Source organism: Bactrocera tryoni, unplaced genomic scaffold (genome assembly GCF_016617805.1).
Source record: "Bactrocera tryoni isolate S06 unplaced genomic scaffold, CSIRO_BtryS06_freeze2 scaffold_25, whole genome shotgun sequence".
Taxonomy (NCBI): Eukaryota; Metazoa; Arthropoda; class Insecta; order Diptera; family Tephritidae; genus Bactrocera; species Bactrocera tryoni.
In genome coordinates this window covers 10,051,891-10,123,979 of record NW_024395977.1, presented here as the reverse complement: position 1 = coordinate 10,123,979, position 72,089 = coordinate 10,051,891, and the positions used below count along the sequence as shown (strand labels likewise).

General features: G+C 36.6%; 3 protein-coding genes and 3 pseudogenes across 3 annotated transcripts; 2 read left to right on the top strand and 4 right to left on the bottom strand.

Moving 5' to 3' along the window:
* Positions 1-4,769: 4,769 nt before the first annotated feature.
* Positions 4,770-5,489, bottom strand: LOC120780698 (annotated as a pseudogene).
* Positions 5,490-31,354: 25,865 nt separating this feature from the next.
* On the bottom strand, positions 31,355-38,497 carry LOC120780697 (annotated as a pseudogene).
* Positions 38,498-45,829: 7,332 nt separating this feature from the next.
* On the top strand, positions 45,830-47,221 carry LOC120780470 (putative nuclease HARBI1). Its single transcript, XM_040112747.1, is given in 2 exon segments — positions 45,830-46,396; positions 46,455-47,221. Coding segments are annotated over 2 exon segments (1,170 nt in total). The 5' UTR covers positions 45,830-45,958; the 3' UTR covers positions 47,187-47,221.
* A 112-nt stretch (positions 47,222-47,333) lies between these two features.
* LOC120780696 lies at positions 47,334-48,516 on the bottom strand. The gene is made up of 3 exons (XM_040112959.1): positions 48,411-48,516; positions 48,131-48,261; positions 47,334-48,065 (listed from the first exon to the last, which is right to left on the bottom strand). Exons 1-3 carry the CDS (start codon positions 48,514-48,516, stop codon positions 47,364-47,366), a joined length of 939 nt encoding a protein of 312 aa, XP_039968893.1. The 3' UTR covers positions 47,334-47,363.
* Positions 48,517-49,141: 625 nt separating this feature from the next.
* LOC120780606 (putative uncharacterized protein DDB_G0290521) lies at positions 49,142-50,220 on the top strand. The gene is made up of 2 exons (XM_040112864.1): positions 49,142-49,423; positions 49,489-50,220. Exons 1-2 carry the CDS (start codon positions 49,301-49,303, stop codon positions 50,188-50,190), a joined length of 825 nt encoding a protein of 274 aa, XP_039968798.1. The 5' UTR covers positions 49,142-49,300; the 3' UTR covers positions 50,191-50,220.
* A 175-nt stretch (positions 50,221-50,395) lies between these two features.
* LOC120780695 lies at positions 50,396-51,072 on the bottom strand (annotated as a pseudogene).
* Positions 51,073-72,089: the final 21,017 nt, after the last annotated feature.

Sequence of the window (72,089 nt, the reverse complement as noted above, 5' to 3'; positions counted from 1 at the left end):
CTTTAATGAGCTTTAGTTGATCGGTGATCATAGCTTTTGTTTCTTCGTACTGGTCTAAGCAGTTTTCGTAAATATCGTAAGCCGATGATTTAAAATTATGTGGCAAGTCTGAATCGGAAGATTCTAGTATGGCGTCATGAGTCGCTTGGAGGCGAGTCCAAAAGATTTTAAGATTTTGGCTCTTTATTTCTAATAACGATTCAGAGTTTTCGTGAATCGGTGAAGAGGCAAATCTAGTGCAGTATCTTGTTAAACTGTCACTTTCTGAAATTAATTTAGCAACCTGTTTTGAGCGTGTAGCTCCTTCCAGGTATATTTTGATTAGTGTCGTTATTAACCATGTTTGCGAAATAATATTATTTATTTATTTTATTTTAGTTTTAAGTTTGAAAATATTCGCCCTTTTACTTTATTACCACCTTTTACGTCCTTAAGTTAGTATTTAGGTACACCCTAATACTTGGACTTGTATGTATGTATGTATGTGCTTATGAAAGTGCTTATGTTTAGTGCAATTGAGAGCTCGCTGAAGAGATCAATGCGCTATTTACATAAGTATGCACGAATTGTTAGTATTTCTGATTATGCTTTTGTTCTTTAGCAATTGAGAGCTCGTTAGAGAGATCAATTCGCTTTTTGTACGCAATCCTGCTTGTTTTTGTTTACAAAGAACAAGAGGTATTGCCGGATCATGCCAAGTGTGGACTTTGAACTTTTGTTTTGTTTTTGAGAGTTTGTGTTTTGCGTCACAGGCAGATTTTGCCGTAAGTTTGTATGTAAGTGATACTATATTATTTTGAAAAGGAGAGTGAGATTTAAAACGGAATTGAATAAGTTCTTTGTTTTTTTTTTTTGTTTTCGTTGTGCTCTTATGTATTAGACCCGCCGCCTATGCAATATAGATATATACATATGTACGTATATATCTGTGTAGCTTATATATATTTTGTTTTTGTTTTTATATTTGGTTTTATATTTTCAAATATTTCTTTTCGCAATTGTTTTATGGAGTTATGCTTGTGCATTTATATAGGTTTGTATATATGTATGTATGTAAATTTATGTGTGATTAATGATGATCTCTTTTCTGGTTATATTTTCGATTTGCCTTCGCTTCTTTGTTTTGACTCACTCCTGGTTATTGCTTTATTGAGCATAAGGAGTATTGTTGGAAAATATTACAAGTACATACATATGTACATGTAAATAGAAAATAGAATTTTGAATTTTTTTGTTCTTTAAACAGATGGCAGTGAATTTTTATTTAATAAAGGCGTAACTTCAAACAGTTTGGCATATAAAATGGTTTTGTTTTTTCTTTTTTTTTATAATTACAGTTTTTGTGCTAATAAACTGCAATCTTTAACATACATACATATATACATAAATGCATAATGTGATTTAAAAGAAAAGCAAACGATACGACTCACTTTATCCTTCATCAAGGGTTTTTTGAGGGGATAATATACATATACATACATACGTGTGTAAGTCGGTACGTATTCGGGCCTTTGATGTCAATTCCTCTATTCCTCCTCTTCCTTCAGTATTTCAGCTGCCTGGCTCCTTGGGCGTGTTGTTGTTTGTAGGTGTGTTTGTATGTTTTTAAGTTCGCGCCCGTTTGTTTATTATATTTATGGATGTACATATGTATTTTTTGTTTGGAGATTTCGCGCCCGGTATATGTTGTTTTTATATACTTTTAGTTTGGGTTTTCGCGCCCGTTTAATTTGTTGGTATATATAATATATTTGTTTTACAGCAGGAATTCTTTTTTTCTTGCACTTCCATTTATTTTTTTGTAAATATGTTTGTATTTTTTGAGTAAATTCCCGCTCTTTTGATTGGGTTTTTAGTTTTATTTTTTGTTTTTGTTCGTTTATGCACTTTATGTCACTGCACTTTGTTATCGAATTTAGTTTTGGTTTTTTGTCACTCCACCATTCCTGTAACACACCGTGAATATATGTATATATATTTTTTTTTTGTGTGTCACTGCACTATTTTTCTTGTTTTCTTTTTAATTTACTGCATTATTTTTGTCCACACAATTGGTTTTAATATATGTAATTAAATCTTATGTATTTTAATGTAGAGTTTTCTGTTTTTTTTTTTTTTATAAAAATCCGAAGGTGCCTTTCGGTAAGGTTCGAAGGACCATGAACAAAATGTATTCTCGATACATTGGAGAGCACTCACCACTGCGTTAAATTAAATAAAAACATCCGGTTTATTTTTTATACATTTGGGTTATCAACGATTTTATTTAATTTTAACTTTAAATTTACTGATTTTATTATATAACATAATATTATTAAATATAATTTCGACGGGCGAGGCGGTGATACTCCAATTCCGGGACACGGATCGTGTTTGATTTTAATTGGAGGAGAAAAGCGTGAGGTGTCGACGCGGCGTGAGGAATGTTAACGTGCGAAAGTGTATATGGCGAATGTGTGTGTTGATGGGCGAGCTGCAGCTGACGAATTGAATAGCTTTCCCGTTGTCGCTTCCTTTTGTGAGTTGGGTTGCGTACGAGAGTGGTGTGTTACATTGGTGTGGTGTTGTAATGTCATCAGCTGTGGTGAATTAAGCTGGCGTATTAGGATGCGCCAGTTTTACCGGATAGAGGGGATAGGTGCTTAACTCATTTAAACATATATATTATACACAGAAGGCATCAGATGGAATTCAAAATAGCGTTATATTGGAAGAAGGCGTGGTTGTGAACCGATTTCACCCATATTTCGTACATGTCATCAGGGTGTCATTGAAATCGGTTTAGTAGTTCCTGAGATATGGTTTTTGGTCCATAAGTGGGCGATGCCACGCCCATTTTCAATTTTTGAAATAAGCCTGGGTGCAGCTTCCTTCTGCCATTTCTTCCGTAAAATTTAGTGTTTCTGACGTTTTTTGTTAGTCGGTTAACGCACTTTTAGTGATTTTCAACATAACCTTTGTATGGAAGGTGGGCGTCGTTATTACCCATTTTTGAACTGTATATGGAAATGCCTGAAGGAAACGACTCTATAGAGTTTGGTTGACATAGCTGTAGTAGTTTTCGAGATATGTACAAAAAACTTAGTAGGGGGCGGGGCCACGTGCACTTTTCCAAAAAAAATATCCAAATATGCCCCCCTTATGCGATCCTTTGTGCCAAATTTCACTTTAATATCTTTATTTATGGCTTAGTTATGACACTTTATAGGTTTTCGGTTTTCGCCATTTTGTCGGCGTGGCAGTGGACCGATTTTGCCCATCTTCGAACTTAACCTTCTTATGGAGCCAAGAAATACGTGTACCAAGTTTCATCATGTTTACGCAAGTTACAGCTTGCACGGACGGACGGACGAACAGACAGACATCCGGGTTTCAGCTCTACTCGACACCCTGATCACTTTGGTATATATAACCCTATATCTGACTCCTTTAGTTTTAGGACTTACAAACAACCGTTATGTGAACAAAACTATAATACTCTCTTTAGCAACTTTGTTGCGAGAGTATAAAAAACTACGAACCTTTTTGTTGAGTACCCAGTGTGGTATGTGTTTGCGTGTGTGGATGTGAAGTGCTCTCGCGTGTGGGTCCTGTGGTATGTGGGTTCTATGTGTGTGGTGTATTGCAGTAGTGGCATTAGGGGGGCGGGTTATCTTATTTAGCCAATATCTTATCATGGGCCAAATAAAATTTTCACCAAGAGCAATAATCGCAACATGCATTCCATCTACGCAACCAATCACATTTTAGCTTTATGTTGTCTAGCACATGCAATTGCATACTTGCTTAACGTTTTCCTTAAGTCTGTATATGAAAATTTAAGCAACATATGTATGTGTAAGCACTTTTATTGCAGACGATACTTCCATAAAATTGAAGTGATCCCGTTCCTACCTAAGTTGCTTGTTGGCCTCACAACATAAAAATCTTCAAAATATGTTATAAATAAACGTTGTCGAAAATCTTTATTTTTATAAAGTAAAGCCGTTGTTGACACAAAATGTAAAAGAAAATAATTTTTAGTTTGAAGGCGTCAAAAATATTAGTTTGGGATGCACTCGTGACATTTTTCAATGATTTTCGTATGACAACAATGAAGTCAAACGAATCTATTCATTCGCCAGTCACAATATGAACACATCGTATTTTCGACAAAACTTTCGATACGCCGTATGCATTCGATTCACCACACCATTACACTGCAACTTTCTTGCGTCAAATGTGATGCCTTGCTATACTGCCTTTACCTTGATGTGCAAACAATAATAAATGTAGTTGATTCTGCTTCGTTTGGTAATATGTAAAAAAGTGAAACCAGTGAAAATAAAAGTAAAATACTGTTACGATATTCTCTAGACAAACATTGCATTAACAAAACAGCTATAAGTATTTTTAGTACAATAGCTTCATCAAACAGTTCAGAAACAATGATGCACACCTTATATTTCGCACATTGACTTAAAGATACATAACTATGCTACTACTATCTCAAGTTTTTGATTTTATTTTTGATTTTTTCTAATGTTTGAGGATAAATAACGAGATTTCATACACTCTTAAGAAGCAGTGACTTTTATGCACAAAATAATTATAATTATCAAGTCTTTTTATATACATATTTGTAAAAATCGCAAATAATCATTTTATTATTTAGAGTTCATCATGATCATTCGCTGCGCCTCGTCTGCTCCATCTTCATCTTTTTCATCATCTTCATCGTTGTCCGCATTCTTATTAGCTCCTTCTTCATCTTTTCATCTAAGGCTTCTTTAATGTTTTTTTCCAGAATGTATATCTTTTATTGCTGATGCCTTCTTGAAACCTTCTTCGATGTCATCAGTTATAAGTACGTTATCAAAAACCGTTCCTGACTTCACTTGCCATAAGTCAAATCCAATTATACAGAGTTCTTTCCATAAATACAGATTGTCATCTGGTACGTATTCTGGATTCTCAATTCCAGGATGCTCCCACGCGCCTTTATAATCTGGATTGTCCAACTGCCGAGGCTGCCATTCGCTTATGTAATCCGGATTATCTACCACAGTTGGTTTCCATTCGCCATCCATTTTTTTCGCTATCAATCTACACTTCATATGTGTTGTCTGGTTTCAAAATGAGTGTGTAGAATTGAGTATAAACATCATCTTTGCATCGTATGTCTTTATTACTTAGGTGATTTTTGCCTTTGTAGCTAAAGATAACGTGAACTTTTTTCGTTCCTGGACCGCAAATATCTGGCCCAAACATTATTTCATATGGGGATTCTCCATGCATATCAGTTTGATTCAAAGAACAGTCGAAAAATTTTACAAAACCGCCCCGCAGTCAATATTTTGCTAATGCTTCACAAAAAATTTAATAACTAAATTTTTATTTTCGTTACTGAATGGTTAAAAATTTCTCGATACTGCATAGAACCGAGCATCCTGAGATGTTTGCAAACATAAAAAAATGATCTTATTATAAATATGTGAAAATACTAGCATTTTGTAATGAATAGTGATTATAGTAATAGGCGTGTTTTATTTGACCATCACAAGCTAATAGCTAAACCATGGACAAATAAAACGCACTTAGCTTATTTAATAAGTTAGTTTAAATATTAATTGTGTTGGCAATGCGGATAAGAACAATCAGCTGATATTCAATTTTGTTTGAAATTTCAAATTTGTGAACGGAATATTAATATACTATTCGGATACGGATTCATTTGAGGTCTAGAATACAAAAAACTGAAAACAAAAAATCTATAATTTTGGTTTGTTTACATTTTCATCTGTCAAAATAAGGGTTTCTCGCTATTGTCAACTACTTTTTTTCTGAATGAAAAAAAGCGATGAACACACTTGTGCGTTCGATCTGTATGAATTCGTTTCGCCCATACAAGACACACAAATCCATTTTGCGTTCGTTCTTCACCCAGTGAACATGTGCGGCAGGCAAGCGGAATATTTCTTGGAATTTATTTCTAATGTAGCACTTTTATCTATGTCTTTGTATTTCGTTAATAAGTTATTCCAACTTTTATTTTTCTCAATTTTATTTTTATATTTATCACTTTTCGTTTGCCAAAATGACAATTCATTTTTTTATAAGATCAATAAATTCTGATACGCAGGGGGAGCCTGTTTTAGAAGCTTCAAACAATCGAATTTTTTTTTTTTTGCTTAAATCTCTTTAGAAATTATCTAAAAATATATCCCCAAAGTTATAGATGAGAATTCGAAATATTATCGAAGCTAGAAGGGAAATAGTGACCGAGCGAGATATATGTATGAGCGCTTGGGCAAAAAGCGAAAACTTTGACGCGCGATTTCTCGGTTTTTCTTTTTTACGATTATTCTTAATTGGCGTCATACGTGGTATGGAAGTGGGGCAAAGTTTGCTATCTTTGGCATAAAATTATCTTCTAATTAAACTAAAAAAAACTAAGAACAGTCAAGTTTTAACATATTTTTTAACAACATAAAGTAATCTTTTTTTGGTCAAAAGCCACTTTTTTCAATTTTTAAAAAATTTGTAAAATTGTACATCTTTTTTTTGGAATTTTTTTGGTTCAACTAGAAGATAAATTATTAAAAAATACGAATCTCTTTGAATTTTTTTTTCCGACAGAAATTGCGACCTGCATCCTGCCCGCCGTCCGCAAAATGCACATGCGAGATGCAACGGGCAATTGCCTCCCAAAGGCAGAATATCAAAGATTTCGTATCCAAAAAATTTGTGAAAGATGTTCAAAAATAGTATATAACTATAAAGCATAGAAATTTCGCTTGAATCAATTATTTCTTTCCCTCCCAAAAAAATCCTGAAAAAATTGATTTTTTGAAGCCTCTAAAGCAGGCTCCCCCTCAACACTTGCCATTGTTCGTCCGCGATCTTCACTGTTCGGCGACACGAGAGAAATGAGATTTTGTGCGCACACACCGCCATACACGACACACATGTGTTGTACCCGTTGGTAGGTCTTGGACCCATTGGTAGGTCTTGGATACTACGGGATGAGGCATCCCAGCTGAGCTCTACGCTACCGGGGGGTCGGCAGGCCGCGGATAGCCGGACGGCCTGTAGTAGCAGGTTAGTTGCGAAATAAGATGAGCGGCAGGAGTGGAGGACGCGGTATAAAAGCCAGGCAAGCCGATGAAACTCCTGCGAGAGAGGCGAATAGTTACCGCATCTCTAATATAGGTGACCGATCAAAATCCAGGCGCGACGGACTCCAAGTGAGCGGCTTCCTGGTCAGCGTATGTTCACCATGTTAGGTGCGGCTGTAAATAAGACCGGTCCATACTGGGGCGCACTGGGAGTCCTTTGAAGCATCACCAGCTGTTTTCACTGGTGGTGTGGAGAGGGTGATGTGAGTCAGCTCTGCCGAAGTGTCAGCCAAGATGTGAATCAGTAATCAGCCCCTTCGGGCCCTGGTCAGGAAGTGTACATTGGGCGCAGAACTAGTAGACTGCATTGCTCCCGGCGAGCGCCGGTTCGTCTGAGTTTTCCGGAACCGATAAAGCGTAGGAAAGGCCTCAGGGAACTGGGGTAGGGGCATAGTCCCCGAGGGTACACCCGTTCCTGTCTATTTCGGCCCGCCCCCCAGCACACGATGCGCTGGTTAAACTGATAAATGGAGACAATTAATGAAAAAACACACAAAAACAACAATAGCAGCAACAAATCTAGTGGTGTCACCAGCCAATTCACGATTTCAGGAGTAGACCCCTTCAAACAAGCTTCGCGTTGGGCTAGACCGCCAGTGAAGGTCTCCGCACAAAGACCAGAGAGGTCGAAATTGTCACCTCCAAAGCTCCAGAAGAACACTCCGATATTGAAAGAAGCACAGTCTCAACGTGATCATATGTATAAACTTGGAGAAATGATACAAAAGCTAACGGATATGATGCCACCGCCACAGCGCACTATCAAAACTCCATGAGGGAACTGCTTAGCGAAATATCGAAGCTCTACACTCGTGCACAAGATGACCATATTAGACATCGGGAAGCTAACATAAGTAGAAGCGTAGCTACGGAACAGGCGACTGCTGAGATCACACCAAAAAGACCACATGAGGACAAGCAGATAAAGCGACGAAACCCCTCCAAAAAGGACTAAAACAACGCATGACGAACCAATTGTGAAAGCAGGAGAAAGCAGGAATCTCGGGGGAGGAGAGAAGGATGCGACAAGGGAAGATACCTGGATCACAGTACCAAGTAAAGCCCAGAAAAATAAAAGCAAGAAGAAGGAAAACACCACACCACGCCTTCAACCAGAAGCAAAAACCGGAGACATACTTCGGGCAGTCAAACAGAATTAAAATCTGCAAGGGCTAAAGGAGAGATACTGTTAGAGCTAGAGAAGGCGGAAACAGAAAGTACTAAAGAATACAGAGAGGAGATGGTGAAGATTCTAGGAGATCAGGCACAGATAAGATCTCTAAACACAAGAAACAACAGTGGAAGTGCGTGACTTGGACGATATAACGACGAAAGAGGATATAGCTCAAGAAATTCGTTCAGAATTTGAAGAGCTTCGTCTATTTAACTAAGAGTGTATTAAAAGCATCAGACCAGCATATGCAGGCACTCAAAAAGCAATCATAAGCCTTCATGCGCAGGAAGCAAAGCACCTAATGGCAGCGCAAAAGATTAAAATCGGCTGGACAATCTGTAGAATCCGGGAAAAAGCGCAACTGAAGAAATGTTTCAGATCTCTAGAGTATGGAAATGTGGCGAAAGCATGCAGCAATCCAGAAGACAGGAGCAAGTGCTGTATCAAATGTGGAGAGGAGGGTCATTTCGCCAAAGATTGTGTTAACAATCCTTCCTGGAAGGCAGGTAAACACAGTGGAAATACAAACATAGACCATCAGATAGAAAGCCGGAAATGCCCCATATATACAGCAGCACTCAAAAAACCTGGAAGATGAAAATACTACAAATAAACCTGAACCACTGCGAGGCCCAGGATCTCTTGACGCAAAACATATACGAAAATAAGATAGACGTTGCATTAATCTGTGAAGAGTATAAAAATAAAAACTCTGACAAGTGGATTTCCGACACCACAAAAAAGGTTGCAATATGGGCTTGCGGAGATGATGCAAGACAAGCCATTAATTGACAAGGCTTACTATACAAGAGCCAAAATAAGGGGGATTTATTTCTACAGCTGCTATATACCGCCAAGCATACCGTATGCTGAATGTGAAAAAATACTTGACAACTTGGTGAAATATGCGATGACAACTACACCTAATATAATTGCAGGTGACTTTAATGCCTGGGCGCTAGAATGGGGCAGCAAAAGTACAAATTTGAGAGGTAGCGCATTACTTAAAGCATTTACTGTTCTAGACGTAGTACTGCTTAATACAGGAAGACAAAACACATTTGAGAAGAATGGGCGTGGCTCCATTATAAATATATCCTTTGCCAGCAGGGTGTTATATCGTTACATAGACTGGCAGATATGCGACATACTATACTCGTATATACCCAAAGTGACCATTTGGCTGTAATGTTAGGTATCAGCAAAAGTCTGCAACAGCGAAATGTTTGCCACCAAAAGGTGCAGTCCAAGGGGTGGAGAATTGAAACCCTAGATGAGGAGCTTTTTAAGTTAATGCTTCATGAAAACATAAACGGAAGTGACGACATAAAAAACGGCTAAACTTTTGGTACAACACATTAGCAAAGCCTGTGATGCCGCTATGAATAAAAAGAGGACAGCCGCACAGAGAAAGCCTGCTTATTGGTGGAATCGAGAAATCGAATCTCTGAGAAGGGATAGTCACAAAGCGAGGCGCCGTTTCCAACGAAGTATAGGCAGCATAGATTGTAACAGCCTGTGAGAAGCATTGAAAAGAAACGCAATGACCTAAAAAAGGCAAATAAAAAGAGCAAAATGACATGTTTCAAAGAATTATGCGAAAAAGTGGAAGAAAATCTGTGGGGAGCAGCGTATAGGCTTGTAATGTTAAGGATTAAAGGTGGCAAATGTCAAGCGCCTACATGCCCTTCACTACTTAGACAAGTTGTAGAAACCCTATTCCCACAACAAAACCAAGAAGAAGGAAATTTTTATCGCGAAGAAGTCATAGATGCGCCAGAAATCACCGAGCAGGAAGTTGTTCAAGCTGAGCGCTTTGCTCTTAAAATTGCGATCAGCTATCATCCACAGCCATTTTCGGTTTTGTACACACGTTGCCTTCGTGAAGAAATGTTTCCAAAAATTTGGAAAGTACAACGGCTGGTACTCCTACAGAAGCCAAAAAAGCCGGCAGGAGAACCAAGCTCCTATCGACCGCTCTGTATGATCGATACGATGGGAAAAATCCCGGAGCGGATAATCTGTACCCGTCTAGAAAATCCTTAAAATGAGATGGTGGTGTCTCTGATACCCAATATGGCTTTCGTAGAAAGCGTTCAACCCTGGATGCGATCAAGAAAGTTACAGGTATAGCAGTGCGGTCGCAACATTTGATGTGAGAAACTCGTTTAACTCGACCCATTGGCCCCATATAATGCGTGCATTAGAGCTCAGAAAAACACCGAGGTATTTGTTGTACGTCATACAAAGTTATTTGGCCGATAGGATCTTGCTGTACGACACTGACGAAGGACCAAAAAAGTATAGGGTAACGGGTGGTGTGCCACAAGGACCTGTGCTAGGCCCACTCCTTTGGAATACACTATATGATGGAATATTGCGCCTCACTCTACCGAAAGAAGTGCAAATAATTGGATACGCTGATGATAATAGTAGCTAAGGAGCTCCATCAAATACAAAGTATTTGTAGTGATACTGTACTGAAGATAAAGCAGTGGCTAACGAGTGCAAAACTCGAACTTGCCTGCCACAAAACGGAAGCCGTGCTTATAACCAGCAGAAAAAAACTTGAAACTATTTCGCTTAACATAGACGGGCACAAGTAACCATTGATGCGAAGCTCAACTTCAAAATGCACGTTGAAAAAGCGTGTGAAAAAGCGGCGCGTGTAAACATGGCCTTATCAAGGATTATGGCAAACATAGGAGGACCAAAACAGAGCAGGAGAGCTCTTCTGGCCAAGATCAGCCAGTCAATTTTAATGTATGCGGCGCCTGTATGGGGACCAGCATTAATGCATAAGACATATGCTGGAGTGGCACATTCGGTATTCCGGTTGAGCGCTATTACATTAGTCAGTGCATTTCGCACGGTTTCTAATGAAGTTGTCGGGGTTCTAGTAGGAATTATGCCTCCAAACATAATGGCTCTCGAACTTAAGCGATTATATGATAAAAGTAAAAGCGCAGGCCGGAAACTAACAGAGGTAGAAAGAGCGTAGAGTAGAAAGACAATCCAACTTAAACGAATGGCACACACGCTGGGATACATCAAGCAAGGGGAGATGGACATACCGCTTAATCGGTAACATACAAGCATGGATGGAAAACACGGGGAGGTAGATCATCAGAAGGAATTTCATCTCCTAAATAAGGGGCATGTGTGCATTTTAAAAATTTTCAAATAAAGGTAGCCGGAAAAATAATTAAAAGCATTTTCCTTTAAAAAGTTAATTTCTAAACTACTATCTAAAGAAATGTATCTAACAATGGAGTGTTCGGGCCGCGGTAAACCCTGGAAATCCTGCTAAGAAAGGTCACTTAAAACGGTATCATTGCACACATTAAGAAGAACATTATGGCTATGTTCTGAAATAACTGTTTCTTCGGGTTCTAAAGGCAGCTCACAGTTACCTTTTGTTACGATATTTACGTAACGTAAACCGCACGACTTCCTAAATAAACTAGAGAACATGAAAGGTGTAACTCTAGTACCTCCCCTACTTCTAATCTGACCAAAAAAAAGCTCTAAGCTGTCTGACATAGTCGTCTTGTGTTTAGGTAAGGATATCCTGAGTGTGACAGCAATCGCCACAATCGTCTTAAACTATTAATATTAGTTAACCACCCCTTAATAAAATTGAAATTATTTGTTTGTTTTTAAAACTTTTTCTGCCTCATCTAAAAACTGGTTTTGCGCTGGGGAACTTATAAAAACTTTTTTAGTGGGTACAATGGCCTCAGTGAAACTACTATTAAATATATCGAATAATTTATAGAAAAAAGAAACGAAATCCGCGGTATTAATAAAGTTCATACTATTTGAGCTTAAGGCTCCCGAGCTGTAAAGAGAAAGCATACCTGAAGCGACTGTATTACTTAACACTTGAGACGCGAATTTAACTTTCATTTTTTGAAAGGTATTGGGGTAAATATGAGCATCGGTTTATTTATGCGCACACCGATAACTCGACCTGTTCTGTTTATAAAAATGGACTATATCTGACCAACATACGCGACTATTTTTAAAATCATCTTTATTTTTCATATTTTGTAAGCAGTTTCGACTACATTTTAATAAATCGTCAAAAAAACATATTTCCTTACCATTAACGTGGAAAAAAGGCCGTGACATTGAAACACCTAAGAAATTGGCTAAATTTTGAAAATTGGTACCCTGGTCACAAACAAAATGGCAAGGAACTAGCCCTATATTTTGGAGTTGGGTAATGGCTTCAAGAATATATTTCTTAAAGACATCCCCTTTACATGAGCCTCTAATAAAAAAATAAGCTAACGGGTGGGACCAAGGTTCCTCACCTATACCTTGCACCATTATGGTCATTGCAGTTGTGGCTATTCTAGCTGTGCGATTCTCATCGCCATAATCATCAAGACCTATCACCCTATCAAATTTCCTATCATACTGCAAATGACATTTTAGTGACATTTCATCACAGGAAACTGATAGGGTGCAACCTGAGGAACGAGGCCAATCTGCGACAAAATTATGTAACGTATTTTCTGAGGGAAAACTAAGTTGATGCTTTAGATAGCGGTAAGCGATTGGCGACAAAAAAGTTACACCCAAAGCTAAAGTTTAAAAAAAAACTATCATATTGCCGACCGTGATTTTGGCGATTACTATTTAAAAAACTACTGCTAATACAAGCATCTAACTGAGGAGGAACTTTGCTGCAAACTATCTCAAGAGGATCTGACTCTTCCCTAAATGAACTACTTCTTAACATTTCCCTACATCTTTCTAATTCAGTTGCCTTTTGGACCAACTGAGCTTTTGAACTCCTATTCTCCTATTCTTTTTCATCTAATTTTATTTTTAAAATCCTATTCTCTTCTCTCAATTTTTTTTTTCTATCTGTCCCTGCTGTCAGACCCTTACCTGTTTGCGCGGCTTTTTCACTACTCTTTAGTAGTTCCTCCTCAAGAAGCAGAGGCTCTAAAATATTTTCGAGGTCTTCCCTTTCTAAAAGCTGAAGCAGCTGCCTCGATGCACCGTTTGCATTTGAGGCAGATCCTTCCATAGGGAGAAAAAAATCGTCAACGCCCATTTGAATTGGATTTTCAAAAAAAGAATTTGGGGCGTTAAATATTGGCTCAAAAATTAAATTGATGTCCGGAAAGGCTCTCGGACGCAATTTTTTTCGTTACGCATTTCATTAGAAAAATGCCGCTCACACGCAAAATGTATTTAGGTGTTTTTCATTCGAATCTTCAAAAACACCTAAACGTTTGAGCCAACATTTACGCCTATTAAAAGAAACAAAATAAAATACAAAATGTTATATATAATTATAAAATATGTATAATAATAATAATAATAATAGTGCAAAAAGTGCATATTTAATGAATATTTAAAAGTACAATTTTTTTATTAAAATCGTTACTTTAAAATAATTTATTAATTAATTAACGGCAATGGCAATAAATGGACAGTTCCGCTCTGAACACGTAGAGCGCGACTGCAAGCGACATTACATTACATTATTAAAATACACACGTTCTTAAGGACACAGTTATTGAGGCAGCTGCACGACTACATAACTGTGTCCATAAGAACGTGTGCATTTTAATATTTGACAGATGTCGCTTGCTGTCTGTCGCGATCTACATGTTCAGCACATCACACTTAAAAATACCCGGAATTTCAATTTCATTATCCAATCTATTTTACTTGCACAATCGAAACACTTATTTCATGGAAAGTCAAAGTCACAAACTCTTTTTGCACTATTTAACCTTTTTTACTCACAGTTCGAGATCCGTTCCACTGTTCGGAAAACTGAATATTCTGCCTCCCTCGTTGCAGCCAGCAATACAATTTTTCCAACTGCTGGTTGTTTTCGGCATTCTGTGTGTAAAATAAAATAAAAAGTATTAAAAAAATGCAAATTTATTTAATAACAGTTAAAATATACTCACATCTTCCAATCTGCGTGCTCTTTCGCATTCGCTATCCTTCGAACTAATGGCCGTTACAAATGGAGACAAAAAAATGAAAAATGTCTCCATTCGAATAATAATTTGGCGGGATTTTAATCTGGTCGTCCCTCTTTTCCAATTGGTTTTGACGTTTAGCAATTGTTCTCTCACTTCCAGTGAGAGAGGAGTTGGACATCTCTTTATCTCTGGTTAGAGGGCTGCCGTGATAAGAGCAAATGATATATAAATAAAAAGTTGTCATTTCGGATAATGAGTAGTAAATCATTAAGTTGTTGAAATTAGAAATAAGGATAGCTACTAAAGTGAGATTTTTATTTCACAATCCAGTAATCGAACTCAAGAATGAATTACAATGTGAACCATTTGTCGAGAAATTCGTTACAGCATATTCACACAATTTTGTATGTTAAGTAGTTTTTGACAAAAAATCTCAATTGATACATTTTTTCAAGCGACTTTTTATTAATTTTGCGGAACTACTGTCAAAATCGTTTTGTGATCCACGAGTTATTGCATTAAATTTTTTAAATAATTTTAGAATAAAAAGAAGCAACCAGTAAGAATTTCAGATAATGGTAAGGTTATTGGAGAGAAAGCCTCACCTAACCAGTGGAATGACACCGTTTGGATCCACAAAAACAATTGAATGGAGAATGGAAAGGTATTGCGTTTATTGCGAATAAACAATTTTCATTGCATATGTGTACATATGTATGCAGATAATTATATCCGTATTGATTTGTGGATTAAATACGTTTGCTTGGACTACAAAATAAAATTAAAAAAAATACTGGTAATAGGAAAGAGATAGCCACAGGTAGAGGCAGTGCCGGATTAAACTAGTGCGGGGCCTATAGCAAATTCTGTCAAGGGGCCGTTGGTTTGCTATAGGTTCTCAAATTTAGGGTACTAAATAACAGTGTTTAAAAAACTGCAGTCGAATCAGCAGAAGTCGCAAAATATAAGCTATTCGGTGCTTCGACTGTGTGCAACATTCTAAAACAAGCAATTGCTTCCGCTGTTTTGTAAAAATCAGAAGTCGCAGTCGAAGCATAAGCCAAAATCATGAAAGCAACGAAAAGCAAAAATCATCAGCAGGCCCCGCTTTTCGTTTTCTTGTTTCTGATTTGCTGTTGCTTTCAATCGTAGCCGAAAGTCGATGCTGTGGCAGGTGTCGACTTTCGGAAGTCGTCATCAGTCGAAGCCTCAAAAAACGAGTCATTCGACTTATTGTTGCTTTTATATTTTGATTTTGACGCTGCTGCTTTCAATTAGAAGATGAATAATTATTAAAATTATAATGTTTTTTTTTAATATATATTATGTACATACACGTTTAACCATTAAAGTTTTTATAAAAATATGCATTTGTATGTACTTCTTTTCTCAGCTGCTGATTTTACTTATGCTGCGCATTGAAAGCATCGCTTTTCGGCTACGATTGAAAGCAACAGCAAACCAGAAGCAAGAAAATGAGAAGCGGGGCCTGCTGATGATTTTTGCTTTTCGTTGCTTCCATGATTTTGGCTTATGCTTCGACTGCGACTTCTGATTTTTACAAAAGCAGAAGCAAAATCATATAAAATGACACTTACGGCAGTTTTTCAAACGCTGCTAAATAAAGCAAAATTGTTATAAATAAACTTTTGTGGATTTATTATAGGCAAATTTAGAGATAATACTTTCAATATCGACTTCCTTGTAAGAGATTTTAGCTGTCGAAATACTTCAAAAACACTACTAATTTTATAATATGGTTTCATATGTTTGAGAGTACGTTATCAATAATGACAATAAACACCTCAAATTCGAAACGTTGTCCAGGTGTTTGATTTTCAACGAAGTCGTCGAGTGTAGTAGAGCCGCTGAAATGGTCGTACTTTATATTTCGTTTGATTCGTTGTGATGTCTGTTGCTGGTATTCTTCACAGTAGGTCAGATCTTTGATTATTGCCTCAATATCTGAAAAAGTGGATCGCATTGCTTGGACGTAGCCATATAATGATTCATAAAGGGTGCATCCCTTTATTGAGGGATACGCTGGCGACTGCAGCGAGAACTAGTCGCTTGCAAACGTTCTAGGGCTTCGTTCCACGTAATTGTCATTATTCCCGTTTCTAACTTATTCATCGTTGAAAGTAGTCCGTAAGCTTTATTACGACACTCCGCTTTTTGATCCACGTTATTGAAAATGTCTTCCAATACTTGCTTAACAGTGATAAAACCACATAAAAGTGCCTTCGCAGCATCAGCTCGGGCTGACTACCTAGTGTCCGATAACCGTTTCAAAATCGGAATTCTTGAAGTAGAATCTTTAAGTGCGTTCGTAAGACGACTCCATTGATAGGTAGAAGCGGAAAAAAATTTATAGAGGTTTTCAATGAAATCAAATGAAGCAAGTAATGCTTCTGTACAGCAGTCTGCAGCGCACTTAGCAACCAAATTTAATGAATGTGTAAGACAGGGAATGTATTCTGCATACTTATTTATTTTCTTAATTCGGGCTTGTAAGCCCATGTATTTCCCACTCATGTTGCTGGCATTATAATAGCTTTGCCTACGACAATCTTTTCATAGTATTAATGCCACTCTCACTCAAGAAATCTAGTAAACTTTGAGCGAGTTGTCATTAATTATACTTGTTTTCTTTTTACGGCCAGAAAGCATACAAAATCTAGAGATATTCGATAATGATTTTCTTTTTATTTTATTTCATGAAAATATTTATTTAATTAATAAAAATTCACAATAGAGGTATTCAGCAGAAATTTAACTTTATTTTGATATAAAAATTAATGGATATTAAAAAAATTAATAATCTGGACGCTTGAAGGGTAGAAATGTACCTAGTATAGACACTAGTCTAAATATATCGATTATAATATTTATAATTAAACATTAGAGCATTAAAGTTAGGAAGTTCGTATAATGCCTAGTTATTTTTACGATTTAACGTGACAAAATCTAGTTTTAGATTTTCAGGTGGAAGTGAAGCATAGCCTAAGCGCTTCGCGTTTAAAGCATGCAAGGATATTTTACGCTTCATCTAAATTGATATTTTTTTAATTACGGTCAGTTTAAGCGCGGGGTCCGTAGCATTTGCTACTCTTGCTACGTGGCTAATCCGGCACTGGGTGGAGGGCCGGCAATATTACGATTCTTTTGACGTACGGATGGATAGAGGAGGTCCTCAGCATTAAGAAATGACTCAGACTTATAGTTTTTGAGATATTTTTATTTAAAGTTCAAAAATTTTTAAAAGTAATGCTCGTTATTGCACTATGTTTTCCCAATTTTCACACATTTTTAATTAATATATTTTTAATTACAGTATACACATTGAAATATATCCAAAATTTACACTTATTGTGTGTTTTTTAAGAAAATCAATATATATTAAAAACTACTTTGCACGTTCACACTTTCAAGAGATTTGTTTGTTTACATTTATAAAAATAGCGGTGTTGCCATACTTTGTGTCCTGAAAACTAATCAACAATTTTTCTGTTTAATTTTTAATCTTGAGGACCTCCTCTTCCGTCCATACCCTCAAATCGCGGGGCCAAAAGAATCATCATCCTGCCGGAGAGCCTTACGCTCAACGTAGTTTAATGCCTTTAGAGTACACCGCGCAAGAGTTGCTCAGCTTGCAGCTTGCGTTGAATCCAAGTGGAGCAAGGTTTGCAACCACTGTCGCTGAAAATTTAGATGAGATGAGCACATATGCGGAAAGTGACGAGGTGCAGCCTTGACAAGCACCCATAACCAGAGTGGATGAGCACGAAAATTTGAGTAAGAAAGCTTTGGAAAATTAAGCGCACACGCAAACCTTGTCGGTACCTTACAAAAACAATTATTTCAGTGGGAACAACTGAAACTGCAAGGTATACGAGAAAAATATTTGAGTTAAAATAAAGAAAAATTGGTCATGTATAAAATAAAAGAAAGAAAGGGCAATGAAAGTTTACTTACAAATATTGTGTTACGCAGAGCAAACATATTATGTATGTATGTACATTAATAATCATTGTTGCTTGATTAGATGGATATCGATGTTTACGTTCACCTAATATTTTTTAATTTTAGCACTCCCAATTGTTCTTTCTACTACGCCCGTTTCGTATCTATGTATGTACATACATATATTTATAAATTATAATTTTAAGTACATAAATAAGCCGAATTGAAATCTCCGGCCGTTCCAAACACATTTTCAATGAGCTATAATTTCACACAAATGAGTCGTGGGTATTTATGTATATCCGTCATATCTTGCATAAATATATCTTATCATGATCACGCGCCAAATAAAATTTTACTATGAGCAATAATCGCAACATGCATTCCATCTACGCAACCAATCACATTTTAGCTTAATGTTGTCTAGCACATGCAATTGCATACTTGCTTAAGGTTTTCTTTAAGTCTGAATATGAAAATTTAAGTGACATATGAGTACGCACTTTTATTGCAGTCAATACTTACAATACGGGAACTTCCACGGAATTGAAGTGATCCCGTTCCTACGTTCCTAAATTGCTTGTTGTCCTTACAACATAAAAATCTTCAAAATATACTTTAAATAACGTTGCAAACTATCTCAAGAGGATCTGTCTCTTCCCTAAATGAACTACTCCTTAACATTTCCCTACATCTTTCTAATTCAGTTGCCTTTTGGACCAACTGAGCTTTTAAACTCCTATTCTCCTATTCTTTTTCATCTAATTTTATTTTTAAAATCCTATTCTCTTCTCTCAATTTTTTTTTTCTATCTGTCCCTGCTGTCAGACCCTTACCTGTTTGCGCGGCTTTTTCACTACTCTTTAGTAGTTCCTCCTCAAGAAGTGGCAGAGGCTCTAAAATATTTTCGAGGTCTTCCCTTTCTAAAAGCTGAAGCAGCTGCCTCGATGCACCGTTTGCATTTGAGGCAGATCCTTCCATAGGGAGAAAAAAATCGTCAACGCCCATTTGAATTGGATTTTCAAAAAAAGAATTTGGGGCGTTAAATATTGGCTCAAAAATTAAATTGATGTCCGGAAAGGCTCTCGGACGCAATTTTTTTTCGTTACGCATTTCATTAGAAAAATGCCGCTCACACGCAAAAATGTATTTACATAGGTGTTTTTTCATTCGGATCTTCAAAAACACCTAAACGTTTGAGCCAACATTTACGCCTATTAAAAGAAACAAAATAAAATACAAAATGTTATATATAATTATAAAATATGTATAATAATAATAATAATAATAGTGCAAAAAGTGCATATTTAATGAATATTTAAAAGTACAATTTTTTTATTAAAATCGTTACTTTAAAATAATTTATTTAATTAATTAACGGCAATGGCAATAAATGGACAGTTCCGCTCTGAACACGTAGAGCGCGACAGACTGCAAGCGACATTACATTACATTATTAAAATACACACGTTCTTAAGGACACAGTTATTGAGGCAGCTGCACGACTACATAACTGTGTCCATAAGAACGTGTGCATTTTAATATTTGACAGATGTCGCTTGCTGTCTGTCGCGATCTACATGTTCAGCACATCACACTTAAAAATACCCGGAATTTCAATTTCATTATCCAATCTATTTTACTTGCACAATCGAAACACTTATTTCATGGAAAGTCAAAGTCACAAACTCTTTTTGCACTATTTAACGTTTTTTACTCACAGTTCGAGATCCGTTCCACTGTTCGGGAAACTGAATATTCTGCCTCCCTCGTTGCAGCCAGCAATACAATTTTTCCAACTGCTGGTTGTTTTCGGCATTTTGTGTGTAAAATAAAATAAAAAGTATTAAAAAAATGCAAATTTATTTAATAACAGTTAAAATATACTCACATCTTCCAATCTGCGTGCTCTTTCGCATTCGCTATCCTTCGAACTAATAGCCGTTACAAATGGAGACAAAAAAATGAAAAATGTCTCCATTCGAATAATAATTTGGCGGGATTTTAATCTGGTCGTCCCTCGTTTCCAATTGGTTTTGACGTTTAGCAATTGTTCTCTCACTTCCAGTGAGAGAGGAGTTGGACATCTCTTTATCTCTGGTTAGAGGGCTGCCGTGATAAGAGCAAATGATATATAAATAAAAAGTTGTCATTTCGGATAATGAGTAGTAAATCATTAAGTTGTTGAAATTAGAAATAAGGATAGCTACTAAAGTGAGATTTTTATTTCACAATCCAGTAATCGAACTCAAGAATGAATTACAATGTGAACTATTTGTCGAGAAATTCGTTACAGCATATTCATACAATTTTGTAAGTTAAGTAGTTTTTGACAAAAAATCTCAATTGATACATTTTTTCAAGCGACTTTTTATTAATTTTGCGGAACTACTGTCAAAATCGTTTTGTGATCCGCGAGTTATTGCATTAAATTTTTTAAATAATTTTAGAATAAAAAGAAGCAACCAGTAAGAATTTGAGATAATGGTAAGGTTATTGGAGAGAAAGCCTCACCTAACCAGAGGAATGACACCGTTTGGATCCACAAAAACAATTGAATGGAGAGTGGAAAGGTATTGCGTTTATTGCGAATAAACAATTTTCATTGCATATGTGTACATATGTATGCAGATAATTATATCCGTATTGATTTGTGGATTAAATACGTTTGCTTGGACTACAAAATAAAATTTAAAAAAAATACTGGTAATAGGATAGAGATAGCTACAGGTAGAGGCAGTGCCGGATTAAACTAGTGCGGGGCCTGTAGCAAATTCTGTCAACGGGCCCTTGGTTTGCTATAGGTTCTCAAATTTAGGGTACTAAATAACAGTGTTTAAAAAACTGCAGTCGAATCAGCAGAAGTCGCAAAATATAAGCTATTCGGTGCTTCGACTGTGTGCAACATTCTAAAACAAGCAATTGCTTCCGCTGTTTTGTAAAAATCAGAAGTCGCAGTCGAAGCATAAGCCAAAATCATGAAAGCAACGAAAAGCAACAATCATCAGCAGGCCCCGCTTTTCGTTTTCTTGTTTCTGGTTTGCTGTTGCTTTCAATCGTAGCCGAAAGTCGATGCTGTGGCAGGTGTCGACTTTCGGAAGTCGTCATCAGTCGAAGCCTCAAAAAACGAGTCATTCGACTTATTGTTGCTTTTATATTTTGATTTTGACGCTGCTGCTTTCAATTAGAAGATGAATAACACTGTGATAGCTTTTTTCAAAAAAAAAAAGACAAGACCAAATTCGACGGTTTCCGCCTATTTCGGGTCCTACGAATCGAACTGCATCATTACTTTTTTGAGTTACAATCATGGTTTCATACAAACATTTTTGTTGAAGTTTTTCATCAAAGTGGCCCATTGTAAGAGAAAGTCACCACCACTGCACATAAAAAAAGCTTGACTCGTTGCTTGCTGATTTGTGTTGGACATTGATAGATGAGTCTTATTAAATTTAATTTAAATATTGTGTACAAATTTATGATACTTATTGATAACACTTATAAGATACAAAAAAAATAAAAGAGCACACAAACATAGTTAGTGTAGCTTTTCTAAAAAATACAAATTTTGTTAAGTTTTTTTCCTAATGGTTAGTTTGCTCAGAACGTTGTCTTTGCTTAAGTTTCTTACCATTACAAGATGTCACTTAATGCATAAGTATCAAAGGGTAAATTAAAATATTGACGAAACGTGAGGGAAAAAACATTAAAAAAATTGATTAAATTTCAGTTTTTTCGATATATTGGCTATAAGGACACAAAAAACATTGATTTTGGGGTTTACAGTCATCTAAGAACTTAAAGACGGACTTATTCTGAGAAGCTTTGCCAAAGAAAGTTTACCAAAAAAGTCAACATTAAAAAAGTTAGAGGCGGAAGAAAAATGTGACTTTCTCCTACAATGGGCCTCTTTGATGATAAACTTCAACAAAAATGTTTGTATGAAACCATGATTGTAACTCAAAAAAGTAATGATGCAGTTCGATTCGTAGGACCCGAAATAGGGGGAAACCGTCGAATTAGGTATTGTCTTTTTTTTTGACTATCACAGTGTAATTTAAAATTATAATGTTTTTTTTTAATATATATTATGTACATACACGTTTAACCATTAAAGTTTTTATAAAAATATGCATTTGTATGTACTTCTTTTCTCAGCTGCTGATTTTACTTATGCTGCGCATTGAAAGCATCGCTTTTCGGCTACGATTGAAAGCAACAGCAAACCAGAAGCAAGAAAATGAGAAGCGGACCTGCTGATGATTTTTGCTTTTCGTTGCTTCCATGATTTTGGCTTATGCTTCGACTGCGACTTCTGATTTTTACAAAAGCAGAAGCAAAATCATATAAAATGACACTTACGGCAGTTTTTCAAACGCTGCTAAATAAAGCAAAATTGTTATAAATAAACTTTTGTGGATTTATTATAGGCAAATTTAGAGATAATACTTTCAATATCGACTTCCTTGTAAGAGATTTTAGCTGTCGAAATACTTCAAAAACACTACTAATTTTATAATATGGTTTCATATGTTTGAGAGTACGTTATCAATAATGACAATAAACACCTCAAATTCGAAACGTTGTCCAGGTGTTTGATTTTCAACGAAGTCGTCAGTGTAGTAGAGCCGCTGAAATGGTCGTACTTTATATTTCGTTTGATTCGTTGTGATGTCTGTTGCTGGTATTCTTCACAGTAGGTCAGATCTTTGATTATTGCCTCAATATCTGAAAAAGTGGATCGCATTGCTTGGACGTAGCCATATAATGATTCATAAAGGGCGCATCCCTTTATTGAGGGATACGCTGGCGACTGCAGCGAGAACTAGTCGCTTGCAAACGTTCTAGGGCTTTGTTCCACGTAATTGTCATTATTCCCGTTTCTAACTTATTCATCGTTGAAAGTAGTCCGTAAGCTTTATTACGACACTCCGCTTTTTGATCCACGTTATTGAAAATGTCTTCCAATACTTGCTTAACAGTGATAAAACCACATAAAAGTGCCTTCGCAGCATCAGCTCGGGCTGACCACCTAGTGTCCGATAACCGTTTCAAAATCGGAATTCTTGAAGTAGAATCTTTAAGTGCGTTCGTAAGACGACTCCATCGATAGGTAGAAGCGGAAAAAAATTTATAGAGGTTTTCAATGAAATCAAATGAAGCAAGTAATGCTTCTGTACAGCAGTCTGCAGCGCACTTAGCAACCAAATTTAATGAATGTGTAAGACAGGGAATGTATTCTGCATACTTATTTATTTTCTTAATTCGGGCTTGTAAGCCCATGTATTTCCCACTCATGTTGCTGGCATTATAATAGCTTTGCCTACGACAATCTTTCATAGTATTAATGCCACTCTCACTCAAGAAATCTAGTAAACTTTGAGCGAGTTGTCATTAATTATACTTGTTTTCTTTTTACGGCCAGAAAGCATACAAAATCTAGAGATATTCGATAATGATTTTCTTTTTATTTTATTTCATGAAAATATTTATTTAATTAATAAAAATTCACAATAGAGGTATTCAGCAGAAATTTAACTTTATTTTGATATAAAAATTAATGGATATTAAAAAAATTAATAATCTGGACGCTTGAAGGGTAGAAATGTACCTAGTATAGACACTAGTCTAAATATATCGATTATAATATTTATAATTAAACATTAGAGCATTAAAGTTAGGAAGTTCGTATAATGCCTAGTTATTTTTACGATTTAACGGGACAAAATCTAGTTTTAGATTTTCAGGTGGAAGTGAAGCATAGCCTAAGCGCTTCGCGTTTAAAGCATGCAAGGATATTTTACGCTTCATCTAAATTGATATTTTTTTAATTACGGTCAGTTTAAGCGCGGGGTCCGTAGCATTTGCTACTCTTGCTACGTGGCTAATCCGGCACTGGGTGGAGGGCCGGCAATATTACGATTCTTTTGACGTACGGATGGATAGAGGAGGTCCTCAGCATTAAGAAATGACTCAGACTTATAGTTTTTGAGATATTTTTATTTAAAGTTCAAAAATTTTTAAAAGTAATGCTCGTTATTGCACTATGTTTTCCCAATTTTCACACATTTTTAATTAAAATATTTTTAATTACAGTATACACATTGAAATATATCCAAAATTTACACTTATTGTGTGTTTTTTAAGAAAATCAATATATATTAAAAACTACTTTGCACGTTCACACTTTCAAGAGATTTGTTTGTTTACATTTATAAAAAATAGCGGTGTTGCCATACTTTGTGTCCTGAAAACTAATCAACAATTTTTCTGTTTAATTTTTAATCTTGAGGACCTCCTCTTTCCGTCCATACCCTCAAATCGCGGGGCCAAAAGAATCATCATCCTGCCGGAGAGCCTTACGCTCAACGTAGTTTAATGCCTTTAGAGTACACCGCGCAAGAGTTGCTCAGCTTGCAGCTTGCGTTGAATCCAAGTGGAGCAAGGTTTGCAACCACTGTCGCTGAAAATTTAGATGAGATGAGCACATATGCGGAAAGTGACGAGGTGCAGCCTTGACAAGCACCTATAACCAGAGTGGATGAGCACGAAAATTTGAGTAAGAAAGCTTTGGAAAATTAAGCGCACACGCAAACCTTGTCGGTACCTTACAAAAACAATTATTTCAGTGGGAACAACTGAAACTGCAAGGTATACGAGAAAAATATTTGAGTTAAAATAAAGAAAAATTGGTCATGTATAAAATAAAAGAAAGAAAGGCCAATGAAAGTTTACTTACAAATATTGTGTTACGCAGAGCAAACATATTATGTATGTATGTACATTAATAATCATTGTTGCTTGATTAGATGGATATCGATGTTTACGTTCACCTAATATTTTTTAATTTTAGCACTCCCAATTGTTCTTTCTACTACGTCCGTTTCGTATCTATGTATGTACATACATATATTTATAAATTATAATTTTAAGTACATAAATAAGCCGAATTGAAATCTCCGGCCGTTCCAAACACATTTTCAATGAGCTATAATTTCACACAAATGAGTCGTGGGTATTTGTGTATATCCGTCATATCTTGCATAAATATATCTTATCATGATCACGCGCCAAATAAAATTTTACTATGAGCAATAATCGCAACATGCATTCCATCTACGCAACCAATCACATTTTAGCTTAATGTTGTCTAGCACATGCAATTGCATACTTGCTTAAGGTTTTCTTTAAGTCTGAATATGAAAATTTAAGTGACATATGAGTACGCACTTTTATTGCAGTCAATACTTACAATACGGGAACTTCCACGGAATTGAAGTGATCCCGTTCCTACGTTCCTAAGTTGCTTGTTGTCCTTACAACATAAAAATCTTCAAAATATACTTTAAATAACGTTGCAAACTATCTCAAGAGGATCTGACTCTTCCCTAAATGAACTACTTCTTAACATTTCCCTACATCTTTCTAATTCAGTTGCCTTTTGGACCAACTGAGCTTTTAAACTCCTATTCTCCTATTCTTTTTCATCTAATTTTATTTTTAAAATCCTATTCTCTTCTCTCAATTTTTTTTTCTATCTGTCCCTGCTGTCAGACCCTTACCTGTTTGCGCGGCTTTTTCACTACTCTTTAGTAGTTCCTCCTCAAGAAGTGGCAGAGGCTCTAAAATATTTTCGAGGTCTTCCCTTTCTAAAAGCTGAAGCAGCTGCCTCGATGCACCGTTTGCATTTGAGGCAGATCCTTCCATAGGGAGAAAAAAATCGTCAACGCCCATTTGAATTGGATTTTCAAAAAAAGAATTTGGGGCGTTAAATATTGGCTCAAAAATTAAATTGATGTCCGGAAAGGCTCTCGGACGCAATTTTTTTTCGTTACGCATTTCATTAGAAAAATGCCGCTCACACGCAAAAATGTATTTAGGTGTTTTTTCATTCGGATCTTCAAAAACACCTAAACGTTTGAGCCAACATTTACGCCTATTAAAAGAAACAAAATAAAATACAAAATGTTATATATAATTATAAAATATGTATAATAATAATAATAATAATAGTGCAAAAGTGCATATTTAATGAATATTTAAAAGTACAATTTTTTTATTAAAATCGTTACTTTAAAATAATTTATTTAATTAATTAACGGCAATGGCAATAAATGGACAGTTCCGCTCTGAACACGTGAGCGCGACAGACTGCAAGCGACATTACATTACATTATTAAAATACACGTTCTTAAGGACACAGTTATTGAGGCAGCTGCACGACTACATAACTGTGTCCATAAGAACGTGTGCATTTTAATATTTGACAGATGTCGCTTGCTGTCTGTCGCGATCTACATGTTCAGCACATCACACTTAAAAAATACCCGGAATTTCAATTTCATTATCCAATCTATTTTACTTGCACAATCGAAACACTTATTTCATGGAAAGTCAAAGTCACAAACTCTTTTTGCACTATTTAACGTTTTTTACTCACAGTTCGAGATCCGTTCCACTGTTCGGAAAACTGAATATTCTGCCTCCCTCGTTGCAGCCAGCAATACAACTTTTCCAACTGCTGGTTGTTTTCGGCATTTTGTGTGTAAAATAAAATAAAAAGTATTAAAAAAATGCAAATTTATTTAATAACAGTTAAAATATACTCACACCTTCCAATCTGCGTGCTCTTTCCCATTCGCTATCCTTCGAACTAATGGCCGTTACAAATGGAGACAAAAAAATGCAAAATGTCTCCATTCGAATAATAATTTGGCGGAATTTTAATCTGGTCGTCCCTCTTTTCCAATTGGTTTTGACGTTTAGCAATTGTTCTCTCACTTCCAGTGAGAGAGGAGTTGGACATCTCTTTATCTCTGGTTAGAGGGCTGCCGTGATAAGAGCAAATGATATATAAATAAAAAGTTGTTATTTCGGATAATGAGTAGTAAATCATTAAGTTGTTGAAATTAGAAATAAGGATAGCTACTAAAGTGAGATTTTTTTTCACAATCCAGTAATCGAACTTAAGAATGAATTACAATGTGAACTATTTGTCGAGAAATTCGTTACAGCATATTCATACAATTTTGTAAGTTAAGTAGTTTTTGACAAAAAATCTCAATTGATACATTTTTTCAAGCGACTTTTTATTAATTTTGCGGAACTACTGTCAAAATCGTTTTGTGATCCGCGAGTTATTGCATTAAATTTTTTAAATAATTTTAGAATAAAAAAGCAACCAGTAAGAATTTGAGATAATGGTAAGGTTATTGGAGAGAAAGCCTCACCTAACCAGAGGAATGACACCGTTTGGATCCACAAAAACAATTGAATGGAGAGTGGAAAGGTATTGCGTTTATTGCGAATAAACAATTTTCATTGCATATGTGTACATATGTATGCAGATAATTATATCCGTATTGATTTGTGGATTAAATACGTTTGCTTGGACTACAAAATAAAATTAAAAAAAAATACTGGTAATAGGATAGAGATAGCCACAGGTAGAGGCAGTGCCGGATTAAACTAGTGCGGGGCCTGTAGCAAATTCTGTCAAGGGGCCCTTGGTTTGCTATAGGTTCTCAAATTTAGGGTACTAAATAACAGTGTTTAAAAAACTGCAGTCGAATCAGCAGAAGTCGCAAAATATAAGCTATTCGGTGCTTCGACTGTGTGCAACATTCTAAAACAAGCAATTGCTTCCGCTGTTTTGTAAAAATCAGAAGTCGCAGTCGAAGCATAAGCCAAAATCATGAAAGCAACGAAAAGCAAAAATCATCAGCAGGCCCCGCTTTTCGTTTTCTTGTTTCTGGTTTGCTGTTGCTTTCAATCGTAGCCGAAAGTCGATGCTGTGACAGGTGTCGACTTTCGGAAGTCGTCATCAGTCGAAGCCTCAAAAAACGAGTCATTCGACTTATTGTTGCTTTTATATTTTGATTTTGACGCTGCTGCTTTCAATTAGAAGATGAATAACACTGTGATAGCTTTTTTCAAAAAAAAAAAAGACAAGACCAAATTCGACGGTTTCCGCCTATTTCGGGTCCTACGAATCGAACTGCATCATTACTTTTTTGAGTTACAATCATGGTTTCATACAAAAATTTTTGTTGAAGTTTTTCATCAAAGTGGCCCATTGTAAGAGAAAGTCACCACCACTGCACATAAAAAAAGCTTGACTCGTTGCTTGCTGATTTGTGTTGGACATTGATAGATGAGTCTTATTAAATTTAATTTAAATATTGTGTACAAATTTATGATACTTATTGATAACACTTATAAGATACAAAAAAAATAAAACAGCACACAAACATAGTTAGTGTATCTTTTTTAAAAAATACAAATTTTGTTAAGTTTTTTTTCTAATGGTTAGTTTGCTCAGAACGTTGTCTTTGCTTAAGTTTCTTACCATTACAAGATGTCACTTAATGCATAAGTATCAAAGGGTAAATTAAAATATTGACGAAACGTGAGGGAAAAAACATTAAAAAAATTGATTAAATTTCAGTTTTTTCGATATATTGGCTATAAGGACACAAAAAACATTGATTTTGGGGTTTACAGTCATCTAAGAACTTAAAGACGGACTTATTCTGAGAAGCTTTGCCAAAGAAAGTTTACCAAAAAAGTCAACATTAAAAAAGTTAGAGGCCGAAGAAAAATGTGACTTTCTCCTACAATGGGCCTCTTTGATGATAAACTTCAACAAAAATGTTTGTATGAAACCATGATTGTAACTCAAAAAAGTAATGATGCAGTTCGATTCGTAGGACCCGAAATAGGGGGAAACCGTCGAATTAGGTCTTGTCTTTTTTCTTGACTATCACAGTGTAATTTAAAATTATAATGTTTTTTTTTTAATATATATTATGTACATACACGTTTAACCATTAAAGTTTTTGTAAAAATATGCATTTGTATGTACTTCTTTTCTCAGCTGCTGATTTTACTTATGCTGCGCATTGAAAGCATCGCTTTTCGGCTACGATTGAAAGCAACAGCAAACCAGAAGCAAGAAAATGAGAAGCGGGGCCTGCTGATGATTTTTGCTTTTCGTTGCTTCCATGATTTTGGCTTATGCTTCGACTGCGACTTCTGATTTTTACAAAAGCAGAAGCAAAATCATATAAAATGACACTTACGGCAGTTTTTCAAACGCTGCTAAATAAAGCAAAATTGTTATAAATAAACTTTTGTGGATTTATTATAGGCAAATTTAGAGATAATACTTTCAATATCGACTTCCTTGTAAGAGATTTTAGCTGTCGAAATACTTCAAAACACTACTAATTTTATAATATGGTTTCATATGTTTGAGAGTACGTTATCAATAATGACAATAAACACCTCAAATTCGAAACGTTGTCCAGGTGTTTGATTTTCAACGAAGTCGTCGAGTGTAGTAGAGCCGCTGAAATGGTCGTACTTTATATTTCGTTTGATTCGTTGTGATGTCTGTTGCTGGTATTCTTCACAGTAGGTCAGATCTTTGATTCTTGCCTCAATATCTGAAAAAGTGGATCGCATTGCTTGGACGTAGCCATATAATGATTCATAAAGGGCGCATCCCTTTATTGAGGGATACGCTGGCGACTGCAGCGAGAACTAGTCACTTGCAAACGTTCTAGGGCTTCGTTCCACGTAATTGTCATTATTCCCGTTTCTAACTTATTCATCGTTGAAAGTAGTCCGTAAGCTTTATTACGACACTCCGCTTTTTGATCCACGTTATTGAAAATGTCTTCCAATACTTGCTTAACAGTGATAAAGCCACATAAAAGTGCCTTCGCAGCATCAGCTCGGGCTGACCACCTAGTGTCCGATAACCGTTTCAAAATCGGAATTCTTGAATTAGAATCTTTAAGTGCGTTCGTAAGACGACTCCATCGATAGGTAGAAGCGGAAAAAAATTTATAGAGGTTTTCAATGAAATCAAATGAAGCAAGTAATGCTTCTGTACAGCAGTCTGCAGCGCACTTAGCAACCAAATTTAATGAATGTGTAACACAGGGAATGTATTCTGCATACTTATTTATTTTCTTAATTCGGGCTTGTAAGCCCATGTATTTCCCACTCATGTTGCTGGCATTGTAATAGCTTTGCCTACGACAATCTTTTATAGTATTAATGCCACTCTCACTCAAGAAATCTAGTAAACTTTGAGCGAGTTGTCATTAATTATACTTGTTTTCTTTTTACGGCCAGAAAGCATACAAAATCTAGAGATATTCGATAATGATTTTCTTTTTATTTTATTTCATGAAAATATTTAATTAATAAAAATTCACAATAGAGGTATTCAGCAGAAATTTAACTTTATTTTGATATAAAAATTAATGGATATTAAAAAAAATTAATAATCTGGACGCTTGAAGGGTAGAAATGTACCTAGTATAGACACTAGTCTAAATATATCGATTATAATATTTATAATTAAACATTAGAGCATTAAAGTTAGGAAGTTCGTATAATGCCTAGTTATTTTTACGATTTAACGTGACAAAATCTAGTTTTAGATTTTCAGGTGGAAGTGAAGCATAGCCTAAGCGCTTCGCGTTTAAAGCATGCAAGGATATTTTACGCTTCATCTAAATTGATATTTTTTTAATTACGGTCAGTTTAAGCGCGGGGTCCGTAGCATTTGCTACTCTTGCTACGTGGCTAATCCGGCACTGGGTGGAGGACCGGCATTATTACGATTCTTTTGACGTACGGATGGATAGAGGAGGTCCTCAGCATTAAGAAATGACTCAGACTTATAGTTTTTGAGATATTTTTATTCAAAGTTCAAAAATTTTTAAAAGTAATGCTCGTTATTGCACTATGTTTTCCCAATTTTCACACATTTTTAATTAATATATTTTTAATTACAGTATACACATTGAAATATATCCAAAATTTACACTTATTGTGTGTTTTTTAAGAAAATCAATATATATTAAAAACTACTTTGCACGTTCACACTTTCAAGAGATTTGTTTGTTTACATTTATAAAAAATAGCGGTGTTGCCATACTTTGTGTCCTGAAAACTAATCAACAACTTTTCTGTTTAATTTTTAATCTTGAGGACCTCCTCTTTCCGTCCATACCCTCAAATCGCGGGGCCAAAAGAATCATCATCGTGCCGGAGAGCCTTACGCTCAACGTAGTTTAATGCCTTTAGAGTACACCGCGCAAGAGTTGCTCAGCTTGCAGCTTGCGTTGAATCCAAGTGGAGCAAGGTTTGCAACCACTGTCGCTGAAAATTTAGATGAGATGAGCACATATGGGGAAAGTGACGAGGTGCAGCCTTGACAAGCACCTATAACCAGAGTGGATGAGCACGAAAATTTGAGTAAGAAAGCTTTGGAAAATTAAGCGCACACGCAAACCTTGTCGGTACCTTACAAAAACAATTATTTCAGTGGGAACAACTGAAACTGCAAGGTATACGAGAAAAATATTTGAGTTAAAATAAAGAAAAATTGGTCATGTATAAAATAAAAGAAAGAAAGGGCAATGAAAGTTTACTTACAAATATTGTGTTACGCAGAGCAAACATATTATGTATGTATGTACATTAATAATCATTGTTGCTTGATTAGATGGATATCGATGTTTACGTTCACCTAATATTTTTTAATTTTAGCACTCCCAATTGTTCTTTCTACTACGTCCGTTTCGTATCTATGTATGTACATACATATATTTATAAATTATAATTTTAAGTACATAAATAAGCCGAATTGAAATCTCCGGCCGTTCCAAACACATTTTCAATGAGCTATAATTTCACACAAATGAGTCGTGGGTATTTATGTATATCCGTCATATCTTGCATAAATATATCTTATCATGATCACGCGCCAAATGAGATTTTATTATGAGCAATAATCGCAACATGCATTCCATCTACGCAACCAATCACATTTTAGCTTAATGTTGTCTAGCACATGCAATTGCATACTTGCTTAACGTTTTCCTTTAGTCTGAATATGAAAATTTAGGCGACATACATATGTGTACGTACTTTTTTGCAGTCGATACTTACAATACGGGAACTTCCATGGAATTGAAGTGATCCCGTTCCTACGTTCCTAAGTTGCTTGTTGTCCTTACAACATAAAAATCTTCAAAATATATTATAAATTATCGTGGTTGAACATTTTTATTTTTATAAAGTAAAGCCGATGTTGACACAAAACGTAAAGGAAAATAATTTTTAGTTTGAACATTTGACATTTTTCAATGATTTTCGTATGACAACAATGAAGTCAAGCGAATCTATTCATTCGCCAGTCACAATATGAGCACATCGCTTTTCGACAAACAGTTCGATTCGCCGTATGAATTCGATTCACCGCACCATTACACTGCAACTTTCTTGCGTCAAATGTGATGCCTTGCTGTACTGCCTTTACCTTGATGTGCAAACAGTAATAAATGTAGTTGATTCTGCTTCGTTTGGTAATATGTAAAAAAGTGAAACCAGTGAAAATAAAAGTAAAATACTGTTACGATATTCTCTAGACAAACATTGCATTAACAAAACAGCTATAAGTATTATTAGTACAATAGCTTCATCAAACAGTTCAGAAACAATGATGCACACCTTATATTTCGCACATTGACTTAAAGATACATAACTATGCTACTACTATCTCAAGTTTTTGATTTTATTTTTGATTTTTTCTAATGTTTGAGGATAAATAACGAGATTTCATACACTCTTAAGAAGCAGTGACTTTTATGATCATTTGACTGCGCCTCGTCTGCTTCATCTTCGTCTTTTTCATCAACTTCATTTTTGCCCGCATTCTTTAACATTTTTTCTCCACAATATATGTCTTTAATTGCGGATGCCTTCTTGAAAGCTTCTTCGATGTCATCAGTTATAAGTACGTTATCAAAAACCGTTCCTGACTTCACTTGCCATAAGTCAAATCCAATTTTACAGAGTTCTTTCCGTAAACACAAATTGCCATCTGGTACATATTCTGGATTCTCAATTTCTGGATGCTCCCACGCGCCTTTATAGTCTGGATTGTCCACCTGCCTAGGCTGCCATTCGCCTTTGTAGTCCGGATTTTTTACCATAGGTGGTTCCCATTCGCCATCCATTTCGTCATCCCAATCCGTGGCTTAGAAGCATCTGGATCAGGGATATATTCTGGTTTGTCCCAATCTGAAGGTTTGGTATCTTCTGGATCCGGAATTGTTGGCTTATGTATAATATTTTTATTAATAATTAAAAGAATAATTATTATAAAGAATATAACATACCCTGTCATCCCAATCTTCTGGTTTTTTTGCATTCGGATCCTTAATCTTTTTTAGAGGAAGAAATTCCCAGTCATTTTCAAGGTTCTCGGACTCAATTTATTCGTTATCAATCAACACTTCATATGTGTTGTCTGGTTTCAAAATGAGTGTGTGGAAATGAGTATAAACATCATCTTTGCTTCGTATGTCTTTATTAATTAGGTGATTTGTGCCTTTGTAGCTAAAGATAACGTGAACTTTTTTCGTTCCTGGACCGTAAATATCTGGTCCAAACATTATTTAATATGGGGATTCTCCATGCATATCAGTGTGATCCAAAGAACAGTCGAAAATTTTTACATAACCGCCCCGCAGTCAATATTTTGCTCAAGGTTCTCAGACCATTTAATAACTAAATTTTTATTTTCGTTACTAAATGGTTCAAATTTTCTCGATACTGCATAAAACCGAGCATCCTCAGATGTTTGCAAACATAAAAGAATGAACTTGTTATAAATATGTCAACATACTAGCATTTTGTAATGAATAGTGATTATAGTAATAGGCGTGTTTTATTTGACCATCATAAGCTAATAGCTAAATCATGGACAAATAAAACGCACTTAGCTTATTTAATATGTAATTTAAAAAATTAATTGTGTTGGCAATGCGGGTAAGAACAATCAGTTGATATTCATTTTATAGCGAGATTCTGTAACCAGTCTCTAGTCTCTATTTGAGACATTTTGAGGTAAAGTCTCAATTTGTGACTAGTTACTATTCACTAAACAGCCTCTAGCAGAGAACGTATATTTATAGAGAAGGTTCACGATGACGAAAATTTAGGGATATTTCGATTTTGGGATATTTACTGTTTTGGATGAGCATGTTTCACCACAGAAAATTATTAGCGTGTTTCACCACTTAACATCAGGGGCACGAAAATAACAGAAGTGAGTAGTTGTTAGAGCAGAGAACGTATAATATAGAGAAGGTTCAACTACGGACAAGCGTGTAAACTGTCATGAGCCATGAATTTTCTATTAGTGGATTTCACCACTTTTGGCTCGGCAGGAGAAATTTTAACAGAAATGAGTGAACAGAGCTGAGCATTGAATGAAAATTATGCTCAGAAATATACACTGCTTTTACAGACGCATGTTAGCCTTTTGGCTTATATTTTTATACTTTTACATGCTATCATATCAATTGATATGAATATAATTTTGCGAATTTTTGCGAATTCATGCAAAATTGATAACATTATTATTAAATCATGCTATTTTAATGGTAATATTTGTAGTTAATCCTTATCCTCCTCCTCCTTATCTTTGATAATATTATATAATTTCGTATGCATGTATATATGCTATATACATACATGAAATATTATCGTAATATCCTAAAAACATATTATATTACCATAATAATATATGAAATCATACCTCTTATCATTTAAAACTTTCATACACATCTATCCTGCAGATATGTATGCAAGTACAAATCAATTTCAAATCAAGATATTATCATTTATCAATAATATAAAAAGCGCGCGCTTCTCTATATTTACGTACCCACATATGTATGTATGTATGTGCGTATGACATTCTCACACAATTAATATATGCGTACACATGTAAATCAAAAAATACAAACATTCTTCTGGAAAAACAGCAATAGTCTCAAAAATCATCATACATACTTACAATATGAGTACACATGTAAATATGTGCGTATGACATTCCCACACAAACAATGCATACACAACATACATACTTACATGCGTTCACATGTGAATATGTCACCCGCAAAAATTACAAATATTGTTCTACAAAAACAACAATCGTTTGAAAAAGCATCAGAAACCAATATGGCAGCCAAATTGCCGACGTCAAAATTTATAGTAAATTACACAACAAAATTTTCATTCATGAACGCAAACGTGCTTTCAAAAAGCATATTCAATTCATTCATAAAAGCAGACGCCATTACATCTCCCCGAGCATGCCTTGCCTACAAGCGTCTTTTCGCGACGATTTCAAAAGCTAAAAATCATAAATTGAATATATTTCTGAAATTTTATGGATGGAAAAAGTCACAACCCCGCAAATATAAGTATTAAAAAATATTAGAATAAAATAGACAACATAGTTTATTTGTCGAATTTCAATCTATAAATTTTTCCAAGAAAATATTCAATATTCTTCTGATTTTTGTGTACAGTCAATCCCGGTTAAGTAGTACTCCGCTTAAATGAAAATCATCCCTCTTAACTGCCTATGTCTTGCTGCATCTCACGGTTTGTTTTTTGAAATACATAGAAATTATTGTTTTAAGTACCACTCGCTTAAGTATACCTATCCGCACTCGCTTATGTACCATATTATATTTTTATTTTTGACAAACCACAAAAATCTGTGGCACATAACCGGGATTGACTGTATTTGTCAAGGAATGTGAAAAATATTTTGTAATTCTGAAATATTTTTTCGCAGCTGCGTCGATATGTATACAAGCTCACGCACAAACATACATATTTACGCTGGTTTGTGGTGGAGCTGTACAGCGGCAAGGGAAGCGGTGACAAACGGCGGCCATTCGTTTATTTTTTTCGGCACAGCTCATTGGTTGTCCGTGACAACGGAGTTTTTGTATGTAACAATGGTTGTATATATTTACATAAAAAGTTGTGTGTAGACAAATGTACATACATATGTACAAACATTATGCGAATGATTGTTTCAAATTTGTTTACATGAACACAAAATTACATACATAAGTATGTGAATATGTGAACTTTATGCGTACGGTTTTTCAAAATCTGTTTACATGCACACATAATTATATGCATATGACTTTTAAGATTTTATCAAAAGGGGATTTTATCAAAAAAAAATTATATCATTACGGGTACGGTTTTTAAAAATCTGTTTATATGTATGTACATATAATTACAACCATATGCGAATATGTGCGTCGGCTTGGTCTTCAAAATGTTATCAAAACCTCTAATGCCCAATATACATATGTACATGTATCTATATTTATTTAGGTAATAATGGAAATATGACTTTATCATAAATTCCAACAGATTTAATGGAATTTATCATTAAATAGGTCAAATTACGAATACATATGTATGTACATAGATAAGTTTGTTATAAAATACATACATATGTATGTATATGGGAATATCTATGAATGATATCCATAGTCGTTTGCGCATTGTAAACACGCGAATCTGTAAGCGCACATTTGTAAACATTGAAATTAGCATCACTTTTCTCAAAGGGATCAAAAGGAATTAAGTTATATATTCCTTGGGAAAAAGAATCAAGATGCGTTGGAAAATTTTTTTTATAGAGTCCGGGCTAGCCAGGGTATCAATACCCATCCGTCTGCCAATGAAATACAGTACATAGTAGGTCGTTTAATTTCGATGAAAATTTTAAGGCACAATTTTCAAAATAAGGGGGCTAATTGTGAGGATGATGACGACATAAATTTAGATTGGAACTTAGGCCCCGAAGATCGTCATCTCGAAGTACAGGGAGTTGAACACGAATCTGAGCAACTCGACCTGGAATCGTTTAGTATTCCAGACGAAAACTTTGTTGAAGAGGACGACAAAGCTGACGTCCAGATCAAGCGGTATTACACTGGCTATGGTATTTACCAGAAAATTTTGTGTAAAATCCATTGCGAAAAATGTGCTAAAGCAATGACGAAGACACAAAGTGATTTATCGCTTTATTCGGAGGCCCTAATCAAAGCGAAAAACTATAAGGATGACGCGGATTTAAGGCTAGTCAATCCAAGTGATAGGGTCTTCGAAGTGTGTCGACTGCAGATGATGTGGTACGTCAACCTTTTCAACAAATATGCTCACCGTTCGAATGTTCGTTGTCTGATGTTGTCCACAATTAAAGAAAAAAGGGAAAAAGTTTTTCCTGAGTGGTTTGACCCAACCGATGAGTGTTTTACTCATAAAATTAAGTTGTTAGAATACTTGGTAACGGTACTTTTATTCAAAAACTCGAAACGGTTAGTCAAGGAAGAAATTAATAATGAACGAATTCGGAAGAGCGATGCTAAACTAAATAAACTAAAGTAAGTTGCAAGTCAAGACCGTTTGATTCAAGAACATCTTACTTTTGGGTGAGTAATGAATTCATTGAATATACATATTTACTTTTTTTTAATATTTAGCATTTTATTCTATTTACAGGTTTTTTTATTTTCAGATTTTTCTTCTATTTTCAGGTTTATCTTGTTATATTTTCAGGTACTTTTTTCTTCTTCCTATTTTTCTCCTTTAATAGCTTTGCAACTGAGCTTAGCTTTTTTAAACACAAATGTTGTTTCCATCTTGTTTAAGTGCAACATTTGTGTTTAAAAAAGCAAGTGAAATTCAATGACTTTTTTTTATATACATATTAAGTCGTGTGAGATATTTCCATTTCAAATGGACAATTTCGTAATTCTGCATTATAATTTTTTTAACATTTTTTTCAGCATTTTATAAAAACAAATTGTTAATAAATCTTTAAATTGTTAATTTTAAATAATAATAACTCAATAAAATTTGCATATAAGTATATTCTGAAAACAATAACCTTGACTTTGATTTGTTTAAACTTATGTAGATACATACAGACATCGCATATGGGCAAGTGCGAAATCAACATATTTGAATGTAAGTATATTCTGAAAACAATAACCTTGACATTGATTTGTTTAAACTTATGTAGATACATACAAACATCGCATATGGGCAAGTGCGAAATCAACCCTTACTCATATACAACGAGGCATGTGTAAATGGAAAAAAGCCAACAGATCATATACTTATGAAAGTGCACATGCGTGTACAAAAACATATACAACATATGTATCTATATATACACCAAGCAGACGCACATAACAAGTGCCGCACGCATCTTTCCGCATCTCCGTTGTCATGACAATCAATGATCGAAGCTCACATTTTGTCGAAGAGTCAATGTTTCGAAGGACTGACGCGACGACTAACGTCACAATATTGTGTTTTGTATTGTTCATGCTTCCCTTGCCGCTATAACAGCTTCGCCAACAAACTAGCGTAAATATGTATGTTTTTGTATGAGCTTGCATACATATCGACGCAGATTTTTGCGAGCCACGGCAAAATATATATATGTATTAGATTTGGCAAATATTTTAAATCAACGAGAACTTTGTTGCCATTCTTTGTCACTCTTTTCTGTGTTTTGCGAGTTTGCCTGGTTGTCTGTTTTCCTGCAGTACAAATATCAGAAATTGTTCAATTTATGATTTTTAGCTTTTGCCATCGTGGCGAAAAGACACTTGTAGGCAAAGGCATGATCGGGGAGATGTAATGGTGTTTGCTTTTGTGAATGAAGCACGTGTGCCTGTTGAAAATACGCTTGCGTTCATGAATGAAAATGTTGTTCTTGCGTGTTTTACTATAAATTTAGGCATTGGCTATTTGGCTGCCATATTGAATTGTGACGCTGCTGATGCTTTTCGAGACGATTGTTGTCTTTTGGTGACATATTTACATGTGTATGCCCAAATATGTATGTAGGTTTGTGTATACATTGTTTGTTCGGCAAGATGTACATGTTCATATACATATGTATTTACATATGGAGCAGTGCGAACACATTTTATAACTGTTGAGTGATATCATGATTTACATATATTTGAATTTTACTTACATACATACATACATATGTATATGTATCTGCAGATACATGATTATGTAAGACAAATATGATGACAAATAAACAAACATACATATGTAGTTATATATGGTATATGTTGTAACACATACAATTTTTATTAGCAACAATATAATACAACACTATTTAGCAGAAAAGTATATTATGTAAATATTAAAGAAATAATAAGAAACATAAGATGTGAATATTTATTTTTTTATTAGAATGCTATCAGTTTTACATGAAAAATGATATTCATATCAATACATACATATGTATCCATATATGCTTGCATATAAACGTATAATACGCAACACATAAAGCGCACACATATCAATACTAATAAGTCATGTCATGATTTGAGTCCCTGAAGGCGTTGAACATATGTATGTACGTGTGTGCATGCTACATGTGCATATGAATACGTACATAAGTTTTAAATTATAAAAAGTATGATTTATGTACATACATATACTATATTACTAGTTTTTTTTATATATTATGATAGTATTTTACACAGATACGTATATGTATGTACATTTTATACACATATCAAATGTACATACATACATATATGTACATATCTACTATATCTAACATACATATGTAGGATATAATTAAAAATTTGGTCTTAATTTAACATTGAGTAAAATATTGCCTTATATAAAATAGTTAGTTAATTAATTAAAAAGTAATCAATTTGTGTAAAAATTATTTTCAAATCAATTCATATAATTGCACATAAACGCATAAAAATATAAGCCAAAAGGCCGGCATGCCGCTGTAAAATCGAAGCAAGTCTGTGAGTATATTTTTCATTTAATGCTCAACTCTGTTCACGCGCCACTGTTAAAATTTCTCCTTCTGAGCTAGCTTTGGTGAAACACGCTCATCGCATTTTGTTAGCTTTTGACAGTTTACACGCTTGTCCGTTGTTGGACCTTCTCTATAAATATACGTTCTCTGCCTCTAGCTTTAGTGTCAAAATATTGCCTTAAATTTGAGACCTGATAGTTAGCAGGTGACAACCCTAAACAGAACTCTGGTCTGCCTTTTGAATATACTGCATAGAGATCATCATAGATATTAATCGTTTGTCGTTTGTTTTTATATTTTGTTAGCAACTCAAACACGAAAATGTTAAAAATAAATCACTTTTACATAAATTTCGTAAATATTATGAAACGGAGTCAACATATATTTTTATTTTTATTGATAATTATGTTTTTGACTATGTTATAGAAAATTTAATATTTGTTATAGACATATTTATTTTCATTCAAGTGTAGAAACACCCCTGAATAATGAAATGTAATAGATTTTGTGACTGTCAGTTACAGAATAGCAAAATCGTTTCAAGTCTCAAAAATTGTCTCTAATTTAAAATCTCAAATTTAGAGACTTGAGACTGTATCGCAGTACAGAATCGCACGGTTACACGGTGGTTCCTCCCATACGACAAATATCAAACAAAGACAAATATCGTCCACTCGATACTGCAGACCAATACGATTTAGTTTCAAAAAAGAGACAACAGAAGTTTGCATTGAAGAGAGGAATTATTTCACGAAGAAAATTGATATGTTAAAGTGCACAGAATTTATAAAATCTGGACAGAAAATAAACGTCGAACACAAATTGCAACTGACTATTATTGATGGAAAAGTATGCAATGCACTAAGTCAAACATCATCTGCTAAGTGTTACATATGCCAAGCCAAACCAAAACGATATAGATAAATGTCTACAAAAAGCCGTCCACAAAGAACATTATGAGTCTGGTTTATCACCTTTACATTCATATATTCGATTTTTTGAATACTTCATTCATGTAACGTATAGACTAGATATCAAAAAATGGCAAATTAGGTCGGCAGAAGATAAAACGCAATTCATGAAAAAAAAAATCAGGTTAGAAATAAGTTTAGATCAGAAATGGGTTTAATAGTGGACATGCCAAAAACAGGAGGTAGTGGGACATCAAACGATGGCAACACGGCTAGACGCTTTTTTAATAATGCTGGTTTGGCTTCTCAAATAACGGGCGTTGACGAAGAGCTCATACATGTGCAGCATTACTGCAAGCTATCACATCAGGATATAAAATAAACGCGGACAAATTTAAGCAATTCGCACTTGAAACTGCTAAAAGGCTTGTTCTATCTTCCACCTTCAGTTCACAAGATCCTAGTGCATGGTTCCGAAGTCATCGAAAGTGCAATAATATCCATTGGAGAACTATCCGAGGAAGCTGCGGAAGCCAAAAACAAGGATATTAAGAGGTATAGGCTTCAACATACGAGGAAAACTTCTCGAATTGCAACAAATACGGATTTACTTAATATGTTATTGTTGAGCTCAGATCCATTTATTACAGGTCAACGAAAATTGCCATGCAAAAAGAAAAGCGCATTATTAAAATCTACAATAGAATTGTTGGAAGACTAATTACGTAAAGGAATTTTTTATTGAGGTTTACAACGTCCTTATTTTTCTTCAAAATTAATAAAATTTTTATTTGAACAGTAAAAAATAAATTATTTAATTTTATAAAATTAAATGGCACATATCTTTTCCTTTCTATTTTTTAATAATAATTCCGGGAATTGGAACAAAATTTATCACATGCTCAGGTATTTTAACGTTAGAATTAGGTATATATGCTGAATATGAAAAGTGGGCTTTATACAATTGCGATTTTTTCAGAATATCGTACTTGCATGAACAAAAATATGTTGTGTATATTGCAGGTCTGTATCTCTATTCTACCTATTTTTTCGCTATCCTCCATACAAATGGAACCACTGTGGGTTAGTTTGAAATTTCAAAATTGTGAACGGAATATTAATATACTATACAATATATGTATACATATTATTCATTTGAGGTCTAGAATACAAGAAACTGAAAACAAAAAATTTGTAATTTTGGTTTGTTTACATTTTCATCTGTCAAAATAAAAATCTATTAGCAACTACTTTTTTTTCGTGAATGAAAAAAGGCGATGAACTGACAATGCCTCTAGTTCAATATACAATGTATGATAGCTTATGACAAGCCAACATAATTATGTTGGCTAACCGAGCTATTCTGTACTGTGATACAATCACAAGTCTCTAAAATTGCAATTTAAATTTTTTTAACAATTTTTAAGACTTGAGGCGATTTTGCAATTCTGTAAGGGACAGTCACAAAAGTCTGTAAGATTTCATTATTTAGAGATGTATTTACAATTGGAGGATGGAGTTACATATGTGTAGAAGTTCACGCTAGTGAGGAAAATTCTCTGATCGCCACTTGGGAATGGCCAGAAACGAGTGTTTTACATATGACTCAAGCAGCTCACGACTTCCGGTCTTTGCCCAGGTATCCTCTGGGTAGCCTAAGAACATCCGTTTGAAGGCGAGCTAAAGTGAGAAGGCGAAACATACCCTCCGCAGGGTTGTGAGCTAGGTTTGGGACCCACCATGTAAAAAATCATTCCAATGAAAAGGAACCACAAGCCTCGGATGAGTGACCCCATTTTGATGACGACCAAGGCAAACGAAATAAGGACTACGAATTGAGGGCATGCACCTGGAATGTCCGGTCCCTAAATTGAGAAGGTGCCGCTGCCCAGTTGGTTCATGTCCTCGTTAAAATAAAGGCAGACATCACCGCCGTCCAAGAAATGCGATGGACGGGACAAGGACAGAGACGAGTAAATCCTTGTGGCATTTACTACGTGGCCATATAAAGAAGCGCAAGTTTGGTGTGGGATTCGTGATGGGAAAGAGACTCCGTTGCAGAGTACTATCATTCAGTCCGGTGAATGAACGTCCAATCAGCATCAAAGCGAGGTTCTTCAACATATCGCTTATTTGCGCCCACGCCCCAACGGAAGAAAAGCACGATGTGACCAAATATGCCTTCTATGAGCGCTTGGAGCGCGCTTATGAGAGCTGCCCCCGCCACGATGTCAAAATCGTGTTTGGCGACTTTAACGCCAGGGTGGGCAAAGAAGGTATCTTTGGCACTACGGTCGGTAAGTTCAGCCTCCACGACCAAACATCCCCAAATGGGTTGAGGCAGATTGACTTCGCCGGGGCCCGAAATATGGTTATCTCTAGCACTAGATTCCAGCATAAAGAGAATCATCAAGCTACCTGGCTGTCTCCGGATCGAAAAACTACCAACCAGATCGATCATGTTGTGATAGACGGAAGACACGTCTCCAGTGTTTTAGATGTGCGTGCGCTCCGAGGCCCTAACATCGACTCGGACCACTATCCTGTTGCAGCTAAGATTCGCACCCGCGCCTGTGCAGCAAAAAACGCACGCCACCAAACACAAGGAAGGTTCGACGTCGTGAAGCTGCAATCACAACAGACAGGAGAACGATTTTCTACTCGGCTTGCACTCCTGCTCTCTGAGAGCACTCGTCAACAACTCGGTATAAGGGAACTGTGAGACGGCATTTCACACTCCTTACGTACAGCTGCAACCGAAGCCATTGGTTTTCGGAAAGTGCAAAAGAATAGCTGGTACGACGAGGAGTGCAGTGTCGCAGCGGAGAGAAAACAGGCTGCCTACCTCCCAACGTTTCGATCGACCACTACACGTGCGGGATGGGATATATACCGAGAGTTGAAGAGGGAAGCGAGACGCATTTGCAGACAGAAACAGAAAAAGGCCGAAATGCGTGAATACGAAGAGCTTGATAAGCTCGAAAATTCTACGAAAAAATGCGGCGGCTTACAGAAGGTTTCAAGATCGGAGCATACTCTTGTCCCCCAAAGGTGATCTAGTCACCGATGCCCAGAGCATACTTAAATTATGGAGGGAACACTTCTTCAGCATGCTGAATGGCAGTGAACGTACAACACCAGGAGAAGGCGAACGCGATTCCCCAATCGATGACGATGGAGCAGACGTTCCATTGCCCGACCATGAAGAAGATCGAATAGCAATTACCCGCCTGAAGAACAACAAAGCGGCGGGCCGATGGATTGCCGGCCGAGCTATTCAAACACGGCGGCGAAGAGCTGATAAGGAGCATGCATCAGCTTCTTTGTAAAATATGGTCGGACGAAAGCATGCCCAACGATTGGGATTTAAGTGTGCTATGCCCAATCCATAAAAAGGGAGACCCCACAATCTGCGCCAACTACCGTGGGATTAGCCTCCTCAACATCGTGTATAAGGTACTATCGAGCGTATTGTGTGAAAGATTAAAGCCCACCGTCAACAAACTGATTGGACCTTAACAGTGTGGCTTTAGACCTGGCAAATCAACAACCGACCAGATATTCACCATACGCTAAATCTTGGAAAAGACACGTGAAAGGAGAATCGACACATACCACTTCTTCGTCGATTTCAAAGCTGCTTTCGACAGAACGATAAGGAGCTGCCTTTATGCCGCGATGTCTGATGTCTGGTATCCCCGCAAAACTAATACGGCTGTGTAAGCCGACGTTGAGCAACACCAAAAGCTCCGTCAGAATCGGGAAGGACCTCTCCGAGCCGTTCGATACCAAACGAGGTTTCAGACAAGGCGACTTACTGTCGTGCTATATTGATATTGATATCATCGGCCTCAACAAACAGTCGTCACACTCGCGACTTGGCTCTCACGTCACTGTTGACAGTCATAACTTTGAAGTTGTAGATAATTTCGTCTATCTTGGAACCAGCGTAAACACCACCAACAATGTCAGCCTGGAAATCCAACGCAGGATAACTCTTGCCAACAGGTGCTACTTCGGACTGAGTAGGCAATTGACAACCAAAGTCCTCTCTCGACGAACAAAAACCAAACTCTATAAGTCACTCATAATTCCCATCCTGCAATATGGTGCAGAGACCTGGACGATGACAACAACTGATGAGCTGACGTTGCGAGTTTTCGAGAGAAAAGTTCTGCGAAAGATTTATGGTTCGATGGAACGATGAGCTGTACGAGATATATGACGACATTCACATAGTTCAGCGAATTAAAAGACAGCGGCTACGATGGCTAGGTCATGTTCTCCGAATGGATGAAAACACTCCAGTTCTGAAAGGATTCGACGCAGTACCCGTCAGAGGAAGAGGAAGACCTCCACTCCGTTGGAAGGACCTAGTGGAAAAGGAACTGGCTTCGCTTGGAATATTCAATTGGCGCCATGTAACGAAAAGAAGAAACGACTGACGCGCTGTTGTTAACTCGGCTATAATCGCGTAAGCGGTGTCTACGCCAGTAAAGAAAAAGAATACAATATTATATATCACAATAAATATAAATATATGTTGACTTTGTTTCAGAATATTTACGAAATTTATGTGAATTTGATTTATTTCGTGTTTGAGTTGCTTACAAAATATAAAAAAAAATCGACAATCGATTAATATCTTTGATGACCATTATTCAGTATATGCAAAATTGCAACCAAGAAGCTCTTTTTAGTTTTGACAATATTATGAGACTAAAGACTACAGACTGTGTTGTGAATACTAAGTAGTCACAAATTGAGACTGTACCTAAAAATTTCTGAAATTGTGACTAGAGAGTCTTCCATACAAAATAAACTAATAGCTTAATTTGCTGGTCCAATAAAACACGCCTATTAATAGAATTAGTATAACATAATTTATTACTAATGCATTTTAAGAAATAACGATTAGGTATGCGATAAGTAAAATTATGCAAGGCATACACGCACCAATTAGTTGGTTGATTGAGTTGAGCTAGAAATTGCCCTTGTCGCCACACACGACACAACTTTTAATACAATTTTGAGGCCAACTTCATTTTGAATATTCAATTCGTAGCGTAAACATGAGTTCGGAAGTTATTGCTTTAATTATTATAAATGAAGTTTTAGCGGAAGAAGAAGAACTGGAGCAAACAAGAATTTGGAAAAAAAGAAAATGGTGTAAAATGTGGTTGCAAAATAAAAATGAATTTTCAAATAACAAGCTTTTGAAGACGTTGAGAGAAACCAAGCCAAAGGACTACAAGAATTACATGCGCATGAGCGATGAAGTGTTTTATGATCTTCTCTTGAAAGTGAAAGTTTTTATTGAAAAAGAAGACACAATAATGCGAGAAGCAATTAGTGCAGAGAATCGTTTGGCAATAACTTTACGATTTTTGGCTACGGGAAACTCATTTGAAGACCTAAAATTTTCAACAGCAATATCTGCGCAAGCGATTGGTAAAATTGTAATTGAGACGTGCAAGGCTATTATAAAAGTTCTAAAAGACTCAATTAAGGTGGTATATAAAGAATATCCGAGTTATACATTTTATTTAACACAAAATATATTTTTAGTTTCCTAAAACACCCGAGCAATGGATGGCTGTAGCTGATCAATTTTATGAGAAGTCGATGTTTCCCAACTGTCTAGGCGCGCTCGATGGAAAGCATATAAATATTTCACGTCCTTCTAACTCCGGTTCATTTTATTTCAATTATAAAAAGACATTCAGTATTGTCTTGTTGGCAATTGTTGACAGCAACTCCAACTTTTAATGGTAGATGTATGTAGGTGCAAATGGACGAATTTCCGATGGAGGCGTTTTCGGAAAATCGAAATTTTTCAAAAAGTTGGAAAGTGGAAGTTTAAATTTACCGGAACCACAAGCAGTGCTTGCAGACGAAGATTCACTCCCTTTTGTGTTTGTGTCGGATGCGGCTTTCGCTTTGAGGAAAAATGTTTTAAAACCATTTGGTCACAACAATTTGACAGAGAATGAAATGCTGTTTAACGAAACTCTGAGCTCAGCACGGGTTAAAGTTGAAAACGCTTTTGGTATTTTGGCATCGCGTTTTCGACTTCTTCAAACGACAATAAATTTATGTCCTGAAAAAGTTACTACAGTTGTTCTTGCCTGTTGCTACTTACACAACTACTTACGGTGCCAGTCAAACTCAAATCGATTTGAATGTGAAAATATTCAGCTGTCAGAAATGGAACCAACGCTGTCTAGAAATGCATCTAATGAGGCCAAAACAATAAGGTTGAAATATTGTGAAATTATCAAAAAACTGAAATCTCTTTAATTCCTTTTATTTACATATGTATAAAATAGTGTTAAATTGGTTGTGTTCTTTAAATAAAACTTATATTCATTCTCTTATAACTAAAACATAAAAAATGAAGTAAAAAAATAATTTAAACAAAAAGTGAGAAAAATGAAATAAAATATATGTATGTACTCTATCTTAATATGTTTTTATTTATTGATATTGGGAGTCATTCAACAAATCAAAAACACTTGTGTATTGACTTTCGTTTTCATCTGCAAAATGTAACTCTGGAGTTATTTCAATTGTTTGTGATGTTGATTCTACAGGACTTCCAGTTGGCACAGAAATAAAACGTGGCGAATGTGATGGAGCTTGTATGGTCACAGAAGTAAAACGTTGCGAATGTGATGGAGCTTGTATGGGGCTTATAGCTGGCGCAGGAGTAAAACGTTGCGAAAGTGATGTTGCTTGTATGGGCACAGAAGTTAAACGTTGCGAATGTGATGTTGCTTGTACGGGGCTTCCAGTTGGCAAAGAAGTAAAATGTGAAAAGCGTGATGTTGATTCAGTTGGACTTACAGAAGATGTTGAAATATAAAGTGGGGAGTCATTACTTAAAAAAGGCGAGCTGGTTCGTGATACATGCGGACTACTTAAATTTGGTGAGCTTGAAGGACTGTGCAGATAATTGAAACATAATTTTCCAAATCGGCCCAACAGCATCACTTCGTCTACTGCTTGCTTTGCAAAACGTTGCTGCTCCGGTTTCATTTGCCTGTACATGCAAGCCCATGCATTTGCATAAATTTCCGCTTCATCCATTTGTTTTTTGGATGTCTCCAAATGCTCGGTTGCTTTCTTTAGAAACTCCGTTCTTTCGGTAGCCCCTTTTTTAAATTTCTTCAAAGATTGCTGTGTAAAAAAACATAATATCATAAATAAAAACAATAAAACTTTTAAATGTTTTTTCAACATACCACGGGAACGGACGCTTCTTCCTCTTCATCCGAACTGATGGATGTTACACCAGACTCAGGTATTTCCAGGTCTCGCAAAAAGTCGAGCTCCTCGAAATACCACAGAGGTGAAATGTATAAATCATCAACTCCTGCGCCAGATGATTCACTTTGTAACGTTTTTTTTTGAGCTCCCGGCGATAGCAAGTACGCATATTTGTCAACTTTTTTTTCATATCGTCTATTGATGCATCGTTTTTTATTTTTTTAAATTCTATCAAAAGTTTCTGATAACTTTTACGGCGTACATTTTTGTTTTTGTAGCAGTCCAGTTTGCTGTTCCACAGCTCCAGCATGGCTTTATCAACTTCGATAAATTCGCGGAGTTGGCGATCGCATTCACTCATTTTTATTTTTTATTTTCTCCGTAGACGCGCTCTGTTTGACAGCCGAAATAAAATGGCGAAATCGTTTGAAATCGCACGACCAACCCAAACACGATCCAACTAACACAACCAACTTGACAAAATATCAAAAATTTTGATGTTCATCCAACCAGTTGATACAACTCATACAACTGCCCCATACACGTAGCAATCAGTTGTTCAACTCGTTGAAGTCGATACAATAATTGGTACGTGTATGCCTTGCTTAATTCATATTGATAAATTTTTTTATCGTTATAAAGCAAGGCATACACGTACCAATTATTATATCAACTTCAACGAGTTGAACAACTGATTGCTACGTGTATGGGGCAGTTGTATGAGTTGTATCAACTGGTTGGATGAACATCAAAATTTTTTGATATTTTGTCAAGTTGGTTGTGTTAGTTGGATCGTGTTTGGGTTGGTCGTGCGATTTCAAACGATTTCGCCATTTTATTTCGGCTGTCAAACAGAGCGCGTCTACGGAGAAAATAAAAAATAAAAATGAGTGAATGCGATCGCCAACTCCGCGAATTTATCGAAGTTGATAAAGCCATGCTGGAGCTGTGGAACAGCAAACTGGACTGCTACAAAAACAAAAATGTACGCCGTAAAAGTTATCAGAAACTTTTGATAGAATTTAAAAAAATAAAAAACGATGCATCAATAGACGATATGAAAAAAAAGTTGACAAATATGCGTACTTGCTATCGCCGGGAGCTCAAAAAAACGTTACAAAGTGAATCATCTGGTGCAGGAGTTGATGATTTATACATTTCACCTCTGTGGTATTTCGAGGAGCTCGACTTTTTGCGAGACCTGGAAATACCTGTCTGGTGTAACATCCATCAGTTCGGATGAAGAGGAAGAAGCGTCCGTTCCCGTGGTATGTTGAAAAAACATTTAAAAGTTTTATTGTTTTTATTTATGATATTATGTTTTTTTACACAGCAATCTTTGAAGAAATTTAAAAAAGGGGCTACCGAAAGAACGGAGTTTCTAAAGAATGCAACCGAGCATTTGGAGACATCCAAAAAACAAATGGATGAAGCGGAAATTTATGCAAATGCATGGGCTTGCATGTACAGGCAAATGAAACCGGAGCAGCAACGTTTTGCAAAGCAAGCAGTAGACGAAGTGATGCTGTTGGGCCGATTTGGAAAATTATGTTTCAATTATCTGCACAGTCCTTCAAGCTCACCAAATTTAAGTAGTCCGCATGTATCACGAACCAGCTCGCCTTTTTTAAGTAATGACTCCCCACTTTATATTTCAACATCTTCTGTAAGTCCAACTGAATCAACATCACGCTTTTCACATTTTACTTCTTTGCCAACTGGAAGCCCCATACAAGCAACAACACATTCGCAACGTTTAACTTCTGTGCCCATACAAGCAACATCACTTTCGCAACGTTTTACTCCTGCGCCAGCTATAAGCCCCATACAAGCTCCATCACATTCGCAACGTTTTACTTCTGTGACCATACAAGCTCCATCACATTCGCCACGTTTTATTTCTGTGCCAACTGGAAGTCCTGTAGAATCAACATCACAAACAATTGAAATAACTCCAGAGTTACATTTTGCAGATGAAAACGAAAGTCAATACACAAGTGTTTTTGATTTGTTGAATGACTCCCAATATCAATAAATAAAAACATATTAAGATAGAGTACATACATATATTTTATTTTATATTTCTCACTTTTTGTTTAAATTATTTTTTTACTTCATTTTTTATGTTTTAGTTATAAGAGAATGAATATAAGTTTTATTTAAAGAACACAACCAATTTAACACTATTTTATACATATGTAAATAAAAGGAATTAAAGAGATTTCAGTTTTTTGATAATTTCACAATATTTCAACCTTATTGTTTGGCCTCATTAGATGCATTTCTAGACAGCGTTGGTTCCATTTCTGACAGCTGAATATTTTCACATTCAAATCGATTTGAGTTTGACTGGCACCGTAAGTAGTTGTGTAAGTAGCAACAGGCAAGAACAACTGTAGTAACTTTTCAGGACATAAATTTATTGTCGTTTGAAGAAGTCGAAAACGCGATGCCAAAATACCAAAGCGTTTTCAACTTTAACCCGTGCTGAGCTCAGAGTTTCGTTAAACAGCATTTCATTCTCTGTCAAATTGTTGTGACCAAATGGTTTTAAAACATTTTTCCTCAAAGCGAAAGCCGCATCCGACACAAACACAAAAGGGAGTGAATCTTCGTCTGCAAGCACTGCTTGTGGTTCCGGTAAATTTAAACTTCCACTTTCCAACTTTTTGAAAAATTTCGAATTTCCGAAAACGCCTCCATCGGAAATTCGTCCATTTGCACCTACATCTACCATTAAAAGTTGGAGTTGCTGTCAACAATTGCCAACAAGACAATACTGAATGTCTTTTTATAATTGAAATAAAATGAACCGGAGTTAGAAGGACGTGAAATATTTATATGCTTTCCATCGAGCGCGCCTAGACAGTTGGGAAACATCGACTTCTCATAAAATTGATCAGCTACAGCCATCCATTGCTCGGTGTTTTAGGAAACTAAAAATATATTTTGTGTTAAATAAAATGTATAACTCGGATATTCTTTATATACCACCTTAATTGAGTCTTTTAGAACTTTTATAATAGCCTTGCACGTCTCAATTACAATTTTACCAATCGCTTGCGCAGATATTGCTGTTGAAAATTTTAGGTCTTCAAATGAGTTTCCCGTAGCCAAAAATCGTAAAGTTATTGCCAAACGATTCTCTGCACTAATTGCTTCTCGCATTATTGTGTCTTTCTTTTTCAATAAAAACTTTCACTTTCAAGAGAAGATCATAAAACACTTCATCGCTCATGCGCATGTAATTCTTGTAGTCCTTTGGCTCGGTTTCTCTCAGCGTCTTCAAAAGCTTGTTATTTGAAAATTCATTTTTATTTTGCAACCACATTTTACACCATTTTCTTTTTTTCCGAATTCTTTTTTGCTCCTGTTCTTCTTCTTCCGCTAAAACTTCATTTATAATAATTAAAGCAATAACTTCCGAACTCATGTTTACGCTACGAATTGAATATTCAAAATGAAGTTGGCCTCAAAATTGTATTAAAAGTTGTGTCGTGTGTGGCGACAAGGGCAATTTCTAGCTCAACTCAATCAACCAACTAATTGGTGCGTGTATGCCTTGTATTACGATGAAAACAAGAATGATAGAATACAAGATTACGACACTAATTTACAGTTAGTTTTTTCGGTTTAGCTCTTGACAATTCTTACAAAAACAAATACATTGTTCAACAATTTCGTGACGTAACAGTTTTGCGTTGAGAAGAACAAGCATAGAAATGCATACAAATTGTAAACAGAAAAGTAAACACTTTTTGAAATTCCCAAAATAATATTAATTCATTCGTCTTTGCAGGAAAAATTTCAGTGGAATGTTTAGAATATTGTTGCGAGAAAATATGTATATAATTCGTTTTAGGCACATCCACAATAAATAGAGTAGCATGTGTGGAAATTTTTCAAATGAAGAAAACCAGTGTAAGTGTACTGTTGTATTTATTTAAATTTCTAAGCATAAATATATTAATTTTTTAAAATGAAATGTGCAGTGGCTTGTTGTAATAATTATTATGCAATTAAAGGATCGAAAACGATTTTTTTCAGTTTTCCGGCCGTTATAAAAGTTGCCAAAAATGGGTGTTATTTTGCAAAAGAAATTATATATTTAATACTAAATTTATAATTTCACAATTCTTTTATCATAATTTGATACATCTGATACATCTGAACTTATAATATATGTATATATTTATATACAACACAAGAAACGTCTTCTCCATTTGAATCACAACTTAATAGGCAATTTTATTATCAATAGGCCGATATATTTCTTTAGAAATCTTTTCTTCCTCTTCTTCTTAATTGGCGTAGAAACCGCTTAAGCGATTATAGCCGAGTTAACAACAGCGCGCCAGTCGTTTCTTCTTTTCGCTACGTGGCGCCAATTGGATATTCCAAGCGAAGCCAGGTCCTTCTCCACTTGGTCCTTCCAACGGGTGGAGGTCTTCCTCTTCCTCTGCTTCCCGGCGGGTACTGCGTCGAATATTTTCAGAGCTGGAGTGTTTTCGTCCATCCGGACAACATGACCTAGCCAGCGTAGCCGCTGTCTTCTAATTCGCTGAACTATGTCGATGTCGTCGTATATCTCGTACAGCTCATCGTTCCAACGAATGCGGTATTCGCCGTGGCTAACGCGCAAAGGACCATAAATCTTTCGCAGAACTTTTCTCTCGAAAACTCGCAACGTCGACTCATCCGTTGTTGACATCGTCCAAGACTCTGCACCATACAGCAGGACGGGAATTATGAGTGACTTATAGAGTTTGGTTTTTGTTTGTCGAGAGAGGACTTTGCTTCTCAATTTCCTACTCAGTCCGAAGTAGCACCTGTTGGCAAGAGTTATCCTGCGTTGGATTTCTAGGCTGACATTGTTGGTGGTGTTTACGCTGGTTCCAAGATAGACGAAATTATCTACGACTTCAAAGTTATGACTGTCAACAGTGACGTGAGAGCCAAGTCGCGAATGCGACGACTGTTTGTTTGATGACAGGAGATATTTCGTCTTGCCCCCGTTCACTGCCAGACCCATTTTCTGTGCTTCCTTGTCCAGCCTGGAGAAAGCAGAACTAACGGCGCGGGTGTTGAGGCCGATGATATCAATATCATCGGCATACGCCAACAGCTGTACACTCTTATAGAAGATGGTACCTTCTCTATTTAGTTCTGCGGCTCGAACTATTTTCTCCAAAAGCAGGTTGAAAAAGTCGCACGATAGGGAATCGCCTTGTCTGAAACCTCGTTTGGTATCGAACGGCTCGGAGAGGTCCTTCCCGATCCTGACGGAGCTTTTGGTGTTACTCAACGTCAGTTTGCACAGCCGTATTAGTTTTGCGGGGATACCAAATTCAGACATCGCGGCATAGAGGCAGCTCCTTTTCGTGCTATCGAAAGCAGCTTTGAAATCGACGAAGAGGTGGTGTGTGTCGATTCTCCTTTCACGGGTCTTTTCCAAGATTTGGCGCATGATGAATATCTGGTCGGTTGTTGATTTGTCAGGTCTAAAGCCACACTGATAAGGTCCAATCAGTTTGTTGACGGTGGGCTTTAATCTTTCACACAAGACGCTCGATAGAACCTTATATGCGATGTTGAGGAGGCTAATCCCACGGTAGTTGGCGCAGATTGTGGGGTCTCCTTTTTTATGGATTGGGCATAGCACACTTAAGTTCCAATCGTTGGGCATGCTTTCGTCCGATCATATTTTACGAAGAAGCTGATGCATGCACCTTATCAGTTCTTCGCCGCCTTGTTTGAATAGCTCGGCCGGCAATCCGTGGGCCCCTGCCGCTTTGTTGTTCTTCAGGCGGGCAATTGCTATTCGAACTTCTTCATGGTCGGGTAATGGAACGTCTGCTCTATCGTCATCGATTGGGGAATCGGGTTCTCCTTCTCCTGGTGTTGTGCGTTCACTGCCATTCAGCAGGCTGGAGAAGTGTTCCTCCATAATTTAAGTATGCTCTGGGCATCAGTGACTAGATCACCTTTGGGGTTCTACAGGAATACATGCTCCGGTCTTGAAACCTTCCGTAAGCCGCCGCATTTTTTCGTAGAATTTTCGAGCATTACCCCTGTCGGCCAGCTTATCAAGCTCTTCGTACTCACGCATTTCAGCCTCTTTCTTCTTCTGTCTACAAATGCGTCTCGCTTCCCTCTTCAACTCTCGGTATCTATCCCATCCCGCACGTGTAGTGGTCGATCGTAACGTTACGAGGTAGGCAGCCTGTTTTCTCTCCGCTGCGACACGGCACTCCTCGTCGTACCAGCTGTTCTTTTGCACTTTCCGAAAACCAATGGTTTCGGTTGCAGCTGTACGTAAGGAGTTTGAAATGCCGTCACACAGTTCCCTTATACCGAGTTGTTGACGAGTGCTCACATGATCGATCTGGTTGGTAGTTTTTCGATCCGGAGACAGCCAGGTAGCTTGATGAATCTTCTAATGCTGGAATCTAGTACTACAGGTAACCATATTTCGGGCCCCGGCGAAGTCAATCAGCCTCAACCGATTTGGGAATGTTTCGTCGTGGAGGCTGAATTTACCGACCGTAGTGCCAAATATACCTTCTTTGCCCACCCTGGCGTTTAAGTCGCCAAGCACGATTTTGACATCGTGGCGGGTTCAGCTCTCATAAGCGCGCTCCAAGCGCTCATAGAAGGCATCTTTGGTCACATCGTCCTTCTCTTCCGTCGGGGCGTGGGCGCAAATCAGCGATATGTTGAAGAACCTCGCCTTGATGCGGATTGTGGCTAGACGTTCATTCACCGCAGTGAATGATAGTACTCGGCGACGGAGTCTCTCTCCCACCACGAATCCTACACCAGACTTGCGCTCCTTTACATGGCCACTGTAGTAAATGTCACAAGGACCTAGTCGTCTCTGTCCTTGTCCCGTCCATCACATTTCTTGGACGGCTTTGATGTCAGCCTTTGTCTTTACGAGGACATCAACCAGCTGGGCAGCGGCACCTTCCCAATTAAGGGACCGGACATTCCAGGTGCATGCCCTCAATTCGTAGTCCTTATTTCGTTTGCCATGGTCGTCATCAAAAGGGGGTCTCTCATCCGAGGCTGGTTGTAGCTCTTCACTGGTGGTGTTTTTACGTGGCGGGTCCCAAACCCAGCGTGCACAACCCTTGTAGGGAAATGTTTCGCCTTCTCACTTTAGCTCACCTTCGAACGGATGTTCTTAGGCTACCCAGAGGATACTTGGTCAAAGACCGGAAGTAGTGAGCTGCTTGAGCCATGTGTAAAAGAATCGTTTCTAGCCACTCCCAAGTGAATGGCGATCAGAGAACTTTCCTCACTTGCGTGAACTTCTACACATGACTCCATCCTCCACACATGACTCCATCCTCCAATCTTTTCACTCAACAATATTCAATCGCTTCACTAAAACTTTTCATTAAAATCGAAAGAATTAATAATATTTTGCGAATTTACAAAAGTGTTTACTTTTCTATTTACAATTTGCAAGCCATTTGACAGTTTTTCACTCTTGTTCTTCTCAACACGGAACTAGGACGTTTCGTAATGGCGGTCGTCGTAATCTTGTATTCTATCATTCTTGGATGGAAATGTTTTATTTGTGCCATAAAACTCATTGTGGGGCAGTGTCAGTGGCACTACTTTTATATGTATATAAACGGAAATCGGGTCTGCTTTAGTATACCGTCCGAGGATTTTGGGAATCAAATGGGTATGGTCGGATAGAGGAGACTCTCCAGATCACGAATATATTATTTTTTTGATAGGTTGTTGATTCTTGTATTTGGGGTATAATCTGTTCACTTTATTTCATTTAGTTATTGTAAAAATGATGTCGATAAGGCAACACTGATTATTTGTAAGTTTGTAATTCATTTGTTATTCTTAAATAATCATAATTCAACAATAATTTAAATGTATATTAAAAGCTATTTTTGCACTATATTATATAAAATAAATGTGTACAAATGAATTAGTGAAGTGTTAGTGGATATAAAAGTGAAAAATTAATTTTATATATCGAAAATATGTAATTAAAATATTGCAAATTTTCAACTTTAAACGCGAATATCTCGAAAACTATAAGCTTCCTGCGGCTATAACTAAATCTTTAGATAATTTGTAGTAAAGTTACGCTAGTAAAAATTTTAAAGTAGTGTAACGAACATGGATACGAGAACTAAAATAGAAAAGACGATATATTGTTAGAATTAACTAGTCAGCGTAGTTGCCGGAATGTTCGAGTGGCGAAGTTTTGTTAACGATCTAGTACTCATATAAGGGCTGCCGGACTGTGCAACAGACACAGTCTTAGTTAAAGTGCTGCCGTAATAAGAGCAAATGATATATAAATAAAAAGTTGTTATTTCGGATAATGAGTAGAAATCATTAAGTTGTTGAAATTAGAAATAAGGATACGTGTATAGCTACTTAAATGCGATTTTTATTTATCAATCCAGCAATCGAACTCAAGAATGAATTACATTAGGGGTATTCAGACCAACCTTGTGAATTCGTTAGTCGTTATTCGGTAGTTTTTTACATGTACTTTTTTTGTAAAATTAACAGACTATCGTTCTACCGAGTAACGAACTATCCATCTGGTAAGCTTGATAATTGTTTCGTAACTCGCAAGAATGATAGAAACAAGATTGCGCATTGACGAGTTCAAATTTTGCTCGTTCTGCGCATCTACGTCACGGTGGACCAACGTAAAATCAGCTGATTTTCAGTTGTTTGTTTTTCTTTGCAATAAGAAGCAATTTTGTATTGCATTCATACAAAAACATGAATGTCATCAAAAGTTAACATTAATATAAGTGCATATTAATAAAAGATATCAATATAAGTGAATATTTTATAGTGAACATTTACCTATGTACATATTCATTTAATTGAATTTTCATTGTATTATTTAATTTTGTCTTTTTGCTGCGTTTGTTTCAACCATATACATTTATGCAAATAAAAAGATTGAATATTTTGTGACCAAGTATAAACTTATTGTCATATTTTGCTATACATATGTTCAATTAAATTTTTATTTAAGGAACGAATCCTAAAATACATTCTAGCTCTGAAAAACAATTATTTTACTTTCGAGCTACAATTTACAAAATTACTTAAATCTAAGTGCTTCTGGACGTAATTTGTACATACATACATACATGCAAATCAGTACCATTTACATCGTCAAATACTGCTTGCAAGGCTCTCATATGCTCCATCAACATATCTGTTGGTTTTAAGAGTCCTCCTTCAGAAAGGTGATCCACCCAAGTATAAGACGAACAATTTTCTCGTCTTTCTCATCGATGACCTCCTCTCCTGCAGTTTGAAGTGCCTCTCCAACCTCGTCTTCTTGAATTACTTCAACAGGGGCGGTATTCTTCAACATTGTTGTTAACATCTCTTTTTGGAACGAGACTCCATCCTTTTCTGCCGTTCATTAGCCTCTGCAGGAGCAGTGGTTATCGTTGGAAAAGCGCTTGGTAGCAACTTAGTTGGATTCCGCGAACTTGAACCTGCAAGAGTGTTTGGTTATAAAAGTAAAATTACTTACAAAAATGAATCCATTGTTTTACTATTGTTTTATTTTTAGGGAAATGGAAAAAAACCCATTTCGTAGCACAATTTTTACCATTATTATTATTGCACCCGAACACTGTGCAACGCATTTTAAAAATATAAAATTTCACAATTTATACAACACGTGAAAACACAATCGAATTCACTTTCAAAAGCGCGGGCGAATAAAAAGTCAACCGTGACGTCAGCTGACTGAAAGCAAACATGCGCATTGCGTAATCTCTTTCTCTATCATTCTTGCGTTACTCGGTAATATCACATCAGCTTTTCTCCTGCTCCTCTGTACATAAATTTAAAGTACTTACCAGTAATAAATTTGATCTGCTCCACATAATTTTCAATTCAATGACTGACAATTTTTGATTTTGCACTTTGTTGAGGCATTTTTACTCTTTAATAAAATTGAATCAGCTGTTTCGGAATAAAATTTATCAGAATACAGAGGTAGAAAAAAAATTATGTTCACAGGTAAGCCTTTTAACGAAGTATCAACTAACGAATTACCAAATTAACAGGCTTCGGCCTGAATACCCCTAATGTAAACTATTTATCGAGAAATTTGTTACAGCATATTCATACAATTTTGTAAGTTAAGTAGTTTTTGACAAAAAATCTCAAATGATACATTTTTTTATGCGACTTTTTATTTATTTTGCGGAAATTTGTGAAACTACTGTCAAAATCTGGCGAACGTTTTGTGATCCGCGAGTTATTGCATTAAATTTTTTAAATAATAAAAAAAGAAACCAGTAGCAATTTGAGATGATGGTAAGTTTGTTGGAGAGAAAGCCTCACCTAACCAGAGAAATGAGACCGTTTGGATTCACAAAAACAATTGGATGGAGAGTGGGAAGGTATTGCGACTGAGTTGAATAATAACGGCCCTCCAATCCGTAATGGCAGCTAATGGAATAGGGTAGGAATAAACAATTATCATTTCATATGTGTACATATGTATGCAGATAATTATATCCGTATTGATTTGTGGATTAAATACGATTGCTTGGATTACAAAATAAAATTAGAAAAAAGAATACTGGTGGAGGACCGTTAATATTACGATTCTTTTGGCGCCGCGATTTGATAGTACGGGTGAATAGAGGTCTCCTCAGACTTATAGTTTTTGAGATATTTGTATTTAAAGTTCAAAAATTTTTAAAAGCAATGCTCGTTATTTCACTAAGTTAACCCAATTTTCACACATTTTTAATTAAAATATTTTTAATTACAGAGTACACATTGAAATATACCCAAAATTTACACTTATTGTGTATTTTTTAAGAAAAAAAATATACTTTAAAAACTACTTTGCACATTCACACTTTCAAGAGATTTGTGTGATTACTTTTATAAAAAATAGCGGTGTTGCCACACTTTGTGTCCTGAAAACTAATCAACAATTTTTCTGTTTAATTTTTTAATCTTGAGGACCTCCTCTTTCCGTCCATACCCTCAAGTCCCGGGGCCAAAAGAATCATCACCGTGCCGGAGAGCCTTACTCTCAACGTAGTTTAATGCCTTTAGAGTAAACCGCGGATGAGTTGCTCAGCTTGCAGCATGCGTTGAATCCAAGTGGAGCAAGGTTTGCAACCACTGTCGCTGAAAATTTAGATGAAATGAGCACATATGCGGAAAGTGACGAGGTGCGGCCCTGACAAGCATCTATAACCAGAGTGGATGAGCACGAAAATTTGAGTAAGAAAGCTTTGGAAAATTAAGCGCACACGCAAACCTTGTCGGTACCTTACAAAAACAATTATTTCAGTGGGAACAACTGAAATGGCAAAGTATACGAGGAAAATATTTGAGTTAAAATAAAGAAAAATTGGTCATGTATAAAATAAAAACTTGAAAGGCCAATGAAAGTTTCTTCATCAGGATAATTAACGTTATATTGCTTACAAATATTGAGTAACGCAGAGCATATATACTGTATATGTATGTACATTAACCGTACGATTCTGTACTGTGATACAGTCTCAAATCTCTAAATTTGAGATTTTAAGTTAGAGACAATTTTTGAGACTTGAGACGATTTTGCTATTCTGCAAGTGACAATCACAAAATCTATTACATTTCATTATTCAGAGATCTTTTTACACTTGAATGAAAATAAATATGTCTGTACAAATGAGCATCCTCCCCAAGGCATCCACACACACACCACACGATCACACCACATCAACTTCACAACATTGACACGCACCTTCATCATACCCACGTCACAAACCACCAAAGCTTACATTCCTCCCTACACACCAACCAACCACATCACACCAGCTGATTCCACACACAAAAGAAAAGAAAAGGGGACCAAAAGGACAACTGCAACTCACTTCGCTTTCGACTTTAACCGCGACTTGCACGCGTGGGCAAATACCTCGAACGAGCGTTTTCTTCAATATCCAGTTTTTCGCAAGTTAAATCGCCAGTTTTTTCGGCAGTTAAATCTACGGTTTTCCGGCAATCAATATCATTAATTAACAAATAAAACATTAATCAAAAGTGCGTGCAAACTAAAACTAAATAAAATTCGGGCGCGAACTTAAAAATAAATAATTAAAATACGGGCGCGAACTCATAATAAACAAATAAACAAAAAAGCCAAAACACAAATTAAACAAAAAAAATCAAGAACCATCAACGCAACAAAGCGGAACGCCAGCGTTTGGAAGGAATTCCCACCTAAAGAAGCTAGGACAGGAAGCACACCTCTTTTATATACATATATATTCTCTACCCAAACTCCTTGAGGAAAACCAGAGTGAGTGCATCAATTCCACTTTTGATTTCATTAATTATATGTATGTACAAACGGTCAATATAAAAGAACCGAAAGAAATTAAACCCGGTTTATAAAAACGGTTTGTAAAAATTCTAAATCGGCGGCAAATTTAAGTACCGGTAGAATCCAATACGGTACATAATATATATGTATATATGTATCCACAGTATATATATATATATAAATATATTTAACTAAACAAATAATTATTCCTTGCTTTTTAAACTTACCTTCATGTATACAATACACACAATTCCCACAGAAAAAAAATTCAATATTTTCAAATTATTCTGGCAATACCGCTTCAGTTCATTAACTATGAGAGGGACACTTGCCAATTATACGAACAATACCTCTTCAGTTTATTAAGCTGTGAGAGGAATTGCTTCCAAAAAGTAAGCAAAAATCGCAAGAAGAATACAGCATAAAAGGGAATAAGTACAAACATACATATATACATATCCTCAAGCGGATTATATACATTATATAACTAAAATTGATACATATACATATACATATATATTATACATTAGCGATTTTGCGCATATTTCTGAGCGCGAGTACACAACCGCGAATTGTTTCTACATACTGCCTTATATTCACACATGCGTGTATACCTATAAACATAGGATACAAGTAATAAAGAGATATTGAGAAAATAAACAAACGGTGCGAACGGTGAAATATCTTTGGTGCGGAAAATCCAACAAAATTGGTTGAGATAACTAAATCTTTCAAACTAATACTTCCCTTTGTACATACATACATACACATCTTGAAAGTCCAATTTTGGCGATTTCCGAGCAGTTTCTTGTTCCTTGTCAAACAAGAACAAGCATAATTGCACATATTTATTTAACGCATACTATATGCACATAAACTCCATACGTATGTACAAAGGGTATTGACCTAGTATTCAGTGCGCGCTGATACATGGGCGTACGGATAAAACCGTAAAAATATTAAAAAAAAAAAAAAAGTAATACAAACGCGAGCAATAAAAGCGATAAACGCATTTTTAAATCCTTTTACTGAAATAACAGCTCTTATTTATTGAAAAGAGCTTTTGGTCACATACATATATATTTTACTATTTCAATTGTGCGGAAACAACAACTCTTATTTGTTAAAAAGAGTTTCGGTACCAGATTCTCTATTATAATAAAATATACATACATATATATTTTATTAATTCAAATTTTCTGAATGAGCACAGATTCTAAAGAATCTAAAGCAGAATTCTTAAGAATTCCAGAAATGATTACGGATAACAAAAGTCCATGTACACCTGCAGAAGCTACACGCTCGAAGCAAGGTGCTACAAAGCAAAAAAGGGGGAAGGACATTTCGTATATTAAATTCATTTCTGAGAGTGATAGCTTAATTAAATACTGCAAATCGAGTGCATCTTCACCGATTCAGGACAACTCTGAATCGGTACTAGAAATAAAAAATAAATCTATTGACAATTTTTGGACACGCCTCCAAGCTGCATACGACGCAATAGTAGAAACTGATGATTCAGATCTACCAGAAAATTTTAAATCTTCGGCTTACGCCAAATACGAAAATTGCTTAGACCGCTATGAAGACACAAAAGCAATAATCTCAGATCAATTAAAACTTATGAAGGCAATTGCACCTACTCCCCACAGTAGAGTAGAGTTACCACAATTGCAAGCCCAAGAGGCAAGTTCAGGCATTTATCTCAAAGTGCCAGCGTGTGATACGGAAATATTTCATGGAGGTTATGAACAATGGCCGTCCTTCCGGGACATGTTTACAGCCGTGTACATAAACCATCCAAAATTATCACAAGCGCAAAAATTGTATCACCTCCGATACAAAACTAAAGGTCAAGCAGGCGTAATAGTCAAGCAGTTCGCATTGAATGACGATAATTTTAATTTAGCTTGGGAAGCTTTAAGACAAAGATACGAAAATGAAAGAATCTTAGTTGACAAGCAAGTAACGATACTTATGAACTTGCCTAAAATTCAAAGAGAAACCAGTGAAGAATTCATGAAACTAGAATCCACTGTTTCAAATTGTTTGTCGGTTCTATCGACACAAAATATTCCCACTCACAATTGGGATCCTATTCTGGTAAACATATGTACCGCCGCATTACCAGAAAAATCGGTACTTTTGTGGGAGCAATCGCTCTCATCAAGAAGAAAATGCTCAACGTGGCAGCAGATGAAAGATTTCTTAACTTCCCAATACGAAATTGCGGAAAGGGTAGACAAAAAAGTAGACAGAACTAAAAACGTTCAACAAGACCTAAATCGGAGCTTCAATAAACCCCAAGCCGGAAGCAACAATCATTTAAACAGAAGCTTTTTCAAAACACAATCGTTCACATCTGAACAAAATAAATTCACGTCATGCGAACTATGTTCTGGAGGGCATAAGTTAAAAGCTTGCGAGAAATTTAAAAAATTGAATGTCAATGAAAGGAACAACTTTGTCAGGTCAAAAAGACTCTGTACAAACTGCTTGTCCCACTCACACATTCTTAATACTTGCGAAAGCAAATTTAATTGCGTATATTGCCACAAAAGGCATCATTCTATGTTACATCTCAATAACTTTCCCAACACATCTCATAGCAGCGCTTTTTCAAAAAAAGCCACGGGTTTAGTTGCAACAGCAACTCCCGAAACAAAACCTCAAGAAAATTGCCAAGAAACACCAAGTTGTTCAAAGGCATTAAAAACTCAAACGCTACACAGCGAAAATCATAGTAGAGTACTACTACCCACAGCAGTTGTCTCCATCGAACATCGAGGAGAACTGTTCAAACTAAGAGCCCTAATAGACCAAGGATCGCAACGATCATTCATAGCGTCTAGGGCACAAAATAGGCTAAAACTGCCAACAAAACATGCCAACTATGAAATTACGGGAATGGGCGGACGAGTAGTACAAAACTCAAGTAAAATCTGCCCCATTACCCTAATTTCCCCCAAAGCGGATAAGCGCATTCAAGCAAATGCTATTGTCTTACCGAAACTAACAAACATGCTTCCAAGCTATCAAATAAATAGCAAGCATTGGGATAAAATTTCACACCTGACACTGGCAGATCCCAACTGCAACACGCCAGCTCAGATAGACATCCTAATAGGCAGCGACCTTATACCGCAAATCATATTAGAAGGTGTTGAAAAAATTTCGGAAACACTACTGGCGCAAAATACCATTTTCGGATGGGTCCTAAGTGGACTAGTTGCGGAACCAGTCACAGCCATGACAACTCAAGTTGAGGAAATCTCGAACGAGTACCTCAATTCACAATTGAGAAAATTTTGGGAGGTAGAAGAACTCCCCCCCATTCCAATTACAACACCTGAAGATCAGTATTGTGAAGACTTTTACAAAGCCACAACTACTCGATCAGATAATGGTCGGTATGTCGTACGACTACCAATAAAACAACAATTTCCAGACACACTCGCCTTAGGTCACTCTCGGACCTCTGCAATACAGCAGTTTCTAAGTATGGAGAAAAACCTTCTTAAAAAAGGTGAGCTTAAACAAGTTTATGATGGGGTCGTGGAAGAATACCTTCAGTTAGATCACATGGAGGAAGTAAGCCCATGTGAAAAAATCATAAGAGGCAAATATTACTCTTTCTACTTGCCACATCATGCAGTAGTAAAGCCGGAGAAGAAAACAACAAAAGTTCGAGTTGTCTTCAATGCATCACGATCCACGAGCTCGGGTAATTCCCTAAATGATATTCTATTTACGGGACCCACACTCCAACCAGATTTAATGCTCCTCATATTGAACTGGCGTATATACAAATACGTATTCAATGGGGATGTCGAAAAGATGTATCGACAAATACTGGTTCATAAAGATGATCAAGATTTTCAGCGGATTATTTTCCGAAAATCTGCCAATAGTCCATTACGCGACTTTAAATTGAAAACAGTTACCTTTGGCGTAAACTGTGCCCCATATCTAGCCATTCGTACACTACACGAACTGGCAGAAGACACAAAGCCAGAATTTCCACTGGCAACACAAGTCTTAAAAACGCAAACGTATGTAGACGATATCCTGTCTGGAAGCCACAGTCTTCCACAAGCATACGAGACCTTATCACAAGTAATAAATGCCCTCAATACCGCAGGGTTTCCTTTAAAAAAGATTACAGCCAATCACCCAAATATTTTAAAAAATATTCCTAAAGATCATTTGTTGGATACTAATTTCCTTATATTTGGAAAGGAAAGTACAACAAAAACACTAGGCATCCAATGGAATGTGATATCGGACCAGTTTTCATACACGACTGAGTCCATATCCGCATTATCCGCTGTTACAAAACGCCAAATTCTCTCCTCGGTGGCAAAACTTTTTGACCCCGGAGGATGGCTTTCGCCAATTATGATACAAGCGAAAATCCTGATCCAAGAATTATGGCTAGACGGAACCGACTGGGACGAACAAGTGAAACCTCTTCGCTTAGAAAAATGATCCCAGTTCGCTAATAATTTGAACGACATCTCGCAGATACAAATTCCACGGGGGTAAACTATTCCCCAGAATACAAAGTGGAACTACACTGCTTCTGCGACGCCTCTGAAAAGGCATATTGTGCCACTATATATATGCGTACACAAAGCGATGTCGCAACAACAAGCCACTTATTAGCGGCAAAAGTAAAAGTTGAGCCTCTAAAAACGCTAAGTCTCCCACGACTTGAACTCTATGGTGCTCTGCTACTAGCAAAGCTAGCTTCAATGGTGCAGACCCACTTAAATATGGCGAAATACAGATTATATTTATGGTCCGATTCCGAGATAGTTCTAGCCTGGTTAGAAAAGCCACCACATGCGTGGAAAACTTACATTTCTAACCGAACATCTGAAATACTTGACCTAGTAGGATCAGTCACATGGCGTCACGTAGCCAGTGCTGACAATCCTGCTGATTTAGGTACAAGAGGATGCAAACCTCTGCATCTCGCCACTTCCACCCTATGGTGGAATGGCCCCCGATGGTTAACAGAATCTCCCGATTCTTGGCCACAATCGCCTATGCGCAACATACTTGCCCCAGAAAGTCGTAAAATCTATACTTATCATGCAACACTGGATGACACTGACGTCCTTGAACGATTCTCATCGTTCCCCCGAGCCCTCCGGGTAGTGGCCTATATGCTCAAGTTTTTAGAGCGGCTTAAACTTAAAGTTAAAGGAGCACCTTATCTCCATTGCGATAAATTGACGCACCAAGACTTACAAAAAGCAAAGGTCGCTCTTATCGCATCAACCCAAACGCGCTACTTCAGCCGCGATATAGAATTACTAAGGGAATCGAAGCCTATCGATAAAAAGAGCTCACTCTTAGTTTTAAACCCATTTCTAGACACGACTGGTCTACTTCGTGCGAATGGTCGGCTTGCTAATTTAAGCCTAACGTACAATGAACGCCACCCTATAATCATACCAGAGAGGTGTCCGTTTGCCACTTTATTTATTAGATATATCCACATTCTAATGCTCCACGGCGAACATCGCCTCATGCAACATATGGTCCGCCAAGAGCTGTACATACCACGACTGAAGCCCCAAATAAAGAAGTGCATTTTCATGTGCAAAATCTGCACTATGCATAAGCAGAAAATGAGATCGCAGATTATGGCAGCACTTCCACCTGAACGCTGCAATTTTGCTCTGCCTTTCACCACTACAGGCGTAGATTTTGCTGGGCCTTTCATGATAAAGGCATCCATGCTAAGGTCTCCTACCCTCATGAAAGGCTATGTGGCTGTTTTTGTTTGTTTCACGACAAAAGCAGTACACCTTGAGCTATGTACGAATCTGACGACGGAGGCTTTTCTTGCGGCTTTTGCTCGTTTCGTCGGACGACGAGGCTTTCCATCAAAAATCATGAGCGATAATGGTAAAACCTTTATTGGAGCTCAAAGAGCTACCGAAAAACAGTTTGTGGACTTCACAAAACAAGTCTCACCGGACATTGTCCAAAAGTATGCTCCCCAAGGTATCAATTGGCAGTTTATCCCCCCAAGCGCCCCTCACATGGGCGGCTTATGGGAGTCAGCTGTAAAAAGCTTCAAATCTCATTTCAAGAAGCTAGCTGGCAACTATAAATTCAATTATGAAGGGTTCACGACACTCTTGACTAGAATTGAAGCCGTTCTTAACTCACGGCCTCTCGCTGCACTCTCGCAAGATCCCTCAGACTTTACTGCCCTCACGCCAGGGCATTTTCTTAAAGGAGCGCCCATTCTGGCCACACCTGAGCCAGGCGTGGAGTCGCTTTCCTTATTAAACCGTTGGGAAAGAATTAAGATTCTCCATCACGACTTCAGTCGCCGATGGAAAGATGATTATTTAAAGGACCTCCACAGAAGGTACCGATGGAAAATCACAGAAAATGCGCCTAAGCTTGGAGATTGTGTCTTAATCAGTGACGATTGTCTCCCCCCTACCGAGTGGCGGCTTGGCCGCATAGAGAAGCTCTACTACGGCTCCGACGGTCATATTCGCGTAGTCGATCTCCGTACACAATCGGGAACGCTAACTAGACCGCTCGTTAAATTATGCTTTTTGCCAACCGCAGATAAACTCGAAACGTAACCGCAACCAATAAACAAAGAAAAAAAATATGTATATGTATATATAATAGTAAACCCACCCGCTATAAATAAATAGCCACCAAAAACCCAAACCAAAAGGGAAATGTCGATCCGTACGACGACTCACTCCTGCCACATTACGTGCCACCACCGGCCATATGATTATATACACATATATATATGATAATTACAATAAAAACCTATTTCTTACCAGGTCAATATGGAAGCCGAGATGCCCACTACTCCAACGCCCACTGTACGTTCGGCCGTGACTGTTCCGCGCCCTAAAGCTACCCCTGTAGCAGCGCCGCGAACAACCATCGTTACCGCAGCCCACCGAGAGGTTCAAACAGCTCCGCGTAGTGACCCGCAAGCACGGGCTCCGGAACCAGTACCACTTCAGTGCGCGCTATGTCGCCGCCGACATCGATTGCCACATTGTGGCATATTCAAGGGGATGACACCTCAGCAACGCCAGCAAGTCGCCCAGGCCCACGGGCATTGCTTAAATTGTCTGGCGCCTACCCATCTAACACGCGAATGCACCACCGGGTATCAGTGCCAGGTTTGTATGGGGCACCATCATACGATGTTCCACCGCAATAGCGGACCCGACATTGAGCGTCGTCATCCCCCTCGCGGCCGTCCTGCCAGCCGACGACTCCCGCGACCGCAACCGCGAAGGCAAGCCTTCCCTTCGGAGGAGTCCCGCGCCTGGCGCCATCCTCACCATGCCACATCGCATCGAAGGCGCCATCCTAGGCCGCAAGCCCGTCGTAAGACAGGTCTCAGCAACGTTGTTGCAACACTGCAACAACTTCAGAGGCTACTAGGCTGAATACGCGCCTAGGGGGGCCAGGATGTACAAATGAGCATCCTCCCCAAGGCATCCACACACACACTACACGATCACACCACATCAACTTCACAACATTGACACGCACCTTCATCATACCCACGTCACAAACCACCAAAGCTTACATTCCACCCTACACACCAACCAACCACATCACACCAGCTGATTCCACACACAAAAGAAAAGAAAAGGAGACCAAAAGGACAACTGCAACTCACTTCGTTTTCGACTTTAACCGCGACTTGCACGCGTGGGAAAAATACCTCGAACGAGCGTTTTCTTCTATATCAAGTTTTTTCGCAAGTTAAATCGCCAGTTTTTTCGCAATCTGTATCAAGTTTTTCGCAAGTTAAATCGCCAGTTTTTTCGGCAATCCATATCCAGGTTCTTCGGCAGTTAAATCTCCAGTTTTCTTCGGCAGTTAAATCTACGGTTTTCCGGCAATCAATATCAAGTTCTTCGGCAGTTAAATCTCCAGTTCTTCATCCAGTTTCTTCGGCAGTTAATCTCCAGTTTTTCGGCAGTGCATAGTGTTATAAGCATTTTTCTTACTCATTACTTTTTATAACGTTAACATTCAAATTGTGAAAATCCTGATAAAATACCTACAATATACCTATACACGCGTATACCCATTTTAAAACCAATTCGTCAATTCGCCAATTTCATTTTGTTTTTTTTACAAAACAAATTTGGTAGTGATCGTGAAGGTGAGTGAGAAAATAGAAAAGCATTTGCAGTGCACAGTAAAAACGGTGAATTAGTGAAAAATACAATGTCTATAACAAATATTAAATTTTCTATAACATAGTCAAAAAACATAATTATCAATAAAAATAAAATTATATGTTGACTTTGTTTCATAAAATTTACTAAATAACAGGTCTCAAATTTTAGGCAATATTTTGAGACTAACGCTAGAGACTCTTTAGTGAATAGTTACTAGTCACAAATTGAGACTTTACCTCAAAATATCTCAAATAGAGACTGGTTACAGAATCCCGCTATAATAATCATTGTTGCTTGGCTAGATGGATATCGAAGTTTACGTTCACCTAATATTTTTACATATTAGCACTCCCAATTGATCTTTCTACTACGTCCGTTTTAGTATTTATGTATGTATATATATTTATAAATTGTAATTTTAAGTACATAAATAAGCCGAATTGAAATCTCCGGCCGTTCCAAACACCTTTTCAATGAGCTATAATTTCACACAAATGAGTCGTGGGGTCTTATATCCGTCATATTTTGCATAAATATATCTTAAGGTTGGTACGCAGCTCTCAAGTAATTGCTCAAGAAAAAAAATACATTATTTCTCAAGTAATTTTGGCAGCTGGTTACGCATTGTGAATGATCTACATTAGAAGAGCAAGAGAGAATAAACAAAGAAAACAAACTTTGTGCGTAATATGTATGTGTGTATGTATATGGTAACATAAATATTTTCATTGAGATTTAAGAAATGTTGTTGATGATTGGTAGGTTTTATACAACATTTCAAAATGGAATATACTTCATAATAATGATTTCAACTAATTTAGGATGAATTTGACGATTACTTCGAATTTCCTTCAAGAAACAATTGTTGATTTGATGTTTCTTCGCAAAACAAGGTTTGCCATATTCACATTTTACTCAGAAAAAAAGTATCAAAAATTGGTACTAGATTTCTTGAGAGCTGCGTACTAGCACAAGTAAGTTTGTCGCAGGAAAGTATCTTGACCGTTTCTTAAGCGTTTTTTTATATGAAGTTTTTACGTTTCTTGAGAGCTGCGTACTAAGCTTTATCATGATCACGCGCCAAATAAGATTTTATTATGAGCAATAATCGCAACATGCATTCTATCTACTCAACCAATCACATTTTAGCTTAAAGTTGTCTAGCACATGCAATTGCATATTTGCTTATCGTTTCCCTTAAGTCTGAATATTAAAATTTAGGTGACATACATATGTGTAAGTACTTTTATTGAAGTCGAAAATTACAATACGAGAACTTCCATGGAATTGAAGTGATCCCGTTCCTACCTAATACCATGTTCAGACCAACACTTAATCACACGATTTCGGCTGTTGAGTGGCTTATCCCACTAATCTTATAAATTTATCAAGATTTCGCTATACAAAAATGACAGTTCAAAATCACTTCATCGGAGTGATTTGAAACTGATCCACGCTAAATCTCTCTGTGCGACACTAATTTTGCGGCATCTACTTGGCAGCATTGGAAATCTATTACATTATCACAGCTGATTTAGACACTACAAAAAGAAAATATTTAAAAGAATACGGCTTTTATTACAAAATACTATATGACAATGTTTTCTTTTGATAAATATTGAGCGATGTAAATTCTTGAATGGCAAAAACAGCTGTTTTTAATCTTTTCAACGGCAGTAAGAAAACTGTTGGGTTATGAAATGCTTAAATGTAATCTAATCTTTTGAATTTTCGGTCTGAATATGGTATAAGTTGCTTGTTGTCCTAACAACATAAAAATCTTCAAAATATATTATAAATCAACGTTGTTGAACATTTTAATTTTTATAAAGTAAAGCCGTTGTTGACACAAATATAAAGGAAAATAATATTTAGTTTGAAGGCGTCAAAAATGTTAGTTTGGGATGCATTCGTGACATTTTTCAATGATTTTCGTATGACAACAATGTAGTCATGCGTATCTTTTCATTCGCCAGTCACAATATGAACACATCGCATTTTCGACAAAATGTTCGATTCGCCGTATGCATTCGATTCACCACAATTACACTGCAAATGTTTCAAATGTGATGTCTTGCTATACTGCCTTCACCTTGATGAGCAAACAGTAAAAAATGTAGTTGATTCTGCTTCGTTTGGTAATATGTAAAAAAGTGAAACCAGTTAAAATAAAAGTAAAATGCTGTTACGATATTCCCTAGACAAACATTGCATTAACAAAACAGCTATAAGTATTATTAGTACAATAGCTTCATCAAACAGTTCAGAAACAATGATATACACCTTATTTTTCGCACATGTGACTTAAAGATAACTATGCTTTCTATTATTTCTTCAAGTTTTTGATATTTATTTGATTTTTTCTTATGTTTGAGGATAAATAACGAGGGTTCATACACTCTTAAAAAGCAGTGACTTTTATCCACAAAATAATAGTAATTACAAAACAATAATTACCAAGTCTCTTTATATATTTGTAAAAAATCGCAAATAATCATTTTATTATTTAGAGTTTATCATGATCATTTGACTGCGCCTCGTCTGCTTCATCTTCATCTTTTTCATCAGCTTCATCTTTGTAAGCGTTCTTCTTAGCTTCTTCTTCATCTTTTTATACTCTCGCAACAATGTTGCTAAGGAGAGTATTATAGTTTTGTTCACATAACGATTGTTTGTAAGTCCTAAAACTAAAAGAGTCAGATATAGGGTTATATATACCAAAGTGATCAGGGTGACGAGTAGAGTCGAAACCCGGATGTCTGTCTGTCCGTCCGTCCGTCCGTCCGTGCAAGCTGTAACTTGAGTAAAAATTGAGATATCATGATGAAACTTGATACACGTTTTCCTTGGCTCCATAAGAAGGTTAAGTTCGAAGATGGGCAAAATCGGCCCACTACCACGCCCACAAAATGGCGGAAACCGAAAACCTATAAAGTGTCATAACTAAGCCATAAATGAAGATATTAAAGTGAAATTTGGCACAAAGGATCGCATTAGAGAGGGGCATATTTGGACGCAATTTCTTTAGAAAAGTGGGCGTGGCCCCGCCCGCTACTAAGTTTCTTGTACATATATCGGAAACTACATTAGCTATGTCAACCAAACTCTACAGAGTCGTTTTCTTCAGGCATTTCCATATACAGTTCGAAAATGGAAGAAATCGGATAATAACCACGCCCACCTCCCATACAAAGGTTATGTTGAAAATCTCTAGAAGTGCGTTAACCGACTAACAGAAAACGTCAGAAACACTAAATTTCACAGGAGAAATTGCAGAAGGAAGCTACACTCAGGCTTTTTTTAAAAATTGAAAATGGGCGTGGACCAAAAACCATATCTCAGGAACTGCTCAACCGATTTCAATGAAATTCG

Excerpts from the sequence above, each read along its gene's own strand:
- LOC120780606 (XM_040112864.1), top strand. The coding sequence starts at position 49,301 with ATGATTTATACATTTCACCTCTGTGGTATTTCGAGGAGCTCGACTTTT. Across the intron at positions 49,424-49,488 it reads AAGAAGCGTCCGTTCCCGTG|CAATCTTTGAAGAAATTTAA; the intron begins GTATGTTGAAAA and ends TTTTTTACACAG.
- LOC120780696 (XM_040112959.1), bottom strand. The coding sequence starts at position 48,516 with ATGAGTGAATGCGATCGCCAACTCCGCGAATTTATCGAAGTTGATAAA. Across the intron at positions 48,262-48,410 it reads CAAAAACAAAAATGTACGCC|GAGTTGATGATTTATACATT; the intron begins GTAAAAGTTATC and ends CATCTGGCGCAG. Across the intron at positions 48,066-48,130 it reads AAGAAGCGTCCGTTCCCGTG|CAATCTTTGAAGAAATTTAA; the intron begins GTATGTTGAAAA and ends TTTTTTACACAG.